The sequence below is a fragment of the Arachis hypogaea genome, chromosome 9 (genome assembly GCF_003086295.3).
Source record: "Arachis hypogaea cultivar Tifrunner chromosome 9, arahy.Tifrunner.gnm2.J5K5, whole genome shotgun sequence".
NCBI classification, from domain to species: Eukaryota; Viridiplantae; Streptophyta; class Magnoliopsida; order Fabales; family Fabaceae; genus Arachis; species Arachis hypogaea.
In genome coordinates, this window is record NC_092044.1 from 11,122,857 (window position 1) to 11,194,438 (window position 71,582).

The window sequence follows — 71,582 nt, forward strand, 5'->3', positions numbered from 1 at the left end:
GATACCGATGATGCTCCATTCATAAAGCATGTCAGAGGGACACTTTCTGATCAATTGTTTGTATCTTTCCCAAGCTTCATAGAGGGATTTACCTTCCTTCTGTCTGAAGGTTTGGACTTTCACTCTAAGCTTACTCAATTTTTGAGGTGGAAAGAACTTTGCCAAGAAGGCATTGACTAGCTTTTCCCAAGAGTTCAGGCTTTCTTTAGGTTGTGAGTCCAACCATATCCTAGCTCTGTCTCTTATAGCAAAAGGGAATAGCATAAGTCTATAGACCTCAGGGTCAACCCCATTAGTCTTGACAGTGTCACAGATTTGCAAGAACTCAGCTAAAAACTGATGAGGATCTTCCAATGGAAGTCCATGGAACTTGCAATTCTGTTGCATTAGAGAAACTAATTGAGGCTTAAGCTCAAAGTTGTTTGCTCCAATGGCAGGGATAGAGATGCTTCTCCCATAGAAGTCGGGAGTAGGTGCAGTAAAGTCACCCAGCACCTTCCTTGCATTGTTGGCATTGTTGTTGTTTTCGGCTGCCATGTCTTCTTCTTGTTTGAAGATTTCTGTTAGGTCCTCTACAGAGAGTAGTGCTTTAGCTTCTCTTAGCTTTTGCTTCAAGGTCCTTTCAGGTTCAGGGTCAGCCTCAACAAGAATGCTTTTGTCTTTGCTCCTGCTCATATGAAAAAGAAGAGAACAAGAAAATATGGAATCCTCTATGTCACAGTATAGAGATTCCTTAAGGTGTCAGAGAAAAAGAAGAATAGAAGGATGGGGTAGAAGAATTCGAACTTATCAAGAGGGATAGAGTTTGAATTGTGCATTGAGGAGGAGTGTTAGTCCTTAAATGGAAGGATGTGAGAAGAGGGGAAGAATTATCGAAAATAAAGTTAAAGATTTTTAAAATAATTAAAAGAAATTTTGAAAAATTGAATGGTGATTTTCGAAAACTAAGATTGAGAAAGAAATAAAGTAATTTTGAAAAAAGATTTTGAAATTAGAAATCAAAAAGATATGATTGAAAACTATTTTGAAAAAGATGTGATTAAAAAGATATGATTGAAAAGTTATGGTTTTAAAAAGATATGATTGAGAAGATATGATTGAAAAACAATTTAAAAAGATTTGATTTTGAAAATTATTGACTTGGCTAACAAGAAAGATATGATTCAGACATTAAACCTTTCTCAACAGAAAAGGCAACATAATTGAAATGTTGAATCAAATCATTAATTGTTAGCAAGTATTTTTGAAAAATGGAAAGAAATTGATTTTGAAAATATATGATTGAAAAGATATGATTTGAAAAAGATTTGATTTTGAAAAATTTTGAAAACTTAAAAGAAATTTGAATTAAAAACAAAATCTTCCCTCTTGTGCCATCCTGGCGTTAAACGCCCAGAATGGTATACATTCTGGCGTTTAACGCCCAAAATGCTACCCTTTTGGGCGTTAAACGCCCAGCCAGGTATCCTGGCTGGCGTTTAAACGCCAGTTTTCCTTCCTCACTGGGCATTTTGAACGCCCAGTTTTTTCTGTGTAATTCCTCTGCTGTATGTCCTGAATCTTCAATTCTCTGTATTATTGACTTGAAAAGACACAAATTAAAATTTTTGGATTTTTAATAATGAGGAATAATCAAAATGAAACTAAGATCAAATAAACAATGCATGCAAGACACCAAACTTAGAAGTTTGTATACTATTGACACTAACAAATTGAGAATGCATATGAGAAACAACAAAACACTCAAGACAAGAGAATTTAAAGATCAGAGTAAGGAAATCATCAAGAACAACTTGAAGATCAATGAAGACACATGAATGAATTCGAAAAATGCAAGAAGAATAGAAACATGCAATTGACACCAAACTTAAAATGAGACACTAGACTCAACAAGAAACATAAAATATTTTTTTTAGTTTTAAGATTTTATAATTTTTTTGGATTTTTCGAAAATTACATGGAAAAGAAAATAAAGAGATTCAAAATTTTTAATAAGAATTCCAGAAATCATGCAATGTTAGTCTAAAGCTTTAGTCTAAAGAAATTAGACATGGCTAGCCAAGCTTCAGCAAGACATTGCATTCAAGAGCTAAATTGATCAGAATCAATCATCTTTGGTGATGATGAAAACATCACCTTGAAACTCTAGAATTCATTCTTAAAAATTCTGAAGAAAAATACCTAATCTAAGCAACAAGATGAACCGTCAGTTGTCCAAACTCAAACAATCCCCGGCAACGGCGCCTAAAACTTGGTGCACGAAATTGTGATCATTAATGGCGCCATCAACATGGTACGCTCAATTGCAATCTCAACTCTTTATCACAACTTCGCACAACTAACCAGCAAGTGCACTGGGTCGTCCAAGTAATAAACCTTACGCGAGTAAGGGTCGATCCCAAGAAGATTGTTGGTATGAAGCAAGTTATGGTCATCTTGTAAATCTCAGTCAGGCGGATTCAAATGGTTATGGATGATTTATGAATAAAGCATAAAATAAAGATAGAGATACTTATGTAATTCATTGGTGAGAATTCCAGATAAGCATATGGAGATGCTTTGTCCCTTCCGTCTCTCTGCTTTCCTACTGTCTTCATCCAATCCTTCTTACTCCTTTCCATGGTAAGCTGTATGTTGGGCATCACCATTGTCAATGGCTACAGTCCCATCCTCTTAGTGAACATGTTCAACGCGTTCTGTCACAGCACGGCTAATCATCTGTCGGTTATCAATCAGGTTAGAATAGAATCCAGTGATTCTTTTGCGTCTGTCACTAACGCCCAGCCTTCAGGAGTTTGAAGCTCGTCACAGTCATTCAATCCTTGAATCCTACTCAGAATACCACAGACAAGGTTTAGACCTTCCGGATTCTCTTGAATGCCGCCATCAATTCTAGCTTATACCACGAAGATTCTGATTAAGGAATCCAAGAGATAAACATTCAAGCCTTGTTTGCTTGTAGAACGGGAGTGGTTGTCAGGCACGCGTTCATAAGTGAGAATGATGATGAGCGTTAGATAATCATCACATTCATCATGCTCTTGGGTGCGAATGAATATCTTAGAACAAGAATAAGCTGAATTGAATAGAATTACAATAGTAATTGCATTAATACTCGAGGTACAGCAGAGCTCCACACCTTAATCTATGGTGTGTAGAAACTCCACGGTTGAAAATACATAAGAACAAGGTCTAGGCATGGCCGAATGGCCAGCCTCTCATAATCTCCGAACTAGACGTCCAAAGATGATCCTAAGATCTAAAGTGATCAAAAGATGAAAATACAATAGCAAAAGGTCCTATTTGTAGAGAACTAGTAGCTTAGGGTTTACAAAGATGAGTAAATGACATAAAAATCCACTTCCGGGCCCACTTGGTGTGTGCTTGGGTTGAGCATTGAAGCTTTCATGTGTAGAGATTTTTCTTGGAGTTAAACGCCAGCTTTTGTGCCAGTTTGGGCATTTAATTCCCATTCTTGTGCCAGTTTCGGCGTTTAATGCCGAGCAGTTTTGAGCTGATTTGGAATGCCTATTTGGGCCATCAAATCTCAAGCAAAGTATGGACTATTATACATTGCTGGAAATCCCAGGATGTCTACTTTCCAACGCAATTGAGAGCGCGCCAATTGGGCTTTTGTAGCTCCAGAAAATCCACTTCAAGTGCAGGGAGGTCAGAATCCAACAGCATCTGCAGTCCTTTTCAGCCTCTGAATCAGATTTTTGCTCAGGTCCCTCAATTTCAGCCAGAAAATACCTGAAATCACAGAAAAACACACAAACTCATAGTAAAGTCCAGAAAAGTGAATTTTAACTAAAAACTAATAAAAATATAATAAAAACTAAATAAAACATACTAAAAACAATGCCAAAAAGCGTATAAATTATCCGCTCATCAGTATGCTAAGCTCCCATGTTTAGTCAATGTAATTTTAGACATACCTAAATAGATCTTCTAATGTATTGGGGATTCTTTTTTCAGTTTATCTGGATGCCATATAGCACACTAGAGGTCGTTCAGGTGGTCCATCCGGAGGTGTTGGAGCCTCGTCATACGGCTTTATGGCGTTCCGTCACCTCGCTGATATATTTTGCCGTGGTTGAGTGGCATCAGGTTGATCGGGTGTTACCACAGTTTGGAGGAGTACAGGCTCGCCCCTGTCCTGCCCTGAACATCGACTTCTTGATGTCGAAGGACGGTAGAGGAGGCGATCGTTGGTTTCCATCCCAGTTACAGCACTGGCATCTTCACTGGGAGACACGTGCGGAGCACGTCCTTCGGTTTGACGTTGTGCCGGACCCGGGGCCGTCACATGACTTCTTGGACTGGTGGCGTCAGCACAGAAAGAGGTTTTTGTCACCGGAGATGTTCTTGGGGGATCCTAGAGACATTCCTATTCCAGTTGAGGCTACACAGAGGGATGTCGGAACAGTTCCTGACATGGACATAGTTGACGACGTTCCCGATAGGCGACGGGTTAACAGGAGAGCTGGTGTAGGGACACGGCGTAGCGACCGGGAGTGGAGGTGGCTTGACCATGCTCTCGAGGAGGGTGAGCAGGCAGGGAGGGGTCGTGGACGAGCACGGCGTCGTGGCGGCCGACGGAGAGGGGCTGGAGCGCACCATATCGAGGGTGATCATGGTGACGATGCCGTTGCGGGGGGTGTTGCTCATGGTGGTGTTATACCCGATGCTGGCAGAGCTGCTGGAGAGTTACATGGGTCGGTTATGGGAGATCCTTCGGGTCATGTTGACGCTGGACTGGGGGAGGGGCTTCTCGGAGATTACTTTGTCGGTGTTTCCGGCGACGATCATACACTACATGAGAGTACACCATGGGTCAGTCCGGGCACCATGTATTCATACTTTCTTGCCAGCGATGGTCTTGATGCCGACTACAGTGGGGACCACTTTCTTGACGAGATCACTGCCATCATGCAGGAGGATGAGGCTGCCCGTCGAGTTGGTCAGACTTCGGGGGTCACAGGCACATTTAGATATAGATCTGAATGAGCCTCCATCCGTACCTCAGACTGAGCATTTTGCCCTGGGCGGTACACCACCATCAGCAGCTTGTGCTGGATCACAGTCAGTTGTCGGGCCTTCTTTATCCTGGCCGTTACATATCCAGCCTACCAGACTTGCCCAGCCACCCCAGGATGATGAGGAGGATGACATAGAGGATGAGGAGCCGCTGATCCGGAGAGGTCAGAGGACACGGGTTCCTCGACATTGCTTCACGAGATCGCACCTTTTTAGATGATTTATGTAGTGTGTTGTTTGTTAGTTCATTGTCGATGTCGATTGCTACATACTTATGTTTATGAATTTTGTTATCACTGTTCTATGTACTAGTCATTTACTTTATCAGATGATGTCTGTATGTTTATTAGTGGTTACATTGTATCAGGCACTATGAGAACTATGTTACTTTGCTTATTTATATTAGTTCCGTTACTTACCTTGCAAAATCCGTTAAATTAGAGAATCCTTTTTAATGTTTATGCTACGTACTTTTTTAGAGCAACTCACGTTCATCACATATATATACAGGCCTGGAACACACTAATTCGAAACAACCTAAGTTGAACTATATACACATAATTCGAATCAAGTCAATTCGAATTAACTATTGCTTCTTTTTCCTTAGTAATTCGAGTCGACCTAATTCGAATTGCTTAATGATCCTTTTTGCTACTAGTTCGAATCGAGTTGATTCGATTTAACAATGGATAATTCGAATCTACATGATTCGAATTACATGCAATTCGTCCCAAACGTAATTCGAATCAAGTTGTTTCGAATTACTTGCATTTGCAGTTCGAATCATGTTGATTCGAATTATATATATTTGCTCCTTGGTGGATTGCTGAAAAAAATTTTGTTTTGGCTGATTTCGGTAATATATTTCTCCCATTGGTTTATTTAGGTTTTTTACCCCAATTTATACTTATTTTATATAATTGATTCGATTTAGATAAATTATTGATAAATCGAATTAGATAGATTCGATTTATTAAAGAAGAGATTTCACAAGATAAATTGAAACAAATAATATTGATTCACTGAATTTGATACACTATAGATAAATTAAAGTTTATTGATTCGATTTATATCTATACGAAGTCAATACTAAATCGAATTCAATTAATTTGATAATACGAGTCTATAAAAAAATTACATTTTTATTATTTAATAGGTTCGTAATAAATACATTATAAATTTTTATAGTACTTATAATATCTTTTAAACAATTTTTAAATTTTATAAAATTATTTATAATAATTACAAAAAAAAGTTTACAATAAAAAATATAAAATTTTATAAAAATATATAATTTAAATTTATTATTAAAATTTTAATTATATTCATTACAAAATAAATAATTACAATAAAATTTTTAAAATTATAATAATATATAAATACAAAATGAATGAAAAAAAATATTTTATAAGGATATAAATAATAAGGACTTATAAAGCCTTAAAGCTCATGATCCATTTTCCAAAATTAAAAAACAAATGCCAGCTGAGGCTTGGCACAGAAAAGAAATTTATAGATCTCTCGTCAATCTAAAATGAATGACCTATACCTAAAGTGTTTTTTTTCCGTGACAATATTCTGTAACTTGTATTTTATATTTTTAATATTTTAAAAAATATTTTCACAAACTTTTTTTTGTTATACTTTAACAGTATAATAGTTAAAAAGATAGATTAACACAACTAAAATTACAAATAAAAAAGTTCAATATGAATATTTTTTTAAAAAAAATTGAAGATTAAAACAATTTTAATAAATGAGAATTGCTTCTTAAAAGATGAATATATGATGGGTACTTAATCTTACAACAAAACAATTTAGTTGCAAAGATTAATGAAGGAACTCAAACATAAACAATAGTATTAAACCTTTTAAGTTCTTAATTTTTTGTTGCAAAAGTTTGAATTGTTGTAGAATTAAAGAAACAAAATTTAACATCGAAAAATTCAGTAGGTATAATTATTTTTTTTTGAAAACTAAAGATTAATGCAATTCTGAAAAAAAAAGATTACTTATGAGCTAAATACATCGCAATTACAGCTACGTAATTTTATAAGGAAGCAATTTGATTGCAAAAGTTAACAAAAAAAAAAAAAATCAAACAAAAATATATCATTGACCTTTGTTCTTTTTTTGTTTTGTTCGACCTCCATCACTAGCCATGCCAATCACTCTTTAGGATTGATCGTCGTTGTCACGCTTTGATGCGTCAATAATACCAACTATGAGATCTAATAACTTAATAAAATTATCGACAGAAGTCAAATCTAAGAACACTTTGAAAATATTTGTTGTCTTTTAATTAATATCCTGATAGTAGTGATTGAAAAAAATATTTGTTGTTTTTGGTGGATGAAGTGTCGTTTGTTGAATTGTTTAATTTTTTTTTTAAATTTTATCATCTTGTAGAATATTTTAAATGTGATTATTTGCTTATAAAAAAAAAGTTAAGTACTTTTTTCGTCCCTAACGTCTTGGATTAAAATCAAAATTGTCCCCGATCTTTTTTCGTTATTAATATCATCATCCATGTTTAAAAACGCTTTAAAATCATCATTTTCCTAATTCTTGGACCAAAATACCCTTTATCATCATCATCATCCTCTTCCTCATCTTCCTCACCCCACTATCTCCACTGCCACCAACATTGCCGGCGAGAAGAAGAAGAGGAAGAAGAAGGCTTCGCCGGCGAAAAATGACGCAGCGACAACATTGGTAACCCGCAACCCTTCCCTCCTTCGCATCGCTTCTCTCTCTTTCTTCTCCGATGAACCAGTGGTGGCAGCACCTCTTTCGCATCGCTTTTCTCTCTCTCTTCTCCGATAAACCAGCGACCCAGCGGTAGCAGCAACTCGTCTCTCCCTCTCTTCGCATCGCTTCTCTCTCTCTTCACCGATGAACTAGCGGCGGCAGCGCCTCCTTCGCTCGCTTCTCTCTCTCTCTCTTCTCCGATGAACCAGCGGCAGCAACAACCCAGCGGTAGCAGCAACAACCCTGCAGCAGCAATGGCGGCCCTACAGCAGCAACCCATCTCTCCTTTCTTCGCATCGCCTTTCTCTCTTTCTCTTTTCCGATGAACCAGTGGCAACAACGGTGATCCAACGATGACCTTGTAGCGGCAATGGCAACCCAGTGGCAGTGGCAACCCAACAGCAGTCCCTCCCTTTATTATGGTGGCAGTAGATATGGTGGAGGTGGTGGGAGTGAGGAAGGTGAGGAGAAGGATGATGGTGATGAAGGGTATTTTAGTTCAAAAATTTGAAAAATGATGATTTTAAAGCGCTTTTAAACGTTGAGGATGATTTTAATAACAAAAAAAGTCGGGAATGATTTTAATTTTGACCAAAGACGTTAGGAACGAAAAAAATACTTAGCCCAAAAAAATGATTAATTGTGGTCGTTGATTCGACTGTTGAGATTAGTAAGAGAGTATTTCTAGAATTTATATTCTAGAATTTAAGATGTCTAAGAATTGGTTTAGTTTAAAAGAAAATAATGTGAAAAGAAATTTTTTGATAAAAGAACCATTTAAAAAATGAGCCAAAAAAAGTAGTCTCAACATTTTTAAGTTCTATTATTTGAATTAGTAGGGAGTGTTTATTTTATTTTGTTTATTTATTTATTTGAATATTGTTCATGTATTTGTGACAAGTTACAAAAAAAGAACGTATGAGCAACAATGAGATGTTGAATAGGAGAATGAAAGATGTTAAAGAAGAGCTAATAGTGACAAGAAAAAATTGTAAACAAAAATACAAGAATTCAAATGGAATAAAAAAATATATTAAAATTAAAATAGAAAATAAAAGAGATAGATTAAAATTTGAATAAAAAAAATTATTTTACTTTTTATTTAATTTTTTGATGTAATAAAAAAGAAACTTTTTAATTTAATTTATTTATGTCATGGTTTGAAAATTGAATCGAAATGACTCTTCAACCTTTTATTAAGTTCTTCAATACAATAAAAAAGGGACTCACTTAACTTTATTGATCCACATTATGATTTTATCACAAAACTAAAAAGAGAGTTTTCATATCTCTAATATCTGAATTACAACTACAATCATTTATGGAATATTTATAATCTCTTATTAGATTAAATAAAAAATCCTAAACCCATAATATAAAATCTAATTTATTAATTAGATAAACAAAATCAAAATACATTAAATTAAATTGAATATTCTAAAATTATGAATAATAACTTTTAAATAATCCTTAATATCTTTATATTACGAACATTTAAAGCACGTATTAAATAGATTATCTACCTACCAAAAATTTTTTCTTTTTTGATTCTTTATAAACGAAAGGATAATACAATAATTATCTGAAAAAATAGAAGATAAAAAGACAAAATAAAATTTTTTCATCTTATGAACACTCATGGATTATTAAAAATTCAAACACTTTAACATCTGCTAATTATCGCATATTTATTATCATCGTTACTCACCAATATTTATGATCTCTTTTTATTGTACTAGCAATCGTATTCCTCTCTACTATTAGTACTAATTTTCTACTATAGAAGAGCTAAAAGGAGGAGGATGACGATGCTGCCAAAAAAGTAGAACCGTGGCTAAAAGAAGAAAAAAAAAGTGAAAACTACAAAAATCTTTTGTTTTTAAATGAAGATTCAAATATGCTTTCATAAGTAAATTAAGAAAAAATATTTCAATTATTAAATTATTAATAAAAATATCCTCTAAAATTTTTAACAATAAAAATATTTTTAAATTTATTAAAATATTAAAAAATACAATTTCTTTGGTAAATAAAGTGCATACAAAATACATAATTAAAATTTAATTTTTAAATTTTTATGTTTTAAAAATATTTTTTATTATAATAATGTTTCATATTCATGCAAAAAATACATCCAAGTTATTCAAGCATTTTTTGCTAGACGCGCCTCCTCTACCCCCAACTCGTTTGTGATATACGCGCTCTAATATATTAACGTAAACCTTCTCTGTTGCAACCTAAACCTTTTGCTTAACGTAAAACTCTCCTAGTTCTTCTCTACTCGCATTATTCTTCTTCGTTTTCTTTATTGATTTGCATTGCATTCAACATAATAAGCTTCGTCGTTCTTCTTTGCTCGCATCCATCTTCTTCGTTTTCTTCTTCGATTTGCTTACGTTGCATTTATCTTCTTTCCATTCTTCTTCGTTTTCTTCTTCGATCTGCACATAGCATTTATCTTTCGAATCGAAACAATGAATGATTCAACTTTAAATAAGTTGAATGAGGGCGATTTGGATTACTCTTCTGAAACGAATCAAGCGGATGAGGTTTGGATTATTTTTTGAATCAAATTGAATAAAATGCAATTGCTAAATTGAATTGAATTGAATAGACGCAGGTGTTCTGAATTGAATTGAATTGAATTGTATTGTATTGATAATCTCTAAATTGTAGACACATGTGTTTTGAATTTGATTTTATATAATGAATAATGTTCCGTTCATTTAGTACTATACAATTGTTTCACCATAATAACGTGTTTGGTTCATTATGCAGAAAGATGTTTGAATTTGAATTTATATAATGGATAATGTTCCGTTCATTTAGTACTATACAATTGTTTCACCATAATAACGTGTTTGGTTCATTATGCAGAAAGTTGTTTGAATTTGAATTTATATAATAGATAATATTCCATTCATTTAGTACTATATAATTGTTTCACCATAATAACATGTTCGGTTCATTATGCAGACCAGGTGTGTTGTGGATGAACAATTTGTCCCAAAGGTTGGAATGACTTTCAAGACACTAGAAGAAGTTAGAAAGTTCTACAAAAATTATTTCAAACTTGCCGGTTTTTCTACCAAAATAAGGAACACGACTCGTAAGGGAGACGAGATTAAGAATTAACTAATCATATGCATCAGAGAAGGGAGGTAGAAATCCAAGATATCTACAACTTTGAAGACAAATTCCTCAGCCAGCATAAATTGTCCAGCCAGGATCTACGTACACATGTTGAAGGACGTCGGTCTTTGGACAATTTCTAAAGTTGTTCTGAATCATTCACACCCCTGTTGTCCAGATCGAACAGAAATGCTCAAACAACACATTGAGCTAAGCATGTTTGTGTGTCGCACCATTGAAACCAAAGAGGAAGCCAGAATCAGACTGAGCAAAACTTACCAATCATTCAGTTTTTATTAACATAAATTTTCATTCATGTATGAGCAAATTTTGGTTCACTGAAGTTATAGAAAGGTTAACTTCTGACTAGTGTTAGTCTTTATTGAATAGTCACTTTTTTGTCTGTTTGATATTAGCTTTCTAAAAAATTCTTTATTGAATAATCACTTTTTTGTTTATTGAATAGTCAATTTATTATGTTATGTCAAAGAGTTCAGATGTTTCTGAAACTGAATACTGATAGCAATATTTTTTTAAAATTATCTTTCTGTTATATTGATATATGCACTTTTTCAGTTCATCTAGTGTATCAATTTCAGTTCATTTGTATTTTTAGGGCTCTTAATGTTTGATAAATACCCTGATTTCATTCACTGTGAACCTGGAACAAAACAATAGCCAGACAGTTCTAACAGATATATACATTAACATCTCATACCAATAGGACAAGGACTAATCCCTCTTGAATCAGATATATACATTAACATTAGATTTTGGGTTAAGTATTTTTTCGTCCCTAAGATTTGGGGTGAAAATCAAATTCGTCCCCGACCTTTTTTTTGTTATTAAAATCATCCTCAACATTACAAAACGTTATAAAATAATCACTTTCTACTTCAATTTTATTTTTTTGACCAAATTACCCATAACAATTAATAAAAATAATAAAAATAATATTAAAAAACAAAAACAAAAACACCCCAACCCCACCCTCATCCTCGATCTCCTTCCCTCTTCCTTTTCCATCCCATTTCTCCTACTCTCTTCAAGTTCCCTCTTCCTCCCCCTCCTCCACCCAAAAAATCCCAATTCTTCTTCTCTTCTTCAGCAACAGCAACAACCAAATTCAGCAAACAACAAATTCAGCAAATTCACAATAGCAAATTCAGTAGCCCCGCCATGCAACCAATCCATGTTAGAGAGTGAAGTCCCAAACTGCACATTTGCTGTCAGAATAATCATCAGAGAGCCTGCAATTAAGAGCTTCTATGTTTAGGAAGTGAAATAAAACTTACCACAAATCCCAGATGGTACTGCAGAATGGAATGGAGGTGGTTAAATAATTGAAATCGGAAGCATAAAAGAAGAGATGTTAAAGGAAGGGAAACTAACTAGTGGCTCTGACAAAAGCGAGCAAGAATTAGAAGCCGAAGAGGGTAAGGTTAGGGGAAATCTTGGAGTTGGTAATAAAGTAGAGAAAGGCTATGTATGGGAAGAGGGAGAATGCGAATAGTTGGAAGCAATGCCCGTTTTCCACCATTATGCCTCTGCCTCATTAAGCAGATTCGTAAGCTTTTTTATTTTTTGCTCTGGCCTGTTCTCTCTGTCGAAGTTGTGGCGGAGCTGAACCTGCGGTGGAGCTAGAACCCACGTCGTTCTCGTGGCGTAGAAGGTAACCGTAGCGTGAGGTGCCGCAGTTAAAGGAAGAGCTTGCGGCTTCTGAAGGAAGTGAGGGAGTATGGCGAGGAAAGGGGGACGGATCTGGTGACTGGTGGAACCCAGCTTTTGAAGCTTTTTTTTAATTTTTGTTTAAGGGTAAAATCATCCAAAAAATGTTGTTTCTTGACAAAATGATGATTTTATAAAGTTTTGTAACGTTGAGGATGATTTTAATAACAAACAAAAGTCGGGGACGAATTTGATTTTCACCCCAAAACTTAGGGACGAAAAAAATACTTAACCCTTAGATTTTCAATAACATTTACATTAATATTCACATGTATACATTGAAAGAAGTAGTGTTTACTTTTTTAAACAAATTAAACAAAATAATGTTCACTACAACCTATCAAATAAAGTATATCTTATTTACTATCTATATCCCTAGATGTGAATTTACAATAAGGGCTGGAAAGAGCAGCAGATGGCTTTGGGAGTCTTATTGCTTTAGATTCCCGAATCACTTGGTCTCTGATTTTGTTCAGTTTGTGCAACAGAATATTTGGACTATATTTGAGTCTGAAGGCATCAATCTCTTCCTAAATTTCAATTGAAAGGAATTAGTTTATTTGAATGAAAGGGGATAAATATATTCAATGTGTACATATGCTTATGTTATAGCGCGACTTCTACTTTTTTGTCACCATCATCTTTTTTATTTTTGCTATAAGCACAAAAAAATTTGGTTGATACTTCACTCAATACACCGACAAGAACAAGCATTCATATTTTAATTAGGTGAATCAAAATAGCCAAATCCACTGAACCGAATATCATTCATGTTTTGAATAAAACGTGATAAACATTCAATCAACAATAACAACATTTCTGCATACAAAAGAACTCAACTGAACACACTAACAATTAAGTGAATTAAAATACCCAACTCTACTGAACTGAACACCATTCATGTTAATGAATAAAATGTGATAAACATTCAATCATCAAGAAATATATTTCTTCATGCAAAAGGACTCAACTGAACATACTAACAATCAAGTGAATTAAAATGGCCAACTACACTGAACTGAACACCATTCATGTTTTGAATAAAACGTGATAAACATTCAATCATCAAGAAAAAATTTTCTACATACAAAAGGAGTAAGACCCGAGCTTAATTAATCGTTTAATTAAGTAATTAATATTACCCAAATTAGGTTCTAAAACGTTAGAGTGAAAATTTGAGGATTTAAATATGATTTTTGGACTCAGTAGGCTTTTCTGAGTTAAAAAATGTGTTTTCTGCGAAAAACCGTGAAAAACTGCAAACCGAGAGTCAAACCAGTTGAATCGGTTCAAGTATGCCTGGTGCTGCGCGAGAAAAAGTGAAAATAGTAAAAAACCTTAGAAAAATTTTTAGAAATGAAAAATCGGGCGTTAATTTTAAAGGTTTGGCCTGAAATTGGGCCGAACGGGCTAAAAACGCTAACGGGTTAGACCGGGCCCAAATTGGGCCCAAGCACAATATATAAAAGGTTAATTAGTGAACCCAATCAGCAACAACACTCAAACACAACACACTTGCTTGCTGAAAAGAGAAGAAGAAAGGAACACCATTGCTATTATTCACCATCTTCTTCTCAAGCTCATATCTTGAGCTATAGAGCTCTTTTGCCGCACCGTTTGCGGCTACACGTTCCTTGTGAAGAGCTCTACAAGACTGGTGGACGAAATTGTGATACAAGAGTTCTAGGAACTGTTAGAGAAGCTCACAACTCCGTTCAACTTAACCAGCAAGTGTACTGGGTCATCCAAGTAATACCTTACGTGAGTAAGGGTCGATCCCACAGAGATTGTTGGTATGAAGCAAGCTATGGTCACCTTGTAAATCTCAGTTAGGTAGATTAAATGATTATGGGTTTCGAAAATTAATAATAAATGGAAAATAAAAAGGGATAGAAATACTTATGTAAATCAATAGTGGGAATTTCAGATAGGCATATGGAGATGCTGTGCTCTTCTCGTATCTCTACTTTTTTATTACATTCATCCCATCCTTCTTACTCCTTTCCATGGCAAGCTGTATGTAGGGCATCACCATCATCAATGGCTACTTTCAATCCTCTCGGGAAAATGGTCCTATGCGCTGTCACTGCACGGCTAATCGTCTGGAGGCATCACCCTTGTTGATAGCTACATCCCATCCTCTCAGTGAAAATGGTCCAAATGCTCTGTCACAGCACGGCTAATCATCTGTCGGTTCTCAATCAGGTTGGAGTAGAATCCATTGATTCTTTTGCGTTTGTCATCACGCCCAGCCTTCAGGAGTTTGAAGCTCGTCACAGTCATTCAATACCAGGATCCTACTCGGAATACCACAGACAAGGTTAGACTTTCCGGATTCCCGGGATCCTACTCGGAATACCACAGACAAGGTTAGACTTTCCGGATCCCCATGAATGCCGCCATCTATCTAGCTTATACTACGAAGATTCTGTTGGGGAATCTAAGAGATATGCGCCCGGCCTAGAGTAGAACGGAAGTGGTTGTCAATCACGCGCGTTCATAGGTGAGAATGGTGATGAGTGTCACGGATCATCACATTCATCAAAGTGTTGTGCAATGTACATCTTGGAATAAGAATAAAAGAGAATTGAATAAAAAGTAATAGTAATTGTATTAAAACTTGAGGTACAGCAGAGCTCCACACCCTTAATCTATGGTGTGCAAAAACTCCACTGTTGAAAGTACATAAGTGAAAGGTTCAGGCATGGCCGAATGGCCAGCCCCCAAAATGTGATCAATAGCCTCTTAAGATGAAGAATAAAACAAAACTGAGACCAAAGATGAAACATGGTCAAAAGACGTCTAATACAATAGTTAAATGTCCTATATATACTAGACTAGCTACTAGGGTTTACATGAGTAAGGGATTGATGCATAAATCCACTTCCGGGGCCCACTTGGTGTGTGCTTGGGCTGAGCTTGATCTATCCATGAGCTGAGGCTTTTCTTGGAGTTGAACGCCGAATTATGACGTGTTTTGGGCGTTCAACTCCGGATCATGACGTGTTTCTGGCGTTTAACTCCAGACAGCAGCATGTACTTGGCGTTCAACGCCAATTTACGTCGTCAATTCCCAAATGAAGTATGGACTATTATATATTTCTGGAAAGCTCTGGATGTCTACATTCCAACGCCGTTGAGAGCGCGCCATTTGGAATTTTGTAGCTCCAGAAAATCCATTTCGAGTGCAGGGAGGTCAGATTCCAATAGCATCAGCAGTCCTTTTGTCAGCCTTTTTCAGAGTTTTGCTCAAGTCCCTCAATTTCAGCCAGAAATTACCTGAAATTACAGAAAAATACACAAACTCATAGTAAAGTCCAGAAATGTGAATTTAACATAAAAACTAATGAAAACATCCCTAAAAGTAGCTTGAACTTACTAAAAACTAGCTAAAAACAATGCCAAAAAGTGTATAAATTATCCGCTCATCACAACACCAAACTTAAATTGTTGCTTGTCCCCAAGCAACTGAAAATCAATTAGGATAAAAAGAAGAGAATATACTATAAATCTCAAAATATCAATGAATATTAATTCTAATTAGATGAGCGGGACTTGTAGCTTTTTGCTTCTGAACAGTTTTGGCATCTCACTTTTTCCTTTGAAGTTTAGAATGATTGGCTTCTCTAGGAACTTAGAATTTCGGATAGTGTTATTGACTTTGCTAGTTAAGTATGTTGATTCTTGAACACAGCTACTTATGAGTCTTGGTCGTGGCCCTAAGCATTTTGTTTTCCAGTATTACCACCGGATACATAAATGCCACAGACACATGACTGGGTGAACCTTTTCAGATTGTGACTCAGCTTTGCTAGGGTCCCCAGTTAGAGGTGTCCAGAGCTCTTAAGCACACTCTTTTTTCTTTGGATCACGACTTTAACCACTCAGTCTCAAGCTTTTCACTTGGACCTGCATGACACAAGCATATGGTTAGGGACAGCTTGATTTAGCCGCTTAGGCCTGGATTTTATTTCCTTGGGCCCTCCTATCCATTGATGCTCAAAGCCTTGGATCCTTTTTACCCTTGCCTTTTGGTTTTAAGGGCTATTGGCTTTTTCTGCTTGCTTCTTTCTTTTTCTTTCTAATTTTTTTTCGCTTTTTCTTTCGCAAGCTTTTCTTTTTTTCACTGCTTTTTCTTGCTTCAAGAATCAATTGTATGATTTTTCAGATCATCAATAACATTTCTCTTTGTTCATCATTCTTTCAAGAGCCAACAGTTTTAACATTCATAAACAACAAGATAAAAAATATGCACTGTTCAAGCATTCATTCAGAAAACAAAAAGTATTGTCACCACATCAATATAATTAAATTAAATTCAAGGATAAATTCGAAATTCATGTACTTCTTGTTCCTTTGAATTAAAACATTTTTCATTTAAGAGAGGTGAAGGATTAATGGATTTTATTCATAACTTTAAGACATAGTTACTACATACTAATGATCATGAAGTAGAGACACAAAACATAAATAGACATATTACATAAAAACCGAAAAGCAGAAAGAAATAAGAACAAGGAATGAATCCACCTTTAGTGGCGTCTTCTTCTTGAAGGACCAACAATGTCCTTAAGCTCTTCTATGTCCCTTCCTTGCTTTTGTTGCTCCTCCCTCATTGCTCTTTGGTCTTCTCTTATTTCATGGAGAATGATGGAGTGCTCATGATGTTCCACCCTTAATTGTTCCACATTGTGGCTCAAATCTTCTAAGGAAGTGTTGAGTTGTTCCCAATAGTTGTTGGGAGGAAAGTGCATCCCTTGAGGCATCTTAGGGATTTCTTGATGATGAGCTTCCTCATGCATCTCTTGAGAACCGTGAAGGGTCTCTCTTGCTTGCTCCATCCTCTTCTTGGTGATGGGCTTATCCTCTTCAATGGAGATGTCTCCTTCTATGATAACTCCAGCTGAGTAACATAGATGGCAAATAAGGTGAGGAAAAGCTAGCCTTGCCATGGTGGAGGGCTTGTCGGCTATTTTGTAGATTTCATTGGAGATGACCTCATGAACTTCTACTTCCTCTCCAATCATGATGCTATAAATCATGATGGCCCGATCCATAGTAACTTCAGATCGGTTGCTAGTGGGAATGATGGAGCGTTGAATGAACTCCAACCATCCTCTAGCCACAGGCTTGAGATCCAGTCTTCTTAGTTGGACTGGCTTGCCTTTGGAGTCTCTCTTCCATTGAGCTCCTTCCACACATATGTCCATTAGGACTTGGTCCAACCTTTGATTAAAGTTGACCCTTCTAGTGTAGGGGCGTTCATCTCCTTGCATCATGGGCAAGTGAAACGCCAACCTCACATTTTCCGGACTAAAATCTAAGTATTTCCCCCGAACCATTGTGAGATAATTCTTTGGATTCGGGTTCATACTTTGATCATGGTTCCTAGTGATCCATGCATTGGCATAGAACCCTTGAACCATTAAGATTCTGACTTGTTGCATGGGGTTGGTTAAGACTTCCCAACCTCTTCTTCGGATTTCATGTCGGATCTCCGGATACTCATTTTTCTTGAGCTTGAAAGGGACCTCAGGGATCACCTTCTTCTTTGCCACAACATCATAGAAGTGGTCTTGATGGCTTTTGGAGATGAATCTTTCCATCTCCCATGACTCGGAGGTGGAAGCTTTTGTCTTCCCTTTTCCTTTTCTAGAGGATTCTCCGGCCTTAGGTGCCATTGATGGTAATGGAAAAACAAAAACAAAAAAAAGCTTATGCTTTTACCACACCAAACTTAAAATATTGCTCGCCCTCGAGCAAGAGAAGAAAGAAGAGAAGAAGAAGAAGAAGAAAATGGAGGAGAGTGAGAGAAGATGAATTTGGCCAAGGTATAGAAGAGGGGGTAGTGTTGTGTGAAAATGAAGTAGAATGGAAGGGTATATATAGGGAAAGGGGAGAGGGTAGGTTCGGCCATTTAGGGTGGGATTGGGTGGGAAAGAAAAATTGAATTTGGAAGGTAGGTGGGGTTTATGGGGAAGAGTGGGTGGATGTGAATGGTGAAGAGGGTAATTGGAAAGAGAGATTGAGGTGATTGGTGAAGGGTTTTGGGAAGTGTGACATGGGGAAGAGTAAAATAGGATTAGGAGGTAAGGTGGGAATATAGTAGGTGGGGTTCCTGTGGGGTCCACAGATCCTGAGGTGATCATGTGGGGTCCACATATCCTGAGGTGTCAAGGAATTCCATCCCTGCACCAAATAGGCATGTAAAATGCCTTTGCACACCATTCTGGCGTTTAAACGCCCATTGGTGCACGTTCTGGGCGTTCAACGCCCACATGTAACATGTTTCTGGCGTTGAACGCCAGTTTCATGCTTGTTACTGGCGTTCAGCGCCAGCTTTTCCTCTAGGCACATTCCTGGCGTTCAAACGCCAGAATGTTGCTTGTTTCTGGCGTTCAGCGCCAGATTCATGCTCTGTTCTGGCGTTGAACGCCAGCCAGATGCTCCTTACTGGCGTTGAACGCCAGTCTGTGCTTCCTCCAGGGTGTGATTTTTCTTCTGTTGTTTTTTATTCTGTTTTTAATTTTTATATTTTTTTCGTGACTCCACATGATCATCTACCTAATAAAACACAAAATAACAATAAAATAGAATAAAATAAAAATTAGATAAATAAAATTGGGTTGCCTCCCAACAAGCGCTTTTTTAATGTCAATAGCTTGACAGTGGCTCTCATGGAGCCACAAAGGTGATTAGGTCAATATTGTATAGTCCCAACACCAAACTTAGAGTTTGGATATGGGGTCTTAACACCAAACTTAGAGTTTGGTTGTGGCCTCCCAACACCAAACTTAGAGTTTGACTGTGGGGGCTCTTCTTGACTCTGAACTGAGAGAAGCTCTTCATGCTTACTCTCTTTTGTCACAGAGGGATGGCCATGTGCCTTAAACACAAGGTAATCCCCATTCAATTGAAGGACTAATTCACCTCTGTTGACATCTATCACAGCTTCTGCTGTGGCTAGGAAAGGTCTTCCAAGGATAATGCAATCATCCTCTTCCTTCCTAGTGTCTAAGATTATGAAATCAGCAGGGATGTAAAGGCCTTCAACCTTTACTAGCACGTCCTCTACTATTCCATAAGCTTGTCTCAATGACTTGTCTGCCAATTGTAATGAGAACAAGGCAGGTTGTACCTCAATGGTCCCCAGCTTCTCCATTACAGAAAGTGACATAAGATTTACCCCTGACCCCAGATCACATAGAGTTTTTTCAAAGCTCATGATGCCTATGGTACAAGGTATTAAGAACTTTCCAGGATCTTATTTCTTTTGAGGTAAAATTTGCTGAATCTAGGTATCTAGTTCACTAATGAGCAAGGGAGGTTCACTTTTCCAAGTCTCATTACCAAACAACTTGGCATTCAGCTTCATGATAGCTCCTAAATATTGAGCAACTTGCTCTCCAGTCACATCTTCATCCTCTTCAGAGGAAGAATAGTCTTTAAAGCTCATGAATGGCAGAAGGAGATTTAATGGAATCTCTATGGTCTCTATATGAGCCTCAGATTCCTTTGGATCCTTACTAGGAAACTCCTTTTTGCTTGAGGGATGTCCCAGGAGGTCTTCCTCACTAGGATTTTCGTCGTCCTCCTCCCTTGTGCATTCAGCCATGTTGATTATATCAATGGCCTTGCACTCTCCTTTTGGATTCTCTTCTGTATTGCTTGGGAGAATACTGGGAGGAGTTTTAATGACTTTCTTACTCAACTAGCCCACTTGTGCCTCCAGATTTCTGATGGAGGATCTTGTTTCACTCATGAAACTGAAAGTGGCCTTTGACAGATCAGAGACTAAGTTGGCTAAATTAGAAGTGTTTTGTTCAGAATTCTCTGTCTGTTGCTGAGAAGATGATGGAAAAGGCTTGCTATTGCTCAGCCTGTTACGTCCACCATTGTTAAAGCCTTGTTGAGGCTTTTGTTGATCTTTCCATGAGAAATTTGGATGATTTCTCCATGATGAGTTATAGGTGTTTCCATAAGGTTCACCCATGTAATTAACCTCTGCTATTGCAGGGTTCTCAGGATCATAAGCTTCTTCAGAAGCTACCTCTTTAGTACTGTTGGATGCATTTTGCCATCCATTCAGACTTTGAGAGATCATGTTGACCTGTTGAGTCAACACTTTGTTCTGAGCCAATATGGCATTCAGAGCATCAATCTCAAGAACTCCCTTCCTTTGAGGCGTCCCATTATTAATGGAATTCCTCTCAGAAGTGTACATAAATTGGTTATTTGCAACCATGTCAATAAGCTCTTGAGCTTCTGCAGGCGTTTTCTTTAGGTGAATGGATCCACCTGCAGAATGGTCCAATGACATTTTTGAAAACTCAGATAGACCATAATAGAATATATCTAATATGGTCCATTCTGAAAACATGTCAGATGGACACCTTTTGGTCAATTGCTTGTATCTTTCCCAAGCTTCATAGAAGGATTCACCATCTTTTTGTTTGAAGGTCTGAACATCCACTCTAAGCTTGCTCAGCTTTTGTGGAGGAAAGAATTTATCCAAGAAGGCAGTGACCAGCTTATCCCAGGAGTCCAGGCTATCCTTAGGTTGTGAATCCAACCATATTCTAGCTCTGTCTCTTACAGCAAAAGGGAAAAGCATGAGCCTGTAGACTTCAGGATCAACTCCATTCGTCTTTACAATCTCACAGATCTGCAAGAATTCAGTTAAAAACTGATAAGGATCTTCAGATGGAAGTCCATAAAACTTGCAGTTTTGTTGCATTAAGGCAACTAGCTGAGGTTTCAGCTCAAAGTTATTGGCTCCAATGGCAGGAATGGAGATGCTTCTTCCATCAAACTTGGACGTTGGCTTTGTGAAGTCACCAAGCATTCTCCTTGCATTATTATTATTTTCGGCTGCCATCTCCTTCTCTTGTTCGAAAATTTCTGAAAGGTTGTTTCTAGATTGTTGTAATTTAGTTTCTCTTAGTTTCCTTTTCAGAGTCCTTTCAGGTTCAGGATCAATTTCAACAAGAGTGCCTTTTTCCCTGTTCCTGCTCATATGAAAGAGAAGAAAACAAGAAAAGAAAGAGGAATCCTCTATGTCACAGTATAGAGATTTCTTTATGTTAGTAGAAAAAGAAAGGGGGAAGAATGAAGAAGAGTGGGTTCAGATATTTAGATGAAAAGAGATGAAGAGAAGTGTTAGTAAATAAATAATTAGATAGAATAAGAGAGAAGAGATAGAAAATTCGAAAATAATTTTTTAAAAAAAAGGTTAGTAATTTTTGAAAATTAGAGATAAGATAAGATTAAAATTAAAATTTAAAACAAAAAGAATTTTTGAAAAAGAGATGAGATATTTTCGAAAATTAGAGAGGGAAAAGTAGTTAGGTGGTTTTGAAAAAGATAAGAAACAAACAAAAAGTCAAAGAGTTAGTTGAAAAAGATACTAAAATCAAAGTTGAAAAGATAGGAAGATAAGGAGTTAGATAAGATATTTTAAAATCAAATTTTTGAAAAAGATAAAATTTTTTGAAAAAAGATAAGATAAAAGATAAAAAGATTTAATTTAAAAATTTTAAAATTACTTACTTCACTAACAAGAAACTACAAGATAAGATTCTAGAACTTAAAGATTGAACCTTTCTTAACAAGAAAGTAACAAACTTCAAATTTTTGAACTAATCACATTAATTGTTAGCATATTTTTGAAAATTTGATATAAAGATAATAAAAAGATTTTGAAAATATTTTGAAAAAGATTTTTGAAATTTTCGAAAAATAGAAAAAAATGAAAAAGATATGATTTTTGAAAAAGATTTTGAAAAGATAAGATTTTTTAAAATTGAAAATTTGACTTGACTTGTAAGAAACAACAAATTTTGAAAATTTTTTTGACTAAGTCAATCTCAAATTTTCAAAAATTGTGAGAAAAATAAGGAAAAGATATTTTTTTGATTTTTGAAAATTTTAATTATGAGAGAGACAAACACAAAAATGACCCAAAATATGAAAATTTTGGATCAAAACACAAGATGCATGCAAGAACACTATGAATGTCAAGATGAACACCAAGAACACTTTGAAGATCATGATGAAAATCAAGAACATAATTTTGAAATTTTTTTTTTGATGCAAAGAAAACATGCAAGACACCAAACTTAGAAATCTTTAATGCATGGACTCTAACAAACGAAAAATGCATATGAAAAACAACAAACAACACAAAATAAGAAATCATCAAGATCAAACAAGAAGACTTATCAAGAACAACTTGAAGATCATGAAGAACACTATGAATGCATGGAATTTTCGAAAAATGCAAGAAAAATTTTTAAAGCATGCAATTGACACCAAGCTTAAAAATTGACTCAAGACTCAAATAAGAACACAAAATATTTTTGGTTTTTATGATTTTCTAATTTTTTTGGATTTTTATTAATTTTTTTTTTCGAAAATAAAGTTGGAAAAAACGAAAAAGAAAAGAAAAATTTTAAAAAAAGATTTTTGAAAAGAAAGTTACCTAATCTGAGCAACAAGATGAACCGTCAGTTGTCCATACTCGAACAATCCCCGGCAACGGCGCCAAAAACTTGGTGGACGAAATTGTGATACAAGAGTTCTAGGAACTGTCAAAGAAGTTCACAACTCCGTTCAACTTAACCAGCAAGTGTATTGGGTCATCCAAGTAATACCTTACGTGAGTAAGGGTCGATCCCACAGAGATTGTTGGTATGAAGCAAGCTATGGTCACCTTGTAAATCTCAATTAGGTAGATTAAATGATTATGGGTTTCGAAAATTAATAATAAATGGAAAATAAAAAGGGATAGAAATACTTATGTAAATCAATAGTGGGAATTTCAGATAGGCATATGGAGATGCTGTGCTCCTCTCGTATCTCTACTTTTTTATTACATTCATCCAATCCTTCTTACTCCTTTCCATGGCAAGCTGTATGTAGGGCATCACCATCATCAATGGCTACTTTCAATCCTCTCGGGAAAATGGTCCTATGTGATGTCACTGCACGGCTAATCGTCTGGAGGCATCACCCTTGTTGATAGCTACATCCCATCCTCTCAGTGAAAATGGTCCAAATGCTCTGTCACAGCACGGCTAATCATCTGTCGGTTCTCAATCAGGTTGGAGTAGAATCCATTGATTCTTTTGCGTTTGTCATCACGCCCAGCCTTCAGGATTTTGAAGCTCGTCACAGTCATTCAATACCGGAATCCTACTCGGAATACCACAGACAAGGTTAGACTTTCCGGATTCCCAGGATCCTACTCGGAATACCATAGAAAAAGGTTAGACTTTCCGGATCCCCATGAATTCCGCCATCTATCTAGCTTATACCACAAAGATTATGTTGGGGAATCTAAGAGATATGCGCCCGACCTAGAGTAGAACAGAAGTGGTTGTCAATCACGCGCGTTCATAGGTGAGAATGGTGATGAGTGTCACGGATCATCACATTCATCAAAGTGTTGTGCAACGTACATCTTGGAATAAGAATAAAAGAGAATTGAATAAAAATTAATAGTAATTGTATTGAAACTTGAGGTACAGCAGAGCTCCACACCCTTAATTTATGGTGTGCAGGAACTCCACTGTTGAAAGTACATAAGTGAAAGGTTCAGGCATGGCCGAATGGCCAGCCCCCAAAATGTGATCAATAGCCTCCTAAGATGAAGAATAAAACAAAACTGAGACCAAAGATGAAACGTGGTCAAAAGACGTCTAATACAATAGTTAAATGTCCTATATATACTAGACTAGCTACTAGGGTTTACATGAGTAAGGGATTGATGCATAAATCCACTTCTGGGGCCCACTTGGTGTGTGCTTGGGCTGAGCTTGATCTATTCACGAGCTGAGGCTTTTCTTGGAGTTGAACGCCGAGTTATGACGTGTTTTGGGCGTTCAACTCCGGATCATGACGTGTTTCTGGCGTTTAACTCCAGACAGCAGCATGTACTTGGCGTTCAATGCCAATTTACGTCGTCAATTTCCGAATGAAGTATGGACTATTATATATTGCTGGAAAGCTCTGGATGTCTACTTTCCAACGCCGTTGAGAGCGCGCCATTTGGAGTTCTGTAGCTCCAGAAACTCCATTTCGAGCACAGGGAGGTCAGATTCCAACAGCATCAGCAGTCCTTTTGTCAGCCTTTTTCAGAGTTTTGCTCAAGTCCCTCAATTTCAGCCAGAAATTACCTGAAATTACAGAAAAACACACAAACTCATAGTAAAGTCCAGAAATGTGAATTTAACATAAAAACTAATGAAAACATCCCTAAAAGTAGCTTGAACTTACTAAAAACTACCTAAAAACAATGCCAAAAAGTGTATAAATTATCCGCTCATCAAAGACCCATACAAGAAACTGGAGAGGTAACCATGAAATTTTCTTAGTTCTTCTTTTCAAAATTTTGAGTTTTAGGGCTTTTGGTTAAGTGAGATTTTGGGATTTTGGGTGTTTTAGGTTCACTCTAATCCTTACTTAGCATTGGATTTTGAATACCAAAATGGTTGGACAAGGTAAGAGGCATTGAACTCATGTGAAATTTCATTTATGATGAGCCCTATAGGTTTATTAGTGACGATTTGTGTATATATAGCTTATTTTTGTGCGTTTGGGAGTTATTGGAACTTGTTGGTGCTTGTTGAAGTGGAATTGAAAGTTTGCATTGTGGTTGAGAGCTTTCTTGTGCTCAATTTAGAGTTTTGGTTCATATAGGGAATCGGCAAAGGTATGGTTTTGCTTTTCTCTATATAGTATATAATATTCATGGACACTTAGGCTAGTGACCCGGAGGATAGGTTTGGATTAATGTGGTTGTTGATGATGGTTGGTTGATGTTGTATGTTGAATTGATATTATTATGTTGAGAAATGATGATGTTGAGATATGATGATTGGTGATTTTGAATGATTGTATATTGTTGGATATTGATATAAAGCATGAATGAGATTGATAATGAGAATTGATAGAGATAAAGTGATGATTGGTGAATGTATTGGTGGAGGATTGATTTTAGAGTCATATATTTGATGTTTGATGATTGAGAATGGTGAATTGTGACTCAAGAGGGTAAATTGTGCTATAAATAGAAGTTTAGTATTGATATAGTTGGATGTGGCTTGAGAATTTGGTAAATTTGAGTACATGTGAAAATTTGGTAAAAAGGGAATTTTGAAGAACTTTGTCTGATCATAACTTTTGTCTCAAATTTCAAAATTCACTGAAATTTGTTTAGAATTAAAATTTATTGAAAACTCTTCAAATTGATATAAAGATTGTAAGATTTGGATTTTTGTAGGGGAAGTTATGATCATTCAAATGATTGGTGTCAAAATCTGAAATTCTGCAAAGTTGCAGAATTTTTTTATTTCTGGTATGTGCGCACGCACAGCATTGTGCGCACACACAACCTTGTGAAAATTTAAACCTGTACACACGCACAGACTTGTGCGTACACACACGCAGGGGAAGGCTCCCTATTTGCAGCGCTAGCACGGCTTGTGCGCACATACCCAATGAGAAATTACAACCTGTGCGTACGTACAGCCCTGTGCTCACGCACACGTTGGGAATGCCAGTCTGATAAGCGCGCTAGCACAGCTTGTGCGAGCGAAACAGAATTGTAAAAATTTTTACCTGTGCATACGCACAAGTTTTGAAACTTCTCTTGGGCGTGCGCACGCACACCCCTATACGTACGCACACGTCCTGTTTCTCAAATTTAAATTTTATTTTCAACTATTTCAACTTCCCATTAAGATTGTAAGCTTCTGTGATATCAATTTTAAACTATTGGGCCTAGTTTTGGGCATTCGAAACATGGGAAATAACATAAGGGTTTTAGTTAATATTCTTATGAAAAATTAGAAAACGCAGGATTAGGTTTCTAGTGTACTGAGAATAGTTTGATGGTATGTGAAGAATAATTGATATATGAGATGAGAACTGACGAACTGATGAGTTCGGAATAAAGATTGTTTTGACAGTAGTTGAGCGGAGCCGAGGACTCGGAATGAAAATGTTGATTGGACAGTGGTTGAGAAGAATCGAGGACTCGAATGTACAATGATGATTCATGATGTGTTGAAAATATTTTCTAAAAAACCGTTGAACTACTGTTGTATATTGAGAATTATGAGAAGTTACGCGCTCGACAGGAACGGCGGTTGGATCCTGCCTGTCGAGGTAGCGGCGGCGGCGTAAGGGCGGTGGTTTGTCCCGCTTGTGTTGAGATGTAAGGTTCGTGGCAAGAGTATCCTGCTCGCATCCCTTCGGATCAATAGAGTGTGAAGACACAAATCCTGGACAGTGATCCGAGCACTATATCTCGGGGGTTCCCAATGATGATTCCAAAGGGCGACATCTCCAAGGAGGTGTGTTGGGTTGGCAGTTGAACCGACAATGTGATACCATAGCTAGTAGGACATGCATTCGTCATGTGCATTTTTTATTTGTTTGTATGCTTTGCCGACTTGTAATTGTTTGTCTATTTGTATATCATGCCTAATTGCTACTTGTATTACTTGCCTTATATGCTTCTACCTGTGTTTTACTTGCATTGTAATTAATTGTGATTTCTATTGGGATTGAGGAGGTTAGGAAGGCGGTGGCGATGGGATCGCATGGAGGATAGGTTGGTGAAGGTTGTGGGACAGCGGTGTTTGGTTGGAATAGAAATCCCCTAAGATAGATTACCCTATTTATTTATGTTAAGATTTATATGGATATGCTTTATTGTTTTAGTGTGCCTTAAGATGAAATCTGTGACGGATATGAAGTTCTAGGATTGCCTTTGGCATCCCGGGGTCTTATATCCTACATTACTGGGCACTGTTACCATACTGAGAACCTCCAGTTCTCATACCATATTCTATTGTTATTTTTCAGATGTAGGTCGCAACCCACCTCGGTGAGTTATCTGGATAGTGACAGAAGCGGAGGATCCTGGTACTCTTGGAGTCATTTGTTTATTTTGTATATGTCTCTCATATTTTGTATTTTGTTTTGCCTAGAGGCTTGTATTTGAGAGAGAAAAACTTGTATAAGCTGTTTTACTGTCTGGTTTCTATTTGTCTGTATATATGACTAATCGGCTTAAACTCTGCGAGCCGTGACTAGATTCTTATGATATTATACTATTATATCTTGTTATATTGTATACGTTTCTTGTGCTTTAAGTTAGAAGCTTCGTTAGTATGTTTTGTGCTTTTTAAATTCTGTTTTGAGCTATAACTTTCATCGGGCTTCTAGATTATACTAATTCTTTCTATATACTATATGTATGAGCTTAGGACTGTCGTAATCTCTGATTAACCTTTGGTTTACAATGTAAGGCTTAGGCTAATTAGGGTGTTACATTTAGTGGTATCAGAGCAGTTCGTCCTCGTGAGCCTGAGGGATGGACCGATTGTGCTTCATTGCATACCCTGTGTGTCCTTTTATCTGATGCTGTTAGGTTATCTACTTGATGTTGCATAGCATGCTTCTTTGTGAGTGCCTGTTTGGGATAATTGAAGCACTAGGCTTTTGATATTGAGACTGATCACCTCGATATCGATTGTTTGGTGTAGACAGGAACCCTAATGGCCACTCGTGGATAAGGTCGAGCACGTTCACAAGAGAGTAGGAATGAGCAACCTGCTGACAATCATGCCAAATTTATGGCGGCAATGGCAAACCTTGCGAACACTATGGAGGCTAATGCTATTGTGACTCTGCAAGCAGTGCAGAAGTTAGGCCAACCGGCCAAAAATGAAAATGGGAATGGCTAAGGGAATGCTAATGATAATTCTGAGAGAAACGGCGATAACACGGGAGGAGTTCCGATGACCTTGGTGACTTTCCTCAAGGTTCATCCACCAACTTTCCGAGGATCAACTAATCCTACAGAAGCGAACAACTGGTTCCAGGGCATGGAGCGTGCTTTACAGGCGCATCATGTTTGAAATAATCAATATGTCGAGTTTGTCGCTTATCAGCTTGCAGGAGAAGCCCAGCACTGGTGACAAGTAGAGTGCCGCTTATTATAGCTTCAGAACACCGATGTTCCTCGAGACGTATTCCAGATGGCCTTTTACAAGAAGTACTTTTCTGAGTCTGCAAGGGAGGCGAAGGAGATGGAACTTATGCAGCTGAAGCAAGGTTCCTTGTCTGTGGTAGACTACACAAGCAAGTTTGAGGAGCTTTGTAGGTTTTCTAGGGTGTGTCAAGGTGCCCCGGAGACCTATGAAAGCTGGAAGTGTATCAAATACCAAAGGGGCTTGAAGGACAATATAATGACTGCTGTGGCTCCTATGGAGATTCGTACTTTCTCTGATTTGGTGAATAAAGCAAGGGTGGTTGAGGAGTATGCCAAGACAGTGGCGGCATCCAAGGAAACTCATGGAGGGAATACTAGTAAGGAACGTGGCAAGTATTTCCATACGAAGGGTCAAAGTTTTAAGAGAGGAAGATATGCGCCTCAAGGTCAAGGAGGCTTCAGAAAGAACATTCAAGATCAGTTTCAGTGTGGCAAAGGGAGAGGAAATCAGAGTAAGGTTTCTCCGGATTTGAATTGTGTGCATTGTGGACATTTTCACCTATATGACTCATGCAAGATTGGTTTAGGTGGGTGCTTCAAATGTGGCTTGCCTGGTCATATTGCGAGGGATTGCACACGTGGGAAGAACCTAAATGCGGGTCAGAGTCAGCATCAAGGTCGAGTCTTTGCAGTGAACGCCAAGGATGCTTCCAAGGCGGATCCATTGATGAGAGTTATATGTTTAATTGGTGATAAAACCTTAGATGCATTGTATGATATTGGAGCTTCACATTTGTTTATTTCATTTGCTAAAGTTGAGGAATTAGGCTTGAAAGTGTAAGAGTTAGCATTTGATCTATATGTACATGCTCCACATCAGACGGTTATGACTAGGTCAGGTTGTAGGCAAGTAGGATTCAAACTTGAGGGTAGAGACTTCGTGCATGACTTGATCTGTTTACCAATGGTTGGGTTGGAGATGATATTGGGGTTTGATTGGTTGTCGAAGAATCGAGTTTTGTTGGATTGCTTCAAGCGGTCAATTCAGTTTATGCCGGAAGGAGAAAATAGAGCAGTGATAGCTGAGGGTTATTACTTGAACTCTGTAACAATGCACTGTAGAAGGGAAGAGTGTCAAGGTTACATCTTGTTAACTGCTAATGCTTCGGGCGATGCTCAGAACTTAGAACAAATTCCGGTGGTTAGAGACTTTTTGGAAGTGTTTTCGGAAGATATCCCTGAGTTCCCACCTCAAAGGGAGATTGAATTTGCGATTGAATTGGTGTCGGGAGCCAGACCAGTTTCGATTGCGCCATATAGGATGGCTCCAATAGAGCTGGCTGAATTAAGACTCAGTTGGAAGAGCTTCTGAACAAGAGGTTCATTCGACCGAGTGTATCACCATGAGGAGCGCCAGTTTCATTGGTGAAGAAGAAGGATGGAGGAATGCGACTGTGTGTGGATTATCGACAGTTGAACAAAGTAACTGTAAAGAACAAGTACCCGCTGCCAAGGATAGATGACTTGATGGATCAGTTGCAAGGAGCTGGAATGTTTTCCAAGATCGATTTAAGATCCGGTTACCATCAGATAAGAGTTAAAGAGGATGATATCCATAAGACTGCGTTTAGGACGTGCTATGGATACTACGAGTTTGCAGTTATGTCCTTTGGGTTATTGAATGCACCTGCTATTTTCATGGATTACATAAACAGAGTGTTTCATCCCTTTTTGGACAAATTCGTGGTGGTTTTCATAGACGACATCTTAGTTTATTCTAAGACGGCAAAGGAGCATGAGAAACACTTGAAGATTGTGTTACAAATTTTAAAGGAGCGGAAATTGTACGCTAAGTTGTCGAAGTGCGAGTTCTGGAAGGAGGAAGTGAAGTTCCTAGGTCACGTGGTGAGCAAAGGAGGAATAGTGGTGGATTCTTCTAAAGTGGAGGCGGTGATGGAATGGGAAAGACCAACAATGATGACGGAAATTAGAAGTTTCTTGGGTTTAGCCAGATATTACCGGAGATTTATTGAAGGATTTTCTCGGATTGCATTATCGATGACTAAGTTGACAAGGAAGGACGTGCCATTTGTGTGGACATCGGAGTGTGAAGAAAATTTTCAGACTTTGAAGCAAAAGTTAACTTCGGCGCCTGTTTTGATTTTGTCGGAACCGTATGAACCTTTTGAGGTATATTGTGATACTTCTTTGAAGAGTTTGGGTTGTGTGTTGATACAACACCAGAACGTGGTGGCTTACGCATCACGTCAGCTGAGACCGCACGAGGTAAATTACCCAACTCATGACTTGAAATTAACAACGATTGTATTTGCATTGAACATTTGGAGACACCACTTGTACGGAGTGAGGTTTAGCATATTTTCTTATCATAAGAGTCTCAAGTACATCTTTGATCAGAAAGAACTTAATATGCATCAGAGAAGGAGGATGGAGTTGCTTAAGGATTACGATTTTGAATTAAGTTATCAACATGGAAAGGCGAACATGGTAGCAGATGCTTTAAGTCGGAAATCTTTAACCATAGCATGGATGAGGATCAAGGAAGAGTGACTATTGGATAAGTTTGTGGATCTTAGGCTAGATATTGGTGAAGTTTCTAGAAGAGCTTGTTTGAACCAATTACAGATTTCGAGTACGTTTAAAGCAGAGATTCAGAAGGCTCAGCAAGATGAGCAAAAGCTTCAGCAATTGTTTTAAACAGTTGGTGAGAAGAGGCTTGGAGAATTCACCAAAGATGATGAAGGGTTGTGGAGATATAAGGGGAGAATTGGTATACCGGATGTCGGGTGTTTAAGACAAGACTTGTTGTCGGAAGCTCATAACAATGGGTTTTCTATTCATCCCGGAAGTACGAAGATGTATTATGACTTAAAGAAGATGTTCTGGTGGCCTGGGATGAAAGGTGATGTAGCTACAGTGGTATCCAAGTGTCTGACATGTCAGAAGGTGAAGATAGAACGTCAGAAACCGTCGGAGATGCTACAGCCACTTGAGATTCCTCAGCGGAAGTAGGAAGGAATCGCGATGGATTTTGTGACCGGTTTACCGAGGACTAGGTCGGGATTTGATGCGATTTGGGTGATCGTGGATCGCTTAACCAAATCTGCTCATTTTTTTCCTATTCGAGTGAACTGTTCTATGGAGGAGTTGGCAAGATTGTACATCAAGGAGATAGTAAGGTTGCACGGTGTGCCTTTGAGCATAGTGTCAGACCGTGACCCCCGATTCACATCAAGGTTTTGGGGAGCTCTCCAAAGGTCCTTCGGTACGAATCTATGTCTCAGTACTGCGTATCATCCACAAACAGATGGACAGTCAAAAATGACTATTCAGACATTGAAGGATATGCTAAGAGCATATGTTTTGGATCAACCCGGAATTTGGGACCGTTACATGCCATTGGTGGAGTTTGCGTATAATAATAGTTTTCATGCGAGCATTGGGATGGCTTCGTAAGAGGCCTTGTATGGACGGAAGTGCCAATCTCCACTTTGTTGGTATGAATCGGATGAAGTGAGCGTTTTGGGTCTTGATTTGGTAGCTGAGACTACGGAGAATATTAAGAAGATTTGGGAGAGAATTCTAACTACTCAGAGTCGACAGAAAAAGCTATGCAGATCAGAGAAGGAAACCATAGAGTTTGAAATGGGAGAACATGTACTTCTGAGAGTTACACTGACAACTGGGATTGGAAGAGCGATTAAGACCAAGAAGTTGAATCCGAGGTTCATTGGTCCGTTTGAGATTCTAAGGCGATTCAGGCCAGTGGCATATATCAAGTAGCTTTGCTGCCTCACTTATCGAACTTGCATGACGTATTTCACGTGTCACAAATCTGTAAGTACACGTCGGATGTGGCTCATGTGTTGGAGCCTGAGTCGGTTGAGTTGAGGGAGAACTTGACTTTCCAAGTAACGCCAGTGAGAATTGACGACACTAGTGTGCAAAAGCTGCGAGAAAAGGAAGTTTCATTGGTTAAAGTAGTTTGGGAGTGAGCAGGAGTTGAAGAGCATACTTGGGAATTGGAGTCCGAGATGCGGAAGGATTACCCCGAGCTATTCTCAGGTAATCATTAAATTTTGAAGGCAAAATTTCTTATTTGGTGGGAAGAATGTAAGACCCGAGCTTAATTAACCGTATAATTAAGTAATTAATATTGTCCAAATTAGGTTCCGAAAAGTTAGAGTGAGAATTTGAGGATTTAAATATGATTTTTGGACTCAGTAGGTTTTTTTGAGGCAGAAAATGTGTTTTCTATGAAAAACCGTGAAAAATCGAGAACCGACAGTCAAACCGGTTGAACTGGTTCAAGTCTGCCCGGTGCTGCGCGAGAAAAAGTGAAAACAGTCAAAAACCTTAGAAAATATTAGAAATAAAAAATCGGGCGTTAATTTTAAAGGTTTGGCTCGAAATTGGGCCAAACGAGCTAAAAATATTGACGAGTTGGACCGGGCCCAAGCCCAACATAGAAAAGGTTCATAGTGAACCCAATCAGCAACAACACTCAAAGTCTCAAACAGAACACACTTGCTTGCTGAAAAGAGAAGAAGAAAGGAATACCATTGCTACTATTCACCATCTTCTTCTCAAGCTCATATCTTGAGCTATAAAGCTCCGATCACCGCACCGTTTGCAGCTACACGTTCCTTGTGAAGAGCTCTACAAGACCCATACAAGAAATAGGAGAGGTAACCACAAAATATTCTCAGTTCTTCTATTCAAAATTTCGAGTTTAGGGCTTTTGATTAAGTGAGATTTTGTGGTTATGGGTGTTTAGGTTCACTCTAATCCTTGCTTAGCATTGGATTTTGGCTACCAAAATGATTGGACAAGGTAAGAGGCATTGAATTCTTGTGAAATTTCATTTATGATGAGCCCTAGGTTGATTAATGATGATTTGTGTATATATAGCTTGATTTTTGTGAGTTCGGGAGCTATTGGAACTTGTTGCTGCTTGTTGAAATGGAATTGAAAGCTTGGATTGTGGTTGAGAGCTTGCTTGTGCTCAATTTAGGGTTTTGGTTCATATAGAGAATCGGCCAAGGTATGGTTTCGGTTTCTTCTATGTAGTATATAATATTCATGGACACTTAGACTAGTGACCTGTAGGATAGGTTTGGATTTATGTGGTTGTTGATGATGGTTGATTGATGTTGTATGTTGAATTGATATTGTTATGTTGAGAAATAATGATATTGAGATATGATGCTTGATGATTTTGAATGATTGTATATTGTTGGATATTGATATAAAGCATGAATGAGATTGATAATGAGAATTGATATAGATAAAGTGATGATTAGTGAATGTGTTGGTGGAGGATTGATTTTAGAGTCATATATTTGATGTTTGATGATTGAGAATGGTGAATTGTGACCCAAGAGGGTAAATTGTGCTGTAAATGGAAGTTTAGTATTGATTTAGTTGGATGTGGCTTTAGAATTTGGTAAATTTGAGTACATGTGAAAATTTGGTAAAAAGGGAATTTTGATGAACTTTGTCTGATCATAACTTTTGCCTCAATTTTTAAAATTTGCTGGAATTTGTTTAGAATTAAAGTTTATTGAAAACTCTTCAAATTGATATAAAGATTGTAAGATTTAAATTTTTGTAGAGGAAGTTATGATCATTCAAAGATTGGTGTCAAAATTTAAAATTCTGCAAAGTTGTAGAATTTTTTGATTTCTGGTATGTGCGCACGCACAATCCTGCGAAAATTTAAACCTGTGTGAACGCACAGACTTGTGCATATGCACACACAGGAAAAGGCTCCTTGTTTGCAATGCTAGCAAGGCTTGTGCGCGCACATACCCAATGAGGAATTACAACCTGTGCGTCCGCACAGCCCTGTGCGCACGCACACGTTGGGAAGGTCAGTCTGTTAAGAGCGCTAGCACAGCTTGTACGAGCGAAACATAATTGTAAAAATTTTTACCTGTGCGTACGCACTCCTTTATGCGTACGCACAAGTTTTGAAACTTCTCCTAGGCGTGCGCACGCACACCCCTGTGCGTACGCACACGTCCTGTTTCTCAAATTTAAATTTTGTTTTCAACTATTTCACCTTCCCAATAAGATTGTAAGCTTCTGTGATATCAATTTAAGACTATTGGGCCTAGTTTTGGGCATTCGAAACATGGGAAATAACATAAGGGTTTTAGTTGATATTCTTATGAAAAATTAGAAAACGGAAGATTAGGTTTCTATTGTACTGAGAATAGTTTGATGGTATGTGAAGAATGATTGATATATGAGATGAGAACTGACGAACTGATGAGTTCGAAATAAAGATTGTTTTGACAGTAGTTAAGCTGAGTCGAGGACTCAAAATGAAAATGTTGATTGGACAGTGGTTGAGAAGAGTCGAGGACTCGAATGTACAATGATGATTCATTGATGTGTTGAAAATGTTTTCTGAAAAATCACTGAACTACTGTTTTATATTGAGAATTATGAGACGCTATACGCCCGGCAAGGACGGCAATTGGATCCCGCTTGTCGAGGTAGCGGCGGCGGCGTAAGGGTGGTGGTTCGTCCCGCTCGCGTTGAGATGTGAGGTCCGTGGCAAGAGTATCCCGCTCGCATCCTTTCGGATCAATAGAGTGTGCAGGCACAAAATCTTGGACAGTGATCCGAGCACTATATCTCGGGGGTTCCCAATGATGATTCCGAAGGGCGACATCTCCATGGAGGTGTGTCAGGTTGGCAGTTGAACCGACAATGTGATATCACAGCCGGTAGGACAAACATTCATCATGTATATTTTCTATTTGTTTGTATGCTTTGCCGACTTGTAATTGTTTGCCTATTTGTATAACATGCCTAATTGCTACTTGTATTATTTGCCTTATATGCTTCTACATGTGTTTTACTTGCATTGTAATTAATTGTGATTTCTAGTGGGATTGAGGAGGTTAGGAAGGCGGTGGCGATCGGATCGCATGGAGGATAGGTTGGTGAAGGCTCTAGGACAGCGGTGTTTGGTTGGAATAGAAATCCCCTAAGATAGATTACTTTGTTTATTTATGTTAAGATTTATATGGATATGCTTTATTGTTTTAGTATGCCTTAAGATGAGATATGTGATGGATATGAAGTTCTAGGATTGCCTTTGGCATCCCGGGGTCTTATATCCTACATCACTTTGCACTGTTACCATACTAAGAACCTCTGGTTTTCATACCATATTCTTTTATTGTTTTTCAGATGCAGGTCACAACCTACCTCGGTGAGTTGTTTGGATGGAGATAGAAATGGAGGATCCTGATACTCTTGGAGTCTTTTGTTTATTTTGTATATGTCTCTTATCTTTTGTATTTTGTTTTGCCTAGAGGCTTGTATTTGAGAGAGAAAAACTTGTATAAGCTATTTTACTGTCTGGTTTCTGTTTGTCTGTATATATGACTAGTCGGCTTAAACTCCGCGAGCCGTGGTTAGATTCTTATGATATTATACTATTATCTCTTGTTATATTATATTTTTTTTCTTGTGCTTTAAGTTAGAAGCTTCGTTAGTACGTTTTGTGCTTTTTAAATCCTGTTTTGAGCTATAACTTTCATCGGGCTTCTAGATTATACTAATTCTTTCTATATACTATTTGTATGAGCTTTGAACTATCGTAATCTCTGATTAACCTTTGCTTTACGATGCGAGGTAAAGCTTAGGCTAATTAGGGTGTTACAAAAGGACTCAACTGAACACTTAACAATCAAATGAATGAAAATTACCAACTCCAGTGAATAGAACACCATTCATGTTTTGAATAAAATGTGATAAACATTCAATTAGCAACAAAAGCATTTCTGCATACAAAAGAACTCAACTAAACACACTAACAATCAAGTGAATTAAAATGACCAACTCTATTGAACTGAATGAAAATAAGAACACATTTCCATTCTTATGCCATAATTACACAAAAAAAAAAATGATTCAGAATAAGTTGATCTACTAAACGAAGCAACTCAATCCAGTAAACCTAAAATGCAACTAAGAAAAATGCGAGATTACGAGATTTTAAATGAATAGTAGTTTTTATCATACCTTTCGCAATCTCTGTTGTTGTTTTCGTTTGTTTTTTTCTTCTTCCTTTTGAAATCTTCTCGCGATTCCTAAGTAGAAGTAGTTTCTGCAGAGAAAACGATCGAGTTTTGAGAGAGATTCGAAGTTCTCCTGTAGCGGTTTCAAGGTTGAAGAAGAAACGTTGTTTCATAGTGAAGGCGCGAATGAATGTTAAATGTTTTCAGAGGTTTGGGCGCGTGTAATACATGCTCATTTAATGGAATTGTTTTTTTTTTTTTTGTTGGGCTAGTTTGGATGAATTTGGATGGAAAATTATATGGATAAGTAGTCCATCTGTTTTTATTATTGACAAAAAGCTATGAAACTTTGAGAGATTTTGAGAAAGATTTGAAATTCTCCAATAGCGATTTTAAAGTTGAAGAAGGAACGCTGGTTCATAGTGAAGACGCAAATAAATGTTAAACGTTTTTGCGAGGTTGGGCACGTGTGATACACACTCGTTTAATGGGATTAAGTTTTTTTTATTTGTTTGTGTTAGACCAGTTTAAATCAATTTGAATAAAAAATTATATAGATGTGTAATTCATCTATTTTTATTATTGACAAAAATTATAAAAAAATTCATTGAATATAAAATATTAAATTTTTAGAATACTAATATCTCATTTTCTTAAATTTTAATAGAAAACAAAAGAACATCAAAATCCTCTATAATTCTTTTAGAATATATAACTTCTATAAGGGTATAAAATATTTTGAACTTTTAACAAATTTAAAAATAATTTTAACTTTTTTTTTTAATTTTAATGGAAATTCAAATGCGCTCTCATAAGTAAACTGTAAATTTTTATTTTCAAATTACTAAGCCATTGACAAAAATATTCTCTAAAATTGTTAATAATAAAATAATCTAAAATATTTCAAAATTCTAAAAAAAATAAAAAATGCTATTTTTATAAGTGGTAAATAAATTTTATATTTAGTAAATTTAAAATAAGGGGAAGAATAAAGTATCACATTTCTAATTATTATTTCAAAACATGACATCCAAAATCATATTTCTAATTTGTTTCAGACTTGAGAGTATACATTTACCAATAGTGTAATTTTGTGACATTTGAATATGGTTTGAATTTTTAACAACTAATTTCAATTATTTTTTTGTATTTTAAATTCCATTATTTTATTTTATCCCAGACTGGTCTCTCTTTTGTTGTAAATTGTGTTATCCTTGTCTTGTAATGTACTTTACCTTTTGAGTGCGACACAGTGACTCACACGCCTCTTCCTACTTCTTAAGCGCTTCAACTTCATGATCTTCAAACAAAGCAAAACCCTTTTTGCAACCCAATACACTCCTTAATCAGACAAGTGTTCATACATTACACTACTACAACTAACTCACTGAACTCGCATGTGTTCCTTTCCTTCTTGTTTTCATTGGTGGGCATAAAGGGTACCTTTTAATGAAAGTATATGTGGTTGTTGGGGTAGTAGATTCCTTCCGTTTCTCTGATTTCTTTGCAGTGGGGTTGGTGTGTTTATAGAGAAAAAGAAAGAGAATGATTCAGTTGTTGTATATGGTTCTGTTTGTGGAGTGTGTGATGGGGTTTCTTTTGTTAGTGAAAGTTGGGCCATTGAGGGAGCTTATGATGAAGACAATTGAACAAGTGAAGATGGGGAAGGGTCCAGCTACAGTGAAGACAATTGCTGGGACAATGTCTGTTATTCTGATTTCAAGCCTCATGAGTATTGTCAAGATCCAGAATAAAGGTGCTAAGCTTGGTACCATGTCACCCATGGATCAAGTTCTCTGGAGGACTCATGTCCTTGAAGCTTCACTTATGGGTATGAACATTCTTGCTTCTTGTTCTTCTAGCTCATGTGATCCTATTTGTTTGTTTGTTTGTTTGTCTAAGACACATAGTTCTTAGGACTATGCTAAATTAAATCACACATGTATTTATACATAAATACATTAGTGGCTGATTTTGGTATACGAATAGCATTTTTGTAGTTGTTATCATAAGTGACTAGTTAACAAAGCTTTTTCCGACTAAGTGGGGTCGGCTACATAGATCAAAAGACGTTACTGAGTAGTGTCCATGCATTGGGGTGCGACGAAGTTTTATGTTGGCTGTTGCAGGCCTTACATAGCCCTATATGGAAAATGTTTGAATCAGAGAGAATAGGAAGCACAGGAAGCTCCTTTTGGAGTCGGCATTAAGTAATCTACATCGGTATCAATACCTTAAAAGAAAGGGCTTCCATGGTTAAAAATGGCTGTGTAGAAATTTGGCACATTTCTTTTGTGGTTGAATTTTAAGGAAATTAAACCAATTGCAGCTTATTTTGTTCCCTAGTTGAATGTGATTCCTATAAAACTCCACTCTGTGTATTGTAGTACTTCATAGATTGTGAGAGGATTTCCTTAAATTCAACTAGTTGGTTCTGTATTCAAACTTGGTTTAGCTTTTCTTTGCCTAAGCTGTGATACTGAGAATTTAGGACTAAGGTAACTGAATAATTTCATAACTTGAAAAAGCTTGATGAATAATTGAAATATGATCAAGCCTCTTGCCTTAGGATCAAACTTGGTAAATGGAAAGTCGGATCTTCTGTCATGTTGGTGTGTGTTCATTTGTTGATTATCGAAGTATATGGCATATACTTCAAATTTTTTTAAATTGTTGATGTTTTCTCTTCAATTTGTTTTGAATGTTCATGTAATTATACTGACACAAGTCACAATAGAATTGACAATAATAATTGTCTTTTTTAAGTACTAAGTGGTACTAAATCTGATGGAATAAGTAGTACTGGTATTTACAAGTTGAATGAGATGGTGACACAATGGTAGTAGAATCTATTGTAGCATTAGTTTTGAAAAGTGAAAAGAGTGGTGGTAGTGAAGGTATACTCATGGTGATTATTGATGCGGGTGTGCTTCAAGTTTTTATCGGTTTTGGACCTGGTGGATAAACTAGTGTGGTTAAAGGAGTGGGGAACATACCAATGTGGTGTGGCTCAGTTGGCAATGCAAGATGGGTACGTGGGAAGAGCTTCTGGGTTTGATCCCCACTAAACACACTCCCTTGAAGGACGAAGAGCCTTAATTGTGACTAAACCCTGAACCAGATTAGTTGGTCCCTACTCCCTAGTAAGACATGTAGATACCGGTTGTTACCATGTTGGGAGCATTAACTGCTGAATGCTTTCCCATAAAGCATATTGGATTCGAAATTTCAAAGTTGAATTGATAGTTCTTAAGTTGCTACTTTTGCGCGTAGATGTACCTTGTAGTTCCATGCTTCACTGAGAACTCATTTCCCTAAATGGAAGTACCGATTTGTAGGCATTGAGTAGAGCTCCTACTTCTTTTGTTGTGTAAATCTTATGAATATGTTTATGGTAAGAAATAGGACCAAATATTGTGTATTAGTTGGGCAGGAAATGAATAAGGAATTAGGTGTGTCTTCAGATGTACTAAAGTGTCTATAGGACTAGTAATGTTTCTGTTTGTTTCATGATCATTTTGATTAGCCATGATTCTTACTCAATCTTATCATCTATATTTTCATTCTAAGTTTGGCTACACGTATGTTCTTTTTCTTGCTGATCCTTTAATTACCAATTATAGTCCATCAATCTTCAGTTTATCACTATACATTCAAAAACTTCAGTCACTATCTGATTTCCTTCGGAGTTGTGGACAAAGCTGAAGTTATACTTTTCAATAGCCAGAAACTTGCTTAGAACTGAATCCTTGATGAAATTCCCATTTTCATGGTTGGTTCTTTGATTTTCAACAGCATACAAAGTTTCATCTTTTAACCTTCGCCAAGTTATATATATATATTGACATTTTGTTACAAAGCTGAATCTGCATGTATGCGATAATTCGTTGTTGCAGGTTTTACATTGTTCCTTGGATTCATAATTGATCGTGTCCACCATTATATGCAAAAGCTTAGTAAGTTACGGAGTAATGCAGGAGCTTCTAGAGAAGAACTAGAGAGCCTTCAGAAAGAAAACGTGCTGCTTAAGGAAAAGCAAGATAAAGCTTCTAAGGAGATAAAGCAGCTAAAGGAACAGATTTCAACTCTTTCGGAGAGTTTGAAGAAGATAAAGGCGGAGTCCGAAGAGAAGGACAAAAGAGTCGAAACTGCCGAAGCTCATGTTGAGTCGCTTCAAAAACAAGCCGCGGATCTACTACTCGAATACGACAGGCTCTTGGAAGACAACCAGAATCTTCAGGCTCAAGCATCACGACACAAGGTTTGAGGAAAAAAAAGTAGAATTTCGTTGGCGAACCTTTTTAGGAAAATATATCATTGTACCATCATTGATTTGGCTGCGAAATCACATATGATTCCTTTGTTTTAGATCATTGCTTAACAGTTGCCTCATTCTAATCTAGTGGTTTCCTTTTTTTTTTTTTTCAATGGAAAAAAAGATTTTGGAGTTGGCAGTTTTGTAGCTCAGAAATATTGACGATACAAATGAAAATCTAGAGTAGAATCATAGAACAAGTTGGCTTATTTATTTTTTATTTATGCTTGGAGATGCATCTTGACATTCAAATTTTATGTAAAACCTAGTGCTTTAATGCAAATTTAAAATTTCCTATGTTTGTAAAAAGGCTTAATTAATTGAAAATGCTCCAATACACTATCATAATTCATGAGTTGAATAAAGATGGAACTATTAATAAGTTGACAATGAAGACAAAAGTTATGGCAAATCTACAGATAAATAAAGGAAATTCCAACCAAAAACATACAAATCTACTATTAATGAGTTGCAAACTTTGCATTTCCCTATTTGTTATTGAACAGATTTTTTTAGTAGCATTCATTTATATATCAATCTTGAAGAAACACATCTTTGGTAAGGTTTAGCTCCCTAGTGACATCTGCCATGTTCATTCTTTCATTCGGGGATTCAACTGAACAAGCAAGTCCAATTCTAATTAGAGAAAATACACACATGGTTAGCTTCTTTGTGTATTTTTCTTCTTTTCCTGTTTGTTTTGGCAAAAGAGTTGAGTCCATAATCTCTAGAAGATTGTGTGAGTATGCCATCTTCACATAGTTATGAAGATTGTTATCATCTTTAAACATTTCTTCCATTGGCCTCCTTCCAGTTACCATTTCCAATACTAGAATTCCAAAAGAATACACATCACCTTGCATCGACACCTCACAACTCATTCCATACTCTGTCAAAACAACATGCCAATTTCACATTTAAAAAGTGAAAACAATAAAATTATGTTTTTCGCTTTCACTTCCTCTTTTAGTTTTTCCTTCTCACAATTTTAAAAAAATGGAAAGAGAGAATAAAAATTTAAACTAAAAAAGTCCTTATAAGATTGGATGAAACAGATTATACCTGGAGGAGCATATCCAATAGTTCCCTTGAACACAGTTGTGCTAGATTGGTTATGAGGATCACCATTAGTCACTGAGAGAAGCCTTGCTAATCCAAAATCAGTCACATGAGCAACCATGTCATCATCAAGAAGCACATTCTCTGGCTTTAGATCACAATGAACAACAGGTTGTTCACATCCATAGTGAAGATAATGTAATGCAGAAGCCACATCAACAACAATATTTAGTCTTTGAGTAAGGTCTAATGTATATAGCCTATCTGTGATTTCAGCACTAGGATGCAACCACTTTTCTAAGCTTCCATTAGGCATGTACTCAAACACTAATGCTTTAAATTCTTGGCCACTATAATCTATGCTCGAGCAACATGTTAAAATCTTCACCAGATTTCGATGCCTGATAAATTTTAGAGCATTACATTCAGCAATGAAACTCTTGTGAGCTCCACTCATTTGAAGGTTTATCACCTTTATGGCGACAAACTTGTGTTCGGATTCAAGGAATCCTTTGTACACGGAACCAAAGCTACCAGATCCAATCAAGTTACTGGTAGAAAACCCCTGTGTTGAATGATGTAGGATTTGGTATGACACCATTGATAACTGATTTGTTGATGCTGTCAAAGATGATGTTCTTTTTTTCTTCTTGCTCAAGAAAACAACAATTGAAAGCAAAATAAGGCATACAACCACACAAATAACAATTATGCCTAGCTTCAAATTATGGTGATTGCTTCTTGCCATAACATTGGCAGGGCATGGTGCAAGATGTAACTGTAAGACACCTCCACAAAGCTTATTATTACCAACAATTGAAATTGCAGTTGCATCCTTGAATACACCCTCCAATGGTACCTTCCCTTCTAGCATATTGAAAGATACATTCAAATATGTTAGAAAAGGCTAAAAACTTCCACTGGTATAGCACCACTAAAATTGTTTCCTGAAAAATCCAAGTACAACAAGTTTTGCCAATTTCCAATACTTGGTGGAATTTTCCCATAAAACATATTTTTTGAAATGCTTAATTCAACCAGTTGAGTGAGGTTACCCAAAGAGATAGGTATCTCACCCATAAGGTTGTTTGCACTCAAACCCAATAATTGCATTTTCTGAAACTTTCCAAAAGAATTTGGAATAAACCCAGTAAAGTGGTTGTATTCCAAATCCAAATCAATTAAATTTGTGTTATTGCATATAGTTTCAGGGATAGTTCCATGTATTTGATTAAAATCAAGACTTATTTCAGTGAGTTGAGCTGACAAATTCCCTATGGAGTTGGGTAAAACACCTCCGAAATTGTTCGAACTCAAAACCAAACTTTCCAATTCGGTACAATTAACCAAAGATGTTATAAAATCCAAGTCTAGAGCTGAATTACTACCAAGATGGTTGTAGTTTAAATTTAGCCAATAAAGATCCTTCAGGTTTCCTAGATTTGAAACTTTTCCAACAAAACTGCAATAGCCAATATCAAAAAGTTGAAGTGAGGATGCATTTGAAATGGAAGTTGGGATTGGACCTGAAATTTGATTCCCTCCAATGCCAATCTCTTGCAGACTGATGAGGTTGGAGAACATGTCAGATGGAAGGGAGCCATGAAACTGGTTTTCTGCAGCAAAGAAAATAGCGAGCGAGGACAGATTGTAAAGCGAAGAAGGAAGCTCCCCGGACAGTTTATTGGCACCAATAGCGAAACCTGATAAGCTTTTTAATTTTCCAATTTCTTCAGGTATCTTGCCTTCCAAGTAATTATAACCCATAGAAAGAATACTTAGAGAAGAGATATTCCATATGGAAGATGGAATTTCTCCAGAGTAGTTATTCTTGTTAAGACTCAACTTTTCAAGCTTCTTAAGAGTGCCAATCTCCATTGGTATTCGGCCGTAGAGATTGTTACTCGACATGTTTAGAAGCCTTAGCTCCGAGCAATTAGCCAAACTGACAGGAAACTCTCCTGTCAGTTTGTTATCCGGGAGTTAGAGTCGTTGTAATCTGAACAAACGACCTATCTCCCGAGGGATTTCTCCATAGAAGCTATTGCTCGCAAGGTTGAGAGTTCGCAAGAAAGAGAGATTTCCAATGTATGGAGATATTGTGCCATGCAACTGACATAGTTGAAGGCTCAAGTGTTGCACTCTTTGATGCTTAATGCTGCATGTGATTCCATGCCAGTTGCAGAAGTGGCTTGAAGTATTCCATGAGCTTAAAACTCCATATGGATCATTGGATATTGACTCTTTAAACCGAAACAATGCTATAACATCGGTCTCATTTCCTAAAATGTTGGTGGCTAATGAAGCTTTCAGCCACACAAAGAATACATAAAAGAAAAGGAGTCCCATTGAAGGGAAAAGCATTGGATATTTTCTTTTGGTTTGCAAATTGAAAATTGTAATACTGTTTTTTCCAGTGTGAGATTCTACAGCTGATCATATGCCACTTCTATTTATATTCGTCAAAAAATGTTACTTGTATACAAAAAATATCTATATTCTAACATGTGTTTTACATAAATGACCGATTTAATGGCTGATTTTGAAATATCCAAAGAAGAGAAACACAAAAGTTTTCATAATACAGAGATCAATCACCATTCATGATTAATTGATTCCTAATAAGTTTGGTCCATTGACTCAATCACTCAATGGGTAAACGCTTGAAGATTAATTGCAATTGCGATTTCTAACCTTATAACAACCACATTGTCCATGCCGTGCAAATTTAGCATGTTGACTAATAGTGATGTAATCAGTACATAAATGAAGATACCAATGCTTGAAAGGGCCAAGAACAATCTCTTGGGTATGAACAACAAGAAATGGAGAAGTTTAGTTTGAGAAGACTACTAACGAGATGGGTCAAAAATCAAAATACAGAAAAATTATTAGACTTTCAAAAGTACAATAATATTTCAGATTACGATATATGTTAGTTAGTAGTAAGTTTTATCTTAAAATCTCGTTCTATTATCGATTATGATGTCAGCATGATCCAACTATCCAAGTAGGGCTCGAGCGAGCTAATTTCTTTAAAATTTTAAATTCTAAAAGAAAAATAATAGAGAGATACCCGAGAGGAGAATAAGAGTGGAGATAGATGAAAAAAATCTCCAAGTCCAAGGAAGTGACTCTGTTTCACTTCATGTCTAATTAGAGAGGTTCCTATTTTTACCTGCTTGCTTCCCTAAGTAAATAAATATTTTCTAAAATGATGGAAAGCTTTAACTTTCAAAAAATATGTTTTAATTTTATATTTTTTCTAATATCTTTACTTTCGGGTTTTTTAAATAAATAATTTAATTATTTTATTTACTGAAATATGTAATTTGTAGCGTATTTACTAATTTAAATCATATTGATTTGTCTCGTTTATACTAAAATTTGAAAAAAATACACATATCTCGTTTATAGTGTAAACGAGATAAATGAATGTGGTGTAAATTAGTAAATATGCTATAAATTACAAATTTCGATAAAAAAATTAAATTATTTATTTTAAAAAAAAATTCCTTTACTTTTATTTAAAAAATTTTAGAGTAAAATGATAATTAGACTTCTAAAAATTTTAATTTTTGACTAATTAGTCCTTGAAGCAAAAAAAAAAAATATCAATTTGGTCCTCTATTAATTTAGTCCTCTACGATAGCAAATGGTAGACAGATTATATTCTTCTATTAATTCATTAAGTAAAACTTAACCGTATGTATCATTAATTACTCTGATGTGTCTATTTAAAAAGGAGTGTTATGTATATAACAATTTTAAAGCAAAATATTACTTATTTTAGTAAGATTAGTGATAAATAAAAAAAGTTGATAAAGATTATATAGAAACTCAAAAGATAATAAATACTGTCCAAAATTACATAGTTTTCATACTCATGTTACAATAACAGAACGTATATAATTGTCATGGTTCTGAAAACCGGACCGGACCAGTCAGTTCAACCGGAATAACCAGGAATCGGTTACCTAGCCGGTCCGGATAACCTCGAAAACCAACTGGCAAAGAACTGGTGGAAAAACCAGTCGAACCAGCAGTTAATCGGCAAACCGGAAGAACCGTCCGATTTTTTGGCGGTTTAGTGGTTTGCAACTTCAGATGCCAAACAACGTCGTTTTGGCTTTTTTTAAAAAAAAGAAAAAATAGAAAGGCGTACGCGTAACCTAACCCTAATCTACTATGCCACTAACCCCAATCTCCCCTTTCTTCCCCTTTCCAAGTGCATTCAGCGCCAGCGGCCATTCACCCACCAAGGCCACCATTGCCACCGCCCACCAAGCTCCAGATTCCAGAAACCACCAAGCCACCCACAGCCATCCACAGCAGCAGCGACCACCACCGCGTTCTGCTTCTCACTGAGCCCGCCTCGTCGTCGCCGAGCCCGCCTCCTCATTCGCCACCCACAGCCATCCACAACAGCCGCGACCACCACCGCGTTGAGCCCGCCTCCTCGTCGCCAAGCTCGCCGAGCCCGCCTCCTCATTCGCCGGTAAGACTCTGTTCTTGTCTTCTTTATTTTGAACTTGCTTCCTTCTGAATTCTGATTATGATTTATGAGTTCTATGCTTCTTGATTTTGATTTTTTGAGGTTCTGATCTTGATTTATGAGCTCGCATGTTCTATGCTGCCTTCTTGATTTTTGTTTTTGATTTTCTGAGGTTCTGATCTTGATTTATGTTTGATTTATGAGCTCGCTTATTCTGTTTGCTGCTTCTGAATATGTTCTGATCTTGATTTTTGTTTTTTATTTTCTATGCTGCCTGTTCTGTTTGCTGCTTCATGAATCATGATGAATATTTTTTGCTGCTTCTGAATATGTTTGCTGTTTCATTATTTTCATGATTGCTGTGGTTGATTCTGAATATGTTTTGCTGCTTCTGTTTGTTGCTTCATGAATCATGATGAATTTTTTTGTTGCTTTTGAATGGAAATAGTTTGAAATTTTTATTTTATCTGAATCAGTTGATTTCTGTGACTGTCAAGCTGCATGAACAAATTACATATATTATGAACAGTGTCAATTATCTAGGCAGCAAAAGTTATCTTTCATATACATGACCAAATGAATATCATATATACCTGTATGTTGATATAATCTTCTGTGTCATCAATATATTCACGCAACTGCATTTGCAGAAGTATCGAACATCAAAGTTTATCATGACTCTAGTAGTGTTAATAGAAATCATATTGGAACTTAGTATGAATAGGAAAGAAAGAAAATGCAGTTCTAGCTAGTTCATACTGTGTTTAGTTTATTCAATGTGCCATTGATTTGCGTGAAATATGCCTGCAGGTTGTGTACCATAGAACAATTCACTAATCACTAGAACAAACAGTATCATGATCATGATGAATATTTTTTGCTGCTTCATTATTTTCATGATTGCTGTGGTTGATTTTGAATATGTTTTGCTGCTTCTGTTTGTTGCTTCATGAATCATGATGAATATTTTTTGCTGTTTCTGTTTGCTGCTTCTGAATATGCTTGCTGTTTCATTATTTTCATGATTTTCTGAAGTTGTTTTCTTGTCTTTGATTTTCTGATTGTTATAGATGGAACAATCACAAAGTAACCCACAGCCACAAGATAATGCTGTTCAAGATTCTCAAACTGGTTCATCCAGAGGTAAATCTGATCCAGCTTGGCAGTATTTTACAGTGAAGTATGACAAAAATAACAAGGCTCAATATACATGTATTTTCTGGTTGAATACTTACAATGGAGGGGATATATAGAATGAAATATCATCTTGCAAAAATCCCTAAACAAATTAAAGTTTGTAACAAAGTAACTGAAGATGTTGAACTTCAATTCAAAAGGCTTTTGGAGGAAAACAAAAAAAATCCAATTGACATTCAAAGCATTGTCACAGTAGATTTTTGGGTAATGCCGGATGAAGATGATCCTGAATTTACTAATGGAGACATCGAAGGCATTGAAAATTTAATTTATACGGATAATGATATGCCTTCATATCCTAAAGGTGATTGAAATAGCAAAACTTGTTTCACTTCCTCTCAATATCTGATGTAAAGTTGTAACTTTAATTTTTTCTTGGTTTTCTATTTTATTTTATTAGATGGAGGAGATGTGGAACTTGATGTGGATTTCTCTAATGTTGCTGATTCTTCAAATACAGCTTCTTTTGGTGGTACTTCTGATGATGGTGGCTTTGGATTACCTGTTTATGATGGAGATGTTGGAACACTTAATGATAATTATGATTTTTGATGAGTTGCACCTTTGATTAGTTGAAAACTTGCTAGTAATTGTATCTTTTGAATGTAGAACATTATGGGTTTGTCATTATGTACGTTTTTTTTTTTTAGTTATAAACTTTGATGTTTGAAATTGTTTGTGAACTTCTAATATTAAGTAATGGATAATTTATTATGTGAAATATTAAATTTATTAAGTTAGAAATGATTGAATTTATATACTTAAGATTATTTTAAGTTTTTTAATAATTTTATTTAATATTTAATTAAACCGGTTGAACCCCAGTCGAACCAATGAACCATTAAACCAATAATCTCACCGGTGTATTGACCGGTCCGATTTTCGCAACTTTGATAATTGTAAATAACAAAATACATGAACAACTTCGTTTTATTTCACACTATTTATTGACTGAAAAATATATATGTCCACCATTTACTAAAAGACTTGATTAGTATTATTTTTTTAAAAAAATTTAATTAGTCCGAAGTCAAAATTCCCGATAATTTAATTGTCACTTTACTCATTAATCAAACATACATGATACACCATATTACTTGGATCATGCTGATATCATAATTGATAGTGGAGCGACATTTTAAGATAAAGCTATTACTAACTAAGATACATTATTGTCTGAAATATACTTTATTAAGTAGAGAACTGCATAACTCTGAAAGGTCTTAATAATTATTTTCTATATTTTGACCCATCCGGTTACGAATGTCGGCCTTTCTCAAAGTAAACTTCCCCATTTATTGTTCACGCGCGAGTCATTGTTCTTGGCCATTTGTGTAGCATATGTGGCTCATACATACTGGTATGTTATGTAACTTTTAAGGGTTATATATTTGCAATAATATGGTAATAACGAACGAAATCTATATAAACTTTTGAAAAATACTACTAAATAATGATTTTTAATTATGCAAATAAAAAATAAAATTAAGGAACACAACGCTAAGAGAGAGCATGATCAGATAGATATCTTCTATTTTCTATCAAGTGTGTACTCATGGAATGCAAATAATAATAAAAGCTAGCTATTCATTATATTTATTTTAGATATATAATTTTTAATTGGTGAAAACTCGATGTTTTTATGTGAAGTTGATAGTAAAAAATTATTAAATGACAATTTAGTAAAATACATCAAATCATTTAACAGTTCTCAATTATTAACTTCACATAATGATAACTGCACATGAGTTTATATTCTTTAGTCGCTTCTCATATAGTTTTGTAGGTTGCAACTGTCATGGCCGGCAAGTTGACTAACAAAAAGCAATTCATTAAGAAAAAAATCTTTACAATGTGAACAATTTCTCAATTAATTTGCGGTTTCTCTATTAAATTACAGCGGAAAACAAAATCAATTTGCATCATCTTTTGAAAAAAGTGACATACGATCGGCTGCAAGCATCTCCCATTGTGTATAAAAAAAAAACAAGCACTGCAATTTTCAACTTGCAAACCAAAAATTAATATCCAAACAATGTTCTTAACTTCAATGCGACTCCTTTTCTTTTATGTATTCTTTGTGTGGCTTAAAGCTTCACTAGCCACCAACATTTTAGGAAATGGGACCGATGTTATAGCATTGCTTCGGTTTAAAGAATCAATATCCAATGACCCATATGGAGTTTTAAGCTCATGGAATACTTCAAGCCACTTCTGCAACTGGCATGGAATCACATGCAGCATTAAGCATCAAAGAGTGCAACACTTGAGCCTTCAACTATGTCAGTTGCATGGCACAATATCTCCATACATTGGAAATCTTTCTTTCTTGCAAACTCTCGACCTTGCGAGCAATAGCTTCTATGGAGAAATCCCTCGGGAGATAGGTCGTTTATTCAGATTACAACAACTCTACCTCCCGGATAACAAACTGACAGGAGAGTTTCCTGTCAGTTTGACTAATTGCTCGGAGCTAAGGCTTCTAAACATGTCGAGTAACAATCTCTACGGCCGAATACCAATGGAGATTGGCACTCTTAAGAAGCTTGAAAAGTTGAGTCTTAACAAGAATAACTACTCTGGAGAAATTCCATCTTCCATATGGAATATCTCTTCTCTAAGTATTCTTTCTATGGGTTATAATTACTTGGAAGGCAAGATACCTGAAGAAATTGGAAAATTAAAAGGCTTATCAGGTTTTGCCATTGGTGCTAATAAACTGTCCGGGGAGCTTCCTTCTTCGCTTTACAATCTGTCCTCGCTCGCTCTTTTCTATGCTGCAGAAAACCAGTTTCATGGCTCTCTTCCATCCAACATGTTCTCCAACCTCATCAGTCTGCAAGAGATTGGCATTGGAGGGAATCAAATTCAGGTCCAATTCCAACTTCTATTTCAAATGCATCTTCACTTCAACTTTTTGATATTGGCTATTGCAGTTTTGTTGGAAAAGTTCCAAATCTAGGAAACCTGAAGGATCTTTATTGGCTAAATTTAAACTACAACAATCTTGGTAGTAATTCAGCTCTAGACTTGGATTTCATAACATCTTTGATTAATTGTACTGAATTGGAAAGTTTGGTTTCGAGTTCCAACAATTTTGGAGGTGTTTTACCCAACTCTATAGGGAATTTGTCAACTCAACTCACTGAAATTAGTCTAGATTTTAATCACATACATGGAACTATCCCTGAAACTATATGCAATAACATAAACTTAATTACCTTGAATTTGGAATATAACCAACTTACCGGGTTTGTTCCAAATTCTTTTGGAAAGTTTCAGAAAATGCAACTATTGAGTTTGGGTGCAAACCACCTTATTGGTGACATACCTTTCTCCTTTGGTAACCTCACTCAACTGCTTGAAATAAGAATTTCAAACAACATGTTGCATGGGAAAATTCCACCAAGTATTGGAAATTGGCAAAACTTGTTGTACTTAGATTTTTCAGGAAACAATTTTAGTGGTGCTATACCAGTGGAAGTTTTTAGCCTTTCATCCTTGTCCACAAATCTGAACTTATCTCATAATTCACTGAATGGCACTCTTCCTGTTGAGGTTGGAGCTCTTGGAAACCTTGGAACTTTGGATCTCTCCAATAACTATCTATCTGGGCAGATTCCTATGACTATTGGAAAGTGCACACGTATGGAATATTTAGACTTACATGGTAATTCTTTCAGTGGTATGATACCTTCATCAATAGCTTCATTGAAAGGCCTTTCTCATTTGGATCTCTCGCGAAATAACTTGTCCGGATCAATTCCAACAGATATGCAGAGGCTTTCTCTTCTAACATATTTGAATGTGTCTTTCAATATGCTAGAAGGGAAGGTACCATTGGAGGGTGTATTCAAGAATGCAACTGCAATTTCAATTGTTGGTAATAATAAGCTTTGTGGAGGTGTCTTACAGTTACATCTTGCACCATGCCCTGCCAATGTTATGGCAAGAAGCAATCACCATAATTTGAAGCTAGCCATAATCGTAATTTGTGTGGTTGTATGCCTTATTTTGCTTTCAATTGTTGTTGTTGTTTTCTTGAGCAAGAAGAAAAAAAGAACATCATCTTTGACAGCATCAACAAATCAGTATTCAATGGTGTCATACCAAATCCTACATCATTCAACAGAGGGGTTTTCTACCAGTAACTTGATTGGATCTGGTAGCTTTGGTTGTGTGTATAAAGGATTCCTTGAATCCGAACACAAGTTCGTCGCCATAAAGGTGATAAACCTTCAAATGAGCGGAGCTCACAAGAGTTTCATTGCTGAATGTAATGCTCTAAAATTTATCAGGCATCGAAATCTGGTGAAGATTTTAACATGTTGCTCGAGCATAGATTATAGTGGCCAAGAATTTAAAGCATTAGTGTTTGAGTACATGCCTAATGGAAGCTTAGAAAAGTGGTTGCATCCTAGTGCTGAAATCACAGATAGGCTATATACATTAGACCTTACTCAAAGACTAAATATTGTTGTTGATGTGGCTTCTGCATTACATTATCTTCACTATGGATGTGAACAACCTGTTGTTCATTGTGATCTAAAGCCAGAGAATGTGCTTCTTGATGATGACATGGTTGCTCATGTGACTGATTTCGGATTAGCAAGGCTTCTCTCAATGACTAATGGTGATCCTCATAATCAATCTACCACAACTGTGTTCAAGGGAACTATTGGATATGCTCCTCCAGGTATAATCTCTTTCATCCAATCTTATTCTCTCTTTCCATTTTCAATGTTTTTAAAATTGTGAAAAGGAAAAACTAAAAGAGGAAGTGAAAGCGAAAAACATAATTTTATTGTTTTCACTTTTTAAATGTGGTATTGGCATGTTGTTTTGACAGAGTATGGAATGAGTTATGAGGTGTCAATGCAAGGTGATGTGTATTCTTTTGGAATTCTAGTATTGGAAATGGTCACTGGAAGGAGGCCAATGGAAGAAATGTTTAAAGATGATAACAATCTTCATAACTATGTGAAGATGGCATACTCAAACAATCTTCTAGAGATTATGGACTCAACTCTTTTGCCAAAACAAATTGGAGAAGAAGAAAACTACACAAAGAAGCTAACCATGTGTGTATTTTCTCTAATTAGAATTGGACTTGCTTGTTCAGTTGAATCACCGAATGAAAGAATGAACATGGCAGATGTCACTAGGGAGCTAAACCTTACCAAAGATATATTTCTTCAAGATTGATATATAAATGAATGCTACTAAATAATGAGTACAATAACAAAGAATTGTGTCTAATTGATTTGGTGATCGATTTTTAGTGTATACATAATATGACTGATTTTTACACATGCACCTAACTACGTAATATCATATCAACAAAATTGACTGCGTAAATAATTATCCAAAAGAATGAATGTCATCGAACGACGATGTAAAACGCTTTACACGGATTAAAATTAAAATCTTTTTGTTGTTAACAAAAATTGGAATAAAAAAGTTGGAGGCAATTTTGGGAATTTACTAAAAATAACATATAACAAAGAAAACACACTTATTGTCTGTTCATTTAATCATCTATTACGTGATTTATCATTGAATTTTTTTCACTTTTATTGCTAGTCAACAGTGGACATGTTTTATTTCTTTGTTAACGGTCACTGTATCTTTTGTTCTCTAATTTCTGGTTACTACTTTGTAAGGAAGAAAATGGTTCATTCCTTTATTGACTGGAATAACAAATTAAGAGTAAAGAACGTGAAAGAATTGAATTCTTTTGTTGATTATTGATCAATGACCAGATATTTATCACAATTATTAACACAAGTCAATTATTGATGAAAAATAACATTTTCTTTTTCTTTCTAATTTGTCTCTGTCAACATTAGATATTCTTTGCCGTTGACATATTTGTTGTGGGCTTCAACTTATTAATGTAAGTCGCTATTAACAATTAGGATTAGGATATTCGATGAGCTAGGCAGCGTCCATATGGATATGAACGAGTTTGTATGTGAAAAGGTTGAAAAGAAGAGTACAAGAAAAATAAGCAGATGATTAAATAGATGTATCAGACACAGAAACTCATACATTCAACAGCGTATAATAGAATCAATCAATACAAGACAATAGATTTCTATGCCCCATATATATATAATGGTTATTATAAATTATATATTATAACTTTTTTTAAGTACTTCAAATTAATATTTGATTTCTAAATTATTGTAGAGCACAATAAATTATATATATGTTAAATTAAATGGTTGATTTTTAATTTTAAAGTCCTGTCATGTCATATTAAGTCAATAAAAATAACTATTTTTATATTCATCGCTTGAATGGTTATCTAAAAAAATATATTTAATTAAAAGACGGTATATATATTTTATTTTATCCATGTATCAAAAATAAACTAGCTCAATGTTATATTATTTAAAATTTTAACATGTTGAAATATTTCACCACTCAAATTTTATATTATGATATTAAATGTTTTAATTAATATTGATGTATTGAATAAGTGATGCTAAATATTTATCGAACAATTAATGCAAATAATAATCAAATACGTAATTTTATTTTTTGTTGTCATCACATAAATTTATAAAAGTATAAAATTGTATGTCCAAATCTAATACTAAAAAGATATGCCTTGTAACCTGTATTTATTTATATTTATATTTATATTTTTGGGTTCTAGACTTGAATTATTTTCCATAAATTGAAATTAAAAAAAAAAACTACATGTTTTTTTCAAAATATACAAGTTTTTCAAAATAAGTTGTAAATTTGTATAGATTAATTTATCCAATACAAAATTCTTTAAGGGTGATTATATGATCTAACATTCATTTATATTTAACCATGAAGAAATGCACTTCTAGAAAGATTGAGCTCCCTAATAACATCCTTGATGTTCATTCTGTCATTGGGAGATTCCATTGAACAAGCAAGTGCAATTCTTGTTAGAGAAAACACACAAGTCTCTTCTTTTGGAAGAATGATGATCACATTCTCTATAATGCTTTCTTCCTCAGTGGATCTTCGTTGTATTTGATTTGTGAAAAGAGTTGAGTCCACAATCTCTAACAGGTTGTTTGAATATGCCATGCTCACATAATGATGTAGATTTTCTCCGTCTTTGAACATTTCTTCCGTTGGTCTCTTTCCACTTAACATTTCCAATGCTAAAATTCCAAAAGAATATGTGTCACCTTGCATTGACACCGGAGAACCTATTCCATACTCTGTAATAGTTTATACAGTAGATTATTAATAGGGTTTAGCTAAGGTGTTATGTAAGGACTAAATGATAAGCTTATCACTAATAAAAATTTTTAAATATTTTTATTTAATAAATATAAAATAAATGTATTAAAAATTTGAATTTTTAGAGTATTTGGTTTGTAGTTTTATTTTTTGTCTTTATTTTTAGTATTTTTTATTTTTTATATTTTATAAAAAAAGTAAAAACAAAAACTGAAAACAAAAAATAAAATTTTATTGTTTTCATTATTTTTATTTTTTTCTTTATAAAATTCAAAAAATAGAAAATATTGGAAATAAAAACACAAATTAAATGCACCTTTATATTTTCAATAAATTTTCTTTTTGTTTTGTAATATTAACATATGTCCTTATGACACATGATAGATAAACTTTTATTAATACAATCTCGCTAAGTTACTACGAGCATTTCTATCAATTTCTGCCTACTCTTGTTTATAACGATATTTTATGAAAGTGTTTTTATAGATGTGTCTAATAAAAATGTCTTTTTTATGACCGTGTCTAATAAAAATGTCTTTATAGATGTATTTTCTGGATATATCTCTTTATACATGTATTTTTTTTTTTGGTGACTTCTTTATACATGTATTTAAAATATAATAATTAATTATTATTGACAATAAATTGACAAATAATATATTGATACTATACTTTTCCTTATTAATATTCCAATAGAAATGTTAAAAGTTACGTGAAACATATTGAACGCAAACATAAGGAAAAAGTGTCCGAGTATAATGCATTAAATAAACCAACAAAGACTTTTTTTTTATCACACATTTTAGTATTTAATAAGTTATAGTTTGGTTATTCTATAATTTTTATAGTTTTATCACAATTTTAATTAAATTTTTATAGTTTAAATTTGTAATTAAATTTTTATATTATATAAAAATTTGTATTTAGATCTTTATTAGTTATTATTTTTTAGAAAAAATACAATAATTCTATAATATTAGCTTTCAGAATATTCTATAATTTCTCTACATCAAACACAAAAATAAATATTCTAAAACAGTATATTTCTTAACAAACTTTTAAATTATAACACCTAATTAAAATTTTTTATCTAATTCATAAATTCAATTGCAAACTTTTAAATTATAAAAACCTAATTAAAAATTTTAAACTACAAAGACCAGAAGAATAATCAAGTTATTATTTAATTGTTCAATCAGTCTCCAAAAATTTTCAACAAATTAATTAGTCCATATCAAATTGCTATTTACGTGAAAAAATTTATTCAAGAAATTTTCTTATCTCTATTATGGTGGAGATTAATTTATCTAATTTTTTTTACCAAAATTTGAGATAGAAATAGAATTGATTTGTCAAATAAATTAAAAGGTTAAAAAGTAAAAACTGATTTAACAATTAAAATTAGTTAAAAACTAAACTTTAACCCAATGGTGGTAGATTGCTGATTAGAATCTGTGAGAAGCCTTGCTAACCCAAAATCAGTCACGTGACCAACCATGTGATCATCAAGGAGCACATTGCTTGGCTTTAAATCACAGTGAATGATTGGTTCCACGCATTCATAGTGAAGATAATGTAATGCATTTGCCACATCAATTAGAATGTTCAATCTTTGAGCAAGGTCCAATGGATGTGATTCATCTTCAATGCTTTCACCACAAGGTTGCAACCACTTTTCTAAGCTTCCGTTAGCCATGTACTCAAACACCAATGCTTTGAAATCATTGCCTTTGAAATCAATGCTTGAGCAACAAGTTAAAATCTTTGCAAGATTTCTACGCCTCATAAACTTCAGTGCATTACATTCAGCAATGAAACTCTTGTTGGCTTCATTCGTTTCGATGTTCATTACCTTTATAGCAACGAAATCCCTTGTAGACAGAACCAAAGCTTCCAAATCCAATTTAGTTGTTAGTGGAAAACCCCTCTGTTGCATGGTGTAGAATTTTGTATGACACCATAGGAAGCTGGAATATTGATGACTTCCAAGATGATAAAAATGATGGTCTTTTTCTCTTTTTGATCCAATAACACAAGACAGGAGTTGAAAATAACAGAAAGCAAACAATCACACAAACGATGATTACTACTTGCTTCAAATTATGGTGCTTGTTTCTTAACACAATAGTAGCAGGGCATGCTGCTAGATTCAACTCTGATATACCACCACAAAGATGATTATGATCACCGGCTACTGATATTGCGCTCGCATTCTTGAAAACACCCTCTATTGGTACCTTGCCCTCCAAGTTATTGAAAGAAAGATTCAAGTATGTTAGAAATGAAAGGCTTTGCAATTCTATTGGAATTGTTCCAAACAGATTGTTTAGTGAGAGATCCAAATGAGTAAGTCCTTTCAATGAAGCTATTGATGAAGGTATCACTCCATTGAAGGAATTCCCATGTAAATCCAGATACTCCATGCTTTTGCACTCGCCGATCGTCTCCGGAATCTCCCCAGAGAGATAGTTATGGGAGATATCTAAAGTGTCAAGGCTTGAAAGGGATCCCACTTCAACAGATAGATTGCCATTGAATGAGTTATGAGATAAGTTCAAAAATATTGACAAGGAAGGAAGTCCAAAAATCTGCTGAGGTATCTCACCAGCAAAATTGTTTCTAGAAAAGTCTAGAATCTGCAATTTTTGCCAGTTTGCAATAATGGGTGGAATTTTTCCTTCCAACATATTGTTTGCAATGCTTATTTCAACCAATTGAGTGAGATTTCCCAAGTAGGGAGGTATCTCACCTAAAAGGTGGTTTTGCCCCACATCTAAAGATTGCATCTTATGAAACTTTCCAAAAGAATTTGGAACATTCCCACTAAAGTGGTTGTCACCCAAATACAAAGAAATTAAATTTATGTTATTCCCTATTGTTTCAGGAATAGTTCCATGTATGTGATTAACAAAGAGACTTATTTCAATGAGTTGGGTGGACAAATTGCCTATTGAGATGGGTAAAATACCCCCCAACTTGTTGGAACCAAGAACCAAATTTTCCAATTTGGTGCAATTAACCAAAGATGTTATAAAGTCCAAATCACCATCTGAACCACTGCCAAGATTGTTGTAATTTAAGTTTAGCCAGGTAAGATGTTGCAATTTTTCAACAGATGGAACTTGTCCAACAAAGTTGTTGAAACCAATATCAAATTTTTGAAGCAAAGATGCATTTGCTATTGAAGTTGGGATTGGACCTGAAATTTGGTTCATTCCAATTTCAAACATTTGCAAATTCGAGAGGGCGGAGAACATGCCGGCCGGAAGCGAGCCGTGAAATTGGTTCTCTGCAGCTGAGAAGAAAGCAAGAGATGTCATATTGCAAAATGAAGAAGGAAGCATACCAGAAAACCTGTTTGAAAGTATCACTAACATGGACAACTTTTTCAGTTGTCCAAATTCTCCAGGTAACTTTCCCTCCAAGTTATTAACTGCTATGGAAAAGACATTAAGGGAAGAGATATTTCCTATGGAGGGTGGAATTTTCCCACCAAAATTGTTTTTAAAAAGACTCAACTTTTCTAATTTCTTAAGAGAACCAACCTCAATTGGTATTTTTCCATGAAAACTATTTGCTGAAAAATTTAAGTATCTTAGTTTAGAGCAATTAGTTAAACTAATAGGAAACTCCCCTGTCAAATTGTTGTTTGAAAGGTTGAGTTTCCTTAGTCTAAACAAACGGCCCAACTCTCTTGGAATTTCTCCATAAAATTTGTTGCTAAGAAGGTTGAGAATTCTCAAGAAAGAAAGGTTGCCAATATAAGGAGATATGGTCCCACTCAAATGATACTCTTTAAGGTTCAACATCACAACTCGTTGATGTTTGATGCCACATGTGACTCCACCCCAGCTGCAAAAATGGTTAGAAGTATTCCATGACACCAAAATTCCATAAGGGTCACTTGATATTGATTTTTTAATTTGAAGTAATGTCACAAAATCGGTCTTATTTCCTAAGGTGGTGCTAGCGGCGGTTATTGTAGGGTGAATCAATGGCAATGTTACACAAAAAAGAAAGATGGTTGTCAAGGTAGAAAAAAGCATTGTTGGGTTGGAAAAATTTGAGTATATGAATGTTTATGCCAATGGAAAAATGTGATAGTGCTTTATGGATTAAAATATTGGAGTGCTACTATGTATACTTCTAAATTTTGTGGAATTCTTTGCCCCCTACCCCACCCTGTTCTCATTGCTTAGCTAGTTAACGTTTATTTTGGATTTTTGGTTTCTATATATACTAGCAAAAGTTATTTAGATTTTCATATTGCTTGAGAAAGTAAATAAAAATTAATCTTTTAAAACACTAACTTAACTAGGATTTTTTGAATAAATAAAATAAATTAATTATTTACCAATATGTATTTTTTAAAAATATTTATATGTTCTCTTTTTTTTTTAATTTTATTTGTACTGCAAATGAGAGGAAAAAAAAAGGAAAAATATAAATATGTTTTTAAAAAAATCACATGTTGGTAAATAATTAATTTATATTATTTATTTAAAAAATCTAACTTAACTATGTCAAAAGATTAACTTTGTTGATAGCTTACCAAAAACTATTTAATGATATTCTCTTCTCATAATAAAGATCTTTTTTAGTTCTATTTTTACATCAAATTAATTGTCTTTTTAATTTCAATAACTCATTTATCTTTTTTCTACTTTTTATACCCTTCAAATATTTATTAAGTAATGGAAATTATAATAACAGAAAAAATATGTTGTGAACTTGTGATTGATAAAATGTATTTTTGCATTTTTTTCAAATTTATAGATGTTAAATAAAATCTAATAATAATAATATAAACTAAAAATAAATAATTAATTTGAGAAAGACATTCTATATCAATTAAATAATTCCAGTAAAAAACGAAGTGAACATTAGCTTTTTTTTTTTTTGCTTACATAATGATTTAGTTTAAATGATGGTGGGTTAGACTTAGGGTTTGATTATTGGTATTAAGTATTTCATTTTTAATATTTATTATTTTCAGGATTTTTTGAAAAAATAAAATAATAAATAATAACAAATAAAAATAAATTTTTATTATTTTTACTTTTTTTATAAAATCTTCAAAATAAAAGATATTAAAAAATAAAAATAAATTTTCTCCACACCAAACCTATTCTTGATTTCCAAAGATGAAATAATTTTGGTTACTTTAGCGTGTCAAAGGCGCTTTGGAGAATTTTGTTTATCGTTTTTGATGATCGATTGGATCAGTACGCAATGCATGAGATAACAAGCTAGTGATGACAAAAGGAATTTATAATGATCAGTTAATATATATAAAAATGCTATTTGTATATTAAAATTAGTCACTAAAATTAACAATCGATATATTTGTATATAAATATATATGTGGTTTAATTTATTTCAATGTGTATTTATATTTCAGCATGTATTTTATAAATTTTAATGACTAATTTTAGTATACTTGTAACATAACTCAAATATATATTGCTAGTCTTGGTTGGAAATACTGGAAAAGAAAGTGATATAAACCACTGTATAAAGTATAAACTTTAGCTTAATCAGGGGCGGACCCATAATGGGACATTAGACTAACATTAGTGTTCATATTATGTTAAATGAAAATATGGAAGATGCCATCAGCTAAAACAATTTCTTACTATTCTTGACTTCTTTGTAAATTAATTAATATAAGTGGACCATAATTCTCATGCGAATCCAAAAGCGGAAGAAAAATCAAGCATGATGCAAAGTAATTTCTTCTTAGACTTCTTTAACGTGCAAGAGACTCCGAAGAAAATCTCTTATTTGTGAGAATGTCTGTGTGTACATATATATTACTTACCAATCACTATTGAGTAATTATGGTTGCACATAAATAAAAAAATATTTGTATATTTATAGTAATTATTTGTATTCGATCTAAATTTTATGAATATTATCTGATCTGCAGAATTGGATCGGATTAGATCTGATCTGTACTATAATAGAATCGGATTGCAGATTTGATAGTGATATTCACGGATCCAATCTGCAGATCTGCATATCCGCACGTCTCATATAAATAGCATAGTTTAAGAAAATAAATTCTAGAATTTTAGTGTGTTACTTTATGAATTTTATAATATCTTGTTTTTAATTTTTTATGTTGTACTTTAACTTAAAATAATTAAATTTAAATCTTGTGTTATTATTTTTCTTTTGTTATTCAAGAGAATTTTTATTAATAATGTTTTAGGAGTTAATAGGCTTAAACAGGTGAAAAAATAGATTTTTTAAAGCCACAAAGAATCTTAAACAATTTTTTTTATTTATGCGGATATATCTGATATCCGATCTGATCCAATCCGCAAGTATGCGAATCAGATCGAATCGGATCCAACTTAAAAAAATGCGGATATCATATCCGATGCAGTGCGGATCGGATAGAATTATAAGCTATATCTGATCCGATCCGTGAGCAGTCCTATAAGCAAAGTATTAAGTACTGTTATATTTCTTTTTATCTATTCTTTGGCTTGTCTTTATGCCACATAATATCTATTTACTTTTATTTTCCTATGCAAATAATAAAATTTATTATTAAATTATCATTTATATAATTAATTTATAAAAACATTAAAAATTATTCTATTATTATTTCTCTATTAATAAAAAATAATTAAATTACTCTTAATAATTACTCTAATTAATTACTCTTAATTCTAAATTTTTTAATAATTAAATTTGTAATGCTACACGTACAAGTATTTTTGTAATTATGTCTAATTTATTGATATAGAATAGAAATTTTACACATAACACATAAACTTATCGATATAGTATAGAAATTTTTGCACATAACACATAAATTTTTATCGCAAATGTCTTTTGTTGGTTGGATAAATCGATATTTTTATTGGTATAAATTTCGACTTATGAAATAATTCAACTACGATTCGTCGAAATTTGAAAACAATCAACTGATCAGACCTTTGGCTATCGGAAAAAAACACTTTCAACTACAATAAGAATAATAGTCAAGGTTGAGGGTTTAATGAGAAGAAATGGGTTGAAACTAGATACACCATGTGGATAAATTTGAACACGATGTGAGAACGTGGAGTTTGGAGACCAAGGCAAGATATAACGTAGGGAAGCTACTATGAAGATTCTTCAAAGTCAAGGTAAGGTCGTGACCTGAGAGAAAGGAGGAATTGAATAGTGGGTAAGATTCTTCAACAGCAAGTCTATCTTTAGGATCTATAAATAGAAGAAGTTTTAGAAAAAAATGGGAGACTTCAATAAAAAAAATACTAGATCATCACACAAACTCTTCAAGAATTCTTAGTCTCAGTGACGCAACGGAAGACCATGGAGTGCAAGTGCATGTGAGTGTTAGAAGCCCGTTTTATTTTACTGTTCTTCATTTTTCTTTCTTTAATTCCTTTGTTTTAAATGTTTCATTATTATTTTGTTGTTCTATTGATTTCCATTTCACTTTTATACTTTCATGTATTCAAAGTTCTCTTTTATTTACTTTGTATATTTTAATTTTACTTGTTGAAATTTGCTACCAGTAGTTTGACATAGTTCATTTTTGACATGAACACTAAGTAATTCTTGGGTTGAGCTCACACTTTTCAAAGGAGTCGTATCTACTGCTCGAACTGAGATATTGATACAAGTTTTATTCGACACCCTATCGAGATTGCTAAAAATTAAGTAAAATAAATTGACACGCTCGGTAGGATCCTGGGTTAAATTTGTGTGTCAAGCTGTGTATGTGATTACGCAATGGTAAATTAATAATGTCAGACAGAGCCGTAACTTCGACTAATACGTCGAATAATGATATGGGGATCCTATAAGGGGACCTAAAATGGAGGCTGTACTATCGACCGGTACATCAAGCCAAAGGTCGAACTCTGTTAATACAGAAGGAATCCCAACAACGGTCCCCATCACATGGCCTCCAATACGGGGTATGTTGGAGGTGCTAGTACTATAAGGAATAACCTTTTGTATTATTCTGCACCACTTCCTTCGGGTTATCCCTTAATGGGTATACCAAATAAGTACTACCCTTATATGACAAATTATGGTGCACACCAATATTTAATGATAATCTTTCCTCTTTAGGGTCAATACCTTTATTACAAACCACTTTCACAATACCAAATGTTCTTTCAACACAGGATATGGGGGCAAGTAGGTTATCTATGGGAGGGGCACGTCCTTCTATTTTCTAGACACGTTGAGATAGATTCCTATCGGAACGTCATCTCCTAACATAGTCGAATATTTGGCTATGTTCAAACAGCAAATCAAGGATAGCCACCATGATTTTGTAAATATGCTTACCCGACAAATGGCTATGGTGCTGAACCCATGCTAGAAAATAACAATGATAGAATATAGCAGGTTGCTCGATGAGTCGATGATATTGCAAGAGCAATTAATCAACCTTTGATTCAACCTCTAGGAGGGATTCATGCTAATAATCCTCCTTTAATACTAAATAGGGAAAAGACTCGAATAGGATATTAAATGAAGTTAGAGCAGATAATGCTGCTCAAGATTATGGTCAAAACATAACTCAAGCTGTCGAGCAAATTTTGAACAGAGCGGGATTGAATATAGGAGTGACAAATCAACCATATTTTATACCCCTTTCCAGATTATGTCTTGTAAGATGAACTCCCAAGAAGAGTCAAAACGCCTAAATCTTTTACAAAATTTGTTGGAAAAAGTGGAGAGTCAACTGTAGAGCACATTGCTCGATATACAGTCAAAATTGGTGAACTGGTTAATAATGAATATTTGAAAATGAGATACTTTTTTTCTTCACTTACAAAAAATTCCTTCACCTGATTTTTAAACTTGCAACCTAATTCGATCCATAGCTGGGCTCAATTAGAAATGAGCTTTCATGATCAATTCTTTAGGGGAGAAATGAAGGTGGCCTTGTTTGATTTATTCACCATAAAGAGAAAAAAGAGTGAGTCGATCGATGACTATCTTATCCGATTCAAGAATATGAGAAATAAGTGTTTCACTCCCATTCTGGAACCTGAAGTTGTCAAAATGGCCATCGATGGGCTCGATTTTAATATTCGAAAGAAGTTAGTGAATCAACAATTCCTCGATTTTAATAGTCGATTGGAGTTTGCTGACAAACCTGAGATGAAGGTCGACTCTGATCCTTTCCAGGTCACGTCGAATTTTGCTAAAATAGAAGAAATGACCTTCTCCATCAACATGGTTTTCGTCGAACCTGTAAGAAAAGATGATCAGTTCGAGCTAGATATGTTCGAAGTAGAGAGGTCTATTTACCCTAAAGTAGAGGAGGATTTGTTGAATTTTTTGCTAAGACAAAGAGAGGAGGAAGAAAATATGGCTATATGCCCTCGATGCAGTGCTCTATTCCACACCTCAGCTGCGAAGACTTTTGACTCATACAAAAAGAGTAGAGAGCGTGTTTATCAAGAGGAATTAAGGCAAGCTCGACTAAAGCAAGGAGCTAAAACTTGAGATTCTGCAGATGCTCCTGTTAAACAACAAATATGCACTGTGGTGATAGTCGATCAGAAACCACAGGGGGTGTCGAGTCAGGCTAGAGTTCCTCTATCAAATGTGTCAAACAATAAATGGGTACAGAACAATGCTCCAAAATACTCTAGGAGTTATAATTTTAATGTTCCTAGAGGAGGTTTTGGGAATTGGGCTGGAGGTCAGAAAAGAGGTGCCTCTCGACGAGGGGCAAGTAAAAGAGGCAACGGTTGAGGAAGGTCTCGACGCAATTTTTAGGAAAGAGATCCCTTCAATCCAAGAGTTGTGGCTCAAGCCCAAAATGTTTATGTTGATTCACAATAGCCATATCCAGAGTTGAGCAAAGAAAGTAAGTCACTTCAGAAACAAGAACAGGAAGGAGAGAAGGCATCCTTGAGTAAAGACCAAGTGAAGGATGAGTCGAAAGAGACGTCATTGACCAAGTCAATTCCTAAAGGAAAAGAAGAAAAAGAAGCATTGATAGAAATTTACTTCGGATTTAAAGATGACTTAGATGTCATGTTTGGTTAAACTGGTTTTGGTTATGTATCTACAGTGTCGGTACTCCCTTTTGACTTTCAGGGTGACACTGAAAGTCCTTGGAGTTGTCTTGAAAGAGATTGCAATGATACATCCTAGGAGACGAAGGTAGATTTGTCGAAAATGGGTTTGTTTAAGAAGGATTATTTGAAAAGCCTGATGAGATAACCAAAAGTCTCCTCCAACCTTTGCATATTAAGACTAAGGTCAAAGGATTGGTGATCAATCACATCTTGGTCGACGGTGGAGTAGTGATTAACTTGCCGCTTGAGAGCATGCTCCCACTATTCCAGAAAATAGTCAAAGATTTGATTAAGATAAACTTGACTGTTATTGGATTCAATGGTAAGTCGATAACAACCTTGGAAATGATCCCACTCAGGGTTAAAGTGGGAAGTGTCGAACGACCCACAGTATTTATAGTGGTGCCTACCAAAGCAACTTTCAATATGCTTTTAGGAAAATATTGGATCCATGGTGTAGGGGCAATTCTCTCGACTCCACATCAAAAGTTGGTGCTCTGGAACGAGGATGGAAAGATCGAAAAAATTGAAGCTGACGATAGTCCCTGCTATATTGAGCAAATGAATGTTAGTTTTAAAGAATATCCTACCAGTGTCCGACCACTGGATATTGATGTGAGAACCTTTGACCCCACCCTTATTAAAGATTGCTATATAGGGGCCCATGGTATGAAGTTGGTCCCTAAAGCCAAGACAAGCTTGGTCTCAGAATCCACTTAGATGGATATATTGAGTCATTGGGCTCGACTCTCAGTCTTCATGGCTCAGAGGAAGGAGTGCGCGGGAGAACATGCACTGGATTGTATATATGATCTCGGCCTCTTAGGGTTTGAGAAGTCCAATTTAGTTTTTGAAGATTTGCACAATAAAAAAGTTGAAGTACAAGATTCTCTCGACGAGGTTGAGATTGGTGGAAAGGGTCGAATGACTTACATCAGTTGATGCTTAGATCCTAATAAGTCAATGCTTAGATCCTGAGTTCAAAGAAGAATTGATAGAGGTCTTGACGAGATACCAAGATTGTTTTGCTTGGCAATATAAGGAGATGCCTGGTCTAGATAGAGTTTTAGTCAAACATAAGCTTCCTCTTATGGAGAATGCTCGACCAATTAAGCAAGCTCTTAGATATTTTGCTCCTGAAATTATGGTTGATCGGTTAAGATCAAGGAAGAGATCGAACGCTTACTAAAAGTTGGGTTCATCCGAACAGCCAGGTATATCGAATGGATTGCTAATATTGTTCCTATTATTAAGAAAAATGGGAAGTTAAAAGTATGCATTGATTTCAGAAATTTGAACAAGGCTATGCCAAAGGATGAGTATCACATGCCAATTGCAGAGATGTTGATCGATTCTGCAACAGAAAGCGAACTTCTGAGCTTCATGGATGGATACTCAGGATATAACCAAATATTCATATTCCAGGAAGATGTGTCGAAAACCGTCTTCCGATGCCTTAGAGCCATTGGCACTTTTGAATGGTTGTTCATGCCATTTTGGGTTAAAAAATGCTAGGGCCACCTACCAGAGAGCGATGCATTCAATTTTCCATGATTTTATTGGTAAGTTTATGAAAATTTACATTGATGATGTGGTAGTAAAATCGAAGTTGAAACAAGCTCATTTGTATGGCTTTTAAGCGAACGAGGCATCATCGACTCAAAATAAATCTATTAAAATGTGCTTTTGGTGTATTTGCAAAAAAATATTTGGGATTCATCGTGCAGAAAAAATAAGTAGCCATTGACATCAATAGATGCTAGGCTATTTTCGACTCATCCCCTCTTAGGAGTAAAAAAGAACTCTAATCTTTCTTAGGTAAAGTAAATTTTCTTTGATACTTCATTTCAAATTTATCTAGAAGAACAAAAATATTTACCCCTTTATTGAAGTTGAAGCAACAAGAAGAATTTAAATGGGAGAAAGAGCATTAGGAAGCTTTCGACCAGATAAAGAAGTATTTGACTTCACCACCAATCTTGGCACCTATCAAACAAGGTTGACCATTAAAATGATAATGCTGCATCGGATACAACTCTAAAAAACATACTGGCCCACGAAGACGAAATAGAAACGATAAAGTAGTTTACTATCTGAGTCTAATGTTGACTGATGTAGAAAATAGATATAGTGCAGTCAAAAACTTTGTTTAGCCCTTTATTTCTTTTGTACTAAAATTAAAAGTTATTTAATTGAAAAGAATATTTATATTATGTCGAAATTTGATGTTATCAAATACATGCTTTCTTATCCAATACTAAAAGGAAGAATTGGCAAGTGGATGTTAGGATTAATTGAATATTCTTTATTTTACATTTCTACCAAGACTGTCAAAGGGCAAGTAATTGCTGACTTCTAGCAGACCACCCTTGCGTTGATATTGATGAACGACCCATACTTGGATATTTAGAGCTTAAACCTTGAAGGTTATTTTTCGATGGGTCGAAACATCAAAACAAAGTAGGAGTAGGTATCTTGATAATCACCCCTGATGACATTTCGACCAGGTTCATGTTTCAACTAGAGCCATGTCTATCAAACAATGAAGTAGAATACGAGGCTTTAATAATTGGCCTAGAACTATTAATTAAAAAATGAGCTTGAACTGAAATCTTGGGAGACTCACAATTAGTAATTCACCACTTGGCTAATAACTATTGAGTTATTAGTCAAAATTTAGCCAAGTATTTTGTGATAGCCATTCGACTCTTAATTGAGTTTGACTCAATTTCAATAAAGCAAATATTTAGAGAGTCAAATCAGGAAGCTAACGAGTTAGATCAAATGATTTCTGGCTATAAAATATCTCCCAAATTGATATAAGAGTTCAGTGAAATTGAAACTAACTTAACTTCTTTAGAGGTAAGAAGGTTTGTTCTACAAACGCTCTCATTATTGGAGATATAAGATCATCGACTTCCTTAAGAACTCCAATAAAAAACAAATCCAAAAATTAAATATTTAGCATTAAGCTTTGTATTAGTCGGGGGAGATCTTTTCAAGAAAGTGTCGATGGTATAAATTTCGACTTATGAAGTAATTCGATTAGAATTCATCAAAATTTGAGAAAGATCGACAGATCAGGTCTCAGGCTATCGAGAAACAACACTTTTGACTACAATAAGAATAATAGTCAAGGTCGAGAGTTTAATAAGAAAAAATGGGTCGAAACTAGATACACCACGTGGTTAAATTTGAACACGATATAAGAACGTAAGGTTTTGGAGACCAAGGCAAGATAGAACGTAGGGAGGCTATTATGAAGATTTTTCAGAGTCAAGGCAAGGTCGTGGCTTCAGAAAAAGGAGGAATTGAGTCGTGGGCAAGATTCTTCAAGAACAAGTTTATCCTTAGAATTTATAAATAGAAGTTTTAGAAGAAAAAGGGAGGACTTCAATAAAAAACACTTTATCATCACACAAACTCTGCAAGAATTTCTAATCTTAGTGACACAATGAAAGACCATGAAGTGCATGTGAGTGTTAGAAGCTCATTTTATTTTATTGTTCTTCATTTTTCTTTCTTTAATTCCTTTGTTTTAAACGTTTCATTGTTATTTTGTTGTTCTATTGATTTCCATTTCACTTTTACACTTTCATGTATTTAAATTTCTCTTTCATTTATTTTGCGTATTTCCATTTCATTTGTTGAAATTTGTCATTAATAGTTCGACACAGTTTGTTTTCGACACGAATACTAAGTAATTTTCGGGTCGAGCTCACTCTATTTAGAGGAGTCGTATCTATTCTCCGAACTGAGATATTGATACAAGTTCGATTCAACACTCTGTCGAAATTGCTAAAAATCGAGTGAAACAATTCTAAATATGTGGTCCTTCAAAAGTTTCTATACTGTGCACCAAAATTTCTGTGTTGTACATATTTGTTAGTTAAGTCTCAATATTTTGGACATATAGTCTTTAAAAAAATTCTGTGTTGTGCACCAAATTTTTCATATTGTGCGTGTTTTGTTAGTTGAATTCAATATCTGGACATAATCCTTAAAAAATTTCTGTGTTGTGTAGTAAAATTTTTGTGCTCAGAAATTGTGCTGAATATATATAAGAGAAGAAGAAAAAGATTAAAAAAACGCCGATGATAACATAGTAGAATGAGGAGGAAAAAGAAAGAAAAAAAATCTAACAAGAGAAAAACATTGAAAAAGAAAAACAAAAGAAGACTACGACAAAGAAACTCAAATATATATGCATAACTTGATTGGATTTGGTTTAAAATTTATTTGGCCGCTTAATTTTATTGTAATTTAAATTATACGCCAAAGAAACGAAATAATTGGAAATTCATTTGAACTTATAGTCTTATTTCCTGTCCAATATAGGAAAGAAATATGTGAACACGGTATAAGCAACAAAAAGTGGAAAAAGTAACCTAGTTTTAGATTTTGATGCATACTTGATATGCCCATAATGCACGGCATGGATGGACTATCCAGGCTGCGTTTCCCACAACTAAGTGTGTATTTGGATTACAGTTTACAAACGAAAATTTGTATTAAATTAATTTTATAAAATTAATTTTGATAAAAAGTAAGTTTGAGTTAATGTGATTTATATTTGGCAATCTTTATATTAAAATTGATTATAATAAAACAAATGTTGTTTAAATTATACTACTCAAAATCACTTTTAGATAAAAAATTACTAAAAGAGACCTCAATTGAAATAATTTTTTATATATATACAAAATCAGAACACTAAAAAAAATAATATAAAAAATATTTATCATATAAATAAAATAAATACAATAAAAAATATGAAATAGAGTACCGTAAATTTTATAATATCAAACAAAAAAAATATTCTATAATTTTTCTAGTACTGATAGTACTCTTTAATTTAGTATTATTTTAGACTATAAATTTTCATTATTTATGACTTTATTGTTACTTATAATTAATTTTTTATTTATTTTATCCTTTTTTATATGATCATAACTTATATTATACAAAATTTTGATAATAAACATAGTATATAATAATTACAATTCGTATGAATAAAATCAAATAAAAAAATAAAAAATTTCATACACAACATAAATATAATGCAGTAAAGGATAGAAAAAAAAGAATTCATATAAAAAAATAATAAAAATATCCTAAAAAAGTCAACAACATTTGTTATATGAATAAAAGAAATACAATAAAATAAATAAATAATTATATGAACAAAGCCAAACAAAAATAAAAAAAATTATAAAAAATATACATATAAAAAATAGTATAGTAAATGATAAAAAACTTATAAAAATATAACATGAGAAATCAGAATCCTACACAAATAATATAAAAATATTTATCATATAAATAAAAAATATAAGTAAAGAATACAATAAAAAACATAAAAATTCAAATATAAAAATGAGTATTAAAAATAATAAAAAAATTAAAATATTTAATTTGCTAATGATTAAAATAAATCTGAATTATTTTAATGAAAAAAAAATTGTAATGAAGAACTATGAAAAAATAAGAAGAACTACAAAAAATTATTGTAAAAGTAATAGTTACTGGTATCCTTTTTATAGAAGAAAATGAAGGGTAGGGTTGGTAAAAAAGAAATAAATTTTTTACCTAATTTTCCAAAGACAATAAGCAACCATGAAACGCAGAAGCTACAAATTTTAACTTCTCCTAAACGTGCGTTTAGAAGCAGAATCAATTCTGCGTTAAGGAAGATAAAAATGGCCAAACATAAAAGTGAAGTTTTCAAGAAGCTCAAACGTGCTTCTCTCCTCTCCAACGTGTTTGCCAAACACACCCTAAACGTCCCAAAAACGCGTTCTCGTACTCACTTTTGCATTAGAACATTAATGAGGGCAAGCTTCTAGTTGCAACTTTGAGATAACCAGAAGATTAATTAAGAAAGGTGTTAATAATTCGACAATTTGATCAAATGCATAAATTTTCCACAATCACCCAGGATACTCGGCATCCATGATGTTGTCAATCGACTCCATTCATACAAGTGAGTTAATAATTCGACGGGCCAAAAAGAAATGAGTGTTAGTAGCTGATACGGAACCCATATTTTCTTTTTATAAGATATCCTTCGACATAATTAAATCCAATACTTGAAGAGAAAGTCAATGGTATTTGGTAGTTGCTTTCTGATTGCAAAAGCAACAAATGAATTCAACTACGGATTGCAATAATAATGCAACAAACTAGATAGGGAATCCCACATATTTCAGAAATTAACAGCAGTCCAAGAAAGCTGTCGTTACCTACAAGTACACACACTACGTGAAATAGGTCAATGAAGCTACTGAATTCCCATTAAAAAATTCTGGTTTTTCTGATTCCATATAGATAAGTGAATTTTAAATTTTTATCCAATTATAAACTCAAAGTCAAAGGTACTAAGAAGCTCCTGCTTAAGTTTCAATTTTTTTAATCCATCTTTAGTTGAAGTCGTTGAAAATTACACAAGAATCGTTCACAATGAAACTTCCTTCTATATTTCATGCAGACCACCCTAGCT

The 71,582-nt window shown here is 34.9% G+C and overlaps 6 protein-coding genes and 1 non-coding gene across 11 annotated transcripts in view; 5 read left to right on the top strand and 2 right to left on the bottom strand.

Annotated features, from left to right (window-relative positions):
* Positions 1–21,029: 21,029 nt before the first annotated feature.
* On the top strand, positions 21,030–21,133 carry LOC112713820 (small nucleolar RNA R71). The gene has a single exon (XR_003158781.1). It is a non-coding gene; the product is annotated as a small nucleolar RNA R71 (small nucleolar RNA).
* Positions 21,134–37,892: 16,759 nt separating this feature from the next.
* On the top strand, positions 37,893–41,338 carry LOC112710365 (uncharacterized). The gene is made up of 2 exons (XM_025762546.3): positions 37,893–38,545; positions 40,611–41,338. The coding sequence occupies exons 1-2, from the start codon at positions 38,260–38,262 to the stop codon at positions 40,979–40,981; spliced, it is 657 nt and encodes a 218-aa protein (XP_025618331.1). The 5' UTR covers positions 37,893–38,259; the 3' UTR covers positions 40,982–41,338.
* A 33-nt stretch (positions 41,339–41,371) lies between these two features.
* Positions 41,372–44,995, bottom strand: LOC112708869 (probable LRR receptor-like serine/threonine-protein kinase At3g47570). Of its 2 annotated transcripts, none has more exons than XM_025760796.3 (3): positions 43,477–44,995; positions 42,092–42,955; positions 41,372–41,918 (listed from the first exon to the last, which is right to left on the bottom strand). In XM_025760796.3, exons 1-3 carry the CDS (start codon positions 43,997–43,999, stop codon positions 41,563–41,565), a joined length of 1,743 nt encoding a protein of 580 aa, XP_025616581.2. In that variant the 5' UTR covers positions 44,000–44,995; the 3' UTR covers positions 41,372–41,562. The 2 variants fall into 2 exon arrangements, with proteins under 2 accessions (XP_025616581.2, XP_072058608.1); XM_072202507.1 differs by having other exon boundaries at positions 43,615–44,976.
* A 1,246-nt stretch (positions 44,996–46,241) lies between these two features.
* On the top strand, positions 46,242–48,501 carry LOC112710368 (uncharacterized). Of its 4 annotated transcripts, none has more exons than XM_025762547.2 (4): positions 46,258–46,586; positions 47,654–47,726; positions 47,974–48,084; positions 48,181–48,501. In XM_025762547.2, the coding sequence occupies exons 2-4, from the start codon at positions 47,654–47,656 to the stop codon at positions 48,330–48,332; spliced, it is 336 nt and encodes a 111-aa protein (XP_025618332.1). In that variant the 5' UTR covers positions 46,258–46,586; the 3' UTR covers positions 48,333–48,501. The 4 variants fall into 4 exon arrangements, with proteins under 4 accessions (XP_072058610.1, XP_025618332.1, XP_025618333.1 ...); XM_025762548.3 differs by having other exon boundaries at positions 46,269–46,586; positions 47,977–48,084; XM_072202509.1 differs by lacking the exon at positions 47,974–48,084 and having other exon boundaries at positions 46,242–46,586.
* A 2,368-nt stretch (positions 48,502–50,869) lies between these two features.
* LOC112708871 (probable LRR receptor-like serine/threonine-protein kinase At3g47570) lies at positions 50,870–53,125 on the top strand. The gene is made up of 2 exons (XM_072202510.1): positions 50,870–52,476; positions 52,630–53,125. Exons 1-2 carry the CDS (start codon positions 51,066–51,068, stop codon positions 52,983–52,985), a joined length of 1,767 nt encoding a protein of 588 aa, XP_072058611.1. The 5' UTR covers positions 50,870–51,065; the 3' UTR covers positions 52,986–53,125.
* A 1,477-nt stretch (positions 53,126–54,602) lies between these two features.
* LOC112708872 (LRR receptor-like serine/threonine-protein kinase EFR) lies at positions 54,603–59,059 on the bottom strand. The gene is made up of 3 exons (XM_072201957.1): positions 57,080–59,059; positions 56,427–56,940; positions 54,603–54,991 (listed from the first exon to the last, which is right to left on the bottom strand). The coding sequence occupies exons 1-3, from the start codon at positions 59,057–59,059 to the stop codon at positions 54,603–54,605; spliced, it is 2,883 nt and encodes a 960-aa protein (XP_072058058.1).
* A 12,499-nt stretch (positions 59,060–71,558) lies between these two features.
* Positions 71,559–71,582, top strand: part of LOC112710370 (uncharacterized) — a 3,616-nt gene continuing 3,592 nt past the window's right edge. The window contains exon 1 of the mRNA XM_025762551.3: positions 71,559–71,582. This exon is cut by the window's right edge and continues 2,799 nt beyond it. The gene's annotated coding sequence lies outside the window, so the exon portion shown is untranslated.

Coding starts and splice junctions, on each gene's coding strand:
- LOC112710365 (XM_025762546.3), top strand. CDS start 38,260: ATGATTCAGTTGTTGTATATGGTTCTGTTTGTGGAGTGTGTGATGGGG. Junction 38,546..40,610: donor CCTTGAAGCTTCACTTATGG/GTATGAACATTC, acceptor TCGTTGTTGCAG/GTTTTACATTGTTCCTTGGA.
- LOC112708869 (XM_025760796.3), bottom strand. CDS start 43,999: ATGTCGAGTAACAATCTCTACGGCCGAATACCAATGGAGATTGGCACT. Junction 42,956..43,476: donor TTTAAACTACAACCATCTTG/GTAGTAATTCAG, acceptor TCAATATGCTAG/AAGGGAAGGTACCATTGGAG. Junction 41,919..42,091: donor TATTGGATATGCTCCTCCAG/GTATAATCTGTT, acceptor TTGTTTTGACAG/AGTATGGAATGAGTTGTGAG.
- LOC112710368 (XM_072202508.1), top strand. CDS start 47,820: ATGGAGGGGATATATAGAATGAAATATCATCTTGCAAAAATCCCTAAA. Junction 48,085..48,180: donor TATGCCTTCATATCCTAAAG/GTGATTGAAATA, acceptor TTATTTTATTAG/ATGGAGGAGATGTGGAACTT.
- LOC112708871 (XM_072202510.1), top strand. CDS start 51,066: ATGCAACTATTGAGTTTGGGTGCAAACCACCTTATTGGTGACATACCT. Junction 52,477..52,629: donor TATTGGATATGCTCCTCCAG/GTATAATCTCTT, acceptor TTGTTTTGACAG/AGTATGGAATGAGTTATGAG.
- LOC112708872 (XM_072201957.1), bottom strand. CDS start 59,059: ATGCTTTTTTCTACCTTGACAACCATCTTTCTTTTTTGTGTAACATTG. Junction 56,941..57,079: donor TAATCATCGTTTGTGTGATT/GTTTGCTTTCTG, acceptor ACCATGCAACAG/AGGGGTTTTCCACTAACAAC. Junction 54,992..56,426: donor CACCATTGGGTTAAAGTTTA/GTTTTTAACTAA, acceptor AAACTATTACAG/AGTATGGAATAGGTTCTCCG.